General features: G+C 33.6%; 2 protein-coding genes and 1 long non-coding RNA gene across 3 annotated transcripts; 2 read left to right on the top strand and 1 right to left on the bottom strand.

Annotated features, from left to right (window-relative positions):
• The first annotated feature begins 22,447 nt into the window (after positions 1-22,447).
• On the top strand, positions 22,448-28,252 carry LOC123548891 (uncharacterized). Its single transcript, XM_053546808.1, has 5 exons — positions 22,448-22,714; positions 23,777-23,935; positions 24,168-24,443; positions 25,120-25,252; positions 25,571-28,252. Exons 1-5 carry the CDS (start codon positions 22,448-22,450, stop codon positions 25,687-25,689), a joined length of 954 nt encoding a protein of 317 aa, XP_053402783.1. The 3' UTR covers positions 25,690-28,252.
• A 2,124-nt stretch (positions 28,253-30,376) lies between these two features.
• On the bottom strand, positions 30,377-44,321 carry LOC123548892 (uncharacterized). The gene is made up of 7 exons (XM_053545896.1): positions 44,024-44,321; positions 35,636-36,630; positions 34,476-34,682; positions 33,680-33,807; positions 33,113-33,255; positions 32,671-32,750; positions 30,377-32,023 (listed from the first exon to the last, which is right to left on the bottom strand). Exons 1-7 carry the CDS (start codon positions 44,133-44,135, stop codon positions 31,802-31,804), a joined length of 1,887 nt encoding a protein of 628 aa, XP_053401871.1. The 5' UTR covers positions 44,136-44,321; the 3' UTR covers positions 30,377-31,801.
• LOC123548893 (uncharacterized) lies at positions 39,143-40,773 on the top strand. Its single transcript, XR_006685967.2, has 2 exons — positions 39,143-39,931; positions 40,655-40,773. It is a non-coding gene; the product is annotated as an uncharacterized LOC123548893 (long non-coding RNA).
• Positions 44,322-65,186: the final 20,865 nt, after the last annotated feature.

The raw sequence follows: 65,186 nt of genomic DNA, 5'->3' as shown, positions 1-65,186 counted from the left end.
AGAATGTTCACCTTGATGATATCTAGGTCAAGTTCGAAACTGGGTCACGTGCCATCAAAAACTAGGTCAGTAGGTCTAAAAATAGAAAAACCTTGTGACCTCTCTAGAGGCCATATATTTCATAAAATCTTCATGAAAATTTGTCAGAACGTTCACCTTGATGATATCTAGGTCAAGTTCGAAACTGGGTCACGTGCCTTCAAAAACTAGGTCAGTAGGTCAAATAATAGAAAAACCTTGTGACCTCTCTAAAGGCCATATTTTTCATGGGATCTGTATGAAAGTTGGTCTGAATGTTCATCTTGATGATATATAGGTCAAGTTCGAAACTGGGTCACGTGCGGTCAAAAACTAGGTCAGTAGGTCTAAAAATAGCAAAACCTTGTGACCTCTCTAGAGGCCATATATTTCATGAGATCTTCATGAAAATTGGTCAGAATGTTCACCTTGATGATGTCTAGGTCAAGTTCGAAAGTGGGTCACGTGCCGTCAAAAACTAGGTCAGTAGGTCAAATAATAGAAAAACCTTGTGACCTCTCTAGAGGCCATATTTTTCATGGGATCTGTATGAAAATTGGTCAGAATGTTCACCTTGATATCTAGATCAGTTTCGAAACAGGGTCATGTGCGGTCAAAAACTAGGTCAGTAGGTCTAAAAATAGAAAAACCTTGTGACCTCTCTAGAGGCCATACTTGTGAATGGATCTCCATAAAAATTGGTCAAAATGTTCATCTTGATGATATCTAGGTCAAGTTCGAAAGTGGGTCACGTGCCGTCAACAATTAGGTCAGTAGGTCAAATAATGAAAAAACGTTGTGACCTCTCTAGAGGCCATATTTTTCATGGGATCTGTATGAAAGTTAGTCTGAATGTTCATCTTGATGATATATAGGTCAAGTTTGAAACTGGGTCAACTGCGATCAAAAACTAGGTCAGTAGGTCTTGAAATAGAAAAACCTTGTGACCTCTCTAGAGGCCATACCCTTGAATGGATCTTCATGAAAATTGGTCAGAGTGTTCATCTTGATGATATCCAGGTCAAGTTCGAAACTGGGTCACATGCCTTAAAAAACTAGGTCAGTAGCTCAAATAATAAAAAAACATTGTGACCTCTCTAGAGGCCATACTTTTCATGGGATCTGTATGAAAGTTGGTCTGAATGTTAATCTTGATGATATCTAGATCAAGTTTGAAATTGGGTCAACTGCGGTCAAAAACTAGGTCAGTAGGTCTAAAATTAGAAAAATCTTTTGACCTCTCTAGAGGCCATATTTTTCAATGGATCTTCATGAAAATTGATCTGAATGTTCACCTTGATGATATCTAAGTCAGTTTCGAAACTGGGTCACGTGTGGTCAAAAACTAGGCCAGTAGATATAAAAATAGAAAAACCTTGTGACCTTTCTAGAGGCCATATTTTTCATGAGATCTTCATGAAAATTAGTGAGAATGTTCACCTTGATGATATCTAGGTAAAATTCAAAACAGGGTCACGTACCTTCGAAAACTAGGTCAATAGGTCAAATAATAGAAAAACCTTGTGACCTCTGTAGAGACCATTTTTTTCAATGGATCTTCATGAGAATTGGTCAGAATTTTTATCTTGATAATATCTAGGTCAAGTTCAAAACTGGGTCACATGAGCTCAAAAACTAGGTCACTATGTCAAATAATAGGAAAAAACGGCGTCATACTCAAAACTGGGTCATGTGGGAAGAGGTGAGCGATTCAGGACCATCATGGTCCTCTTGTTATATTCTCTGTCCTACTTCCCGGGCCTGTCTCTATATTCTCACTCTCAGTCTGTCATACTTCCCTGTTTTTAGCTCACCTGTCACAAAGTGACAAGGTGAGCTTTTGTGATCGTGCGGTGTCCATCGTCCGCCGTGCGTGCGTCCGTGCGTCCGTAAACTTTTGCTTGTGACCACTCTAGAGGTCACATTTTTCTTGGGATCTTTATGAAAGTGGTCAGAATGTTCATCTTGATGATATCTAGGCCAAGTTCGAAACTGGGTCACGTGCCTTCAAAAACTAGGTCAGTAGGTCTAAAAATAGAAAAACCTTGTGACCTCTCTAGAGGCCAAATATTTCGTAAGATCTTCATGAAAATTGGTCAGAATGTTCATCTTGATGATATCTAGGTCAAGTTCGAAACTGGGTCACGTGCCAGCAAAAACTAGGTCAGTAGGTCTAAAAATAGAAAAACCTTGTGACCTCTCTAGAGGCCATATATTTCACAAGGTCTTCATGAAAATTGGTCAGAACGTTCATCTTGATGATATCTAGGTCAAGTTCGAAACTGGGTCACGTGCCTTCAAAAACTAGGTCAGTAGGTCAAATAATAGAAAAACCTTGTGACCTCTCTAAAGGCCATATTTTTCATGGGATCTGTATGAAAGTTGGTTTGAAAGTTCATCTTGATGATATCTAGGTCAAGTTCGAAACTGGGTCACGTGCGGTCAAAAACTAGGTCAGTAGGTCTAAAAATAGAAAAACCTTGTGACCTCGCTAGAGGCCATATATTTCATGAGATCTTCATGAAAAATGGTCAGAATGTTCATCTTGATGATATCTAGGTCAGGTTCGAAAGTGGGTCACGTGCCTTCAAAAACTAGGTCAGTAGGTCAAATAATAGAAAAACCTTGTGACCTCTCTAGAGGCCATATTTTTCATGGGATCTGTATGAAAATTAGTCTGAATGTTTATCTTGATGATTTCTAGATCAAGTTCGAAAGTGGGTCACATGCCCTCAAAAACTAGGTCAGTAGGTCAAATAATAGAAAAACCTTGTGACCTCTCTAAAGGCCATATTTTTCATGGGATCTGTATGAAAATTGGTCTGAATGTTCATCTTGATGATATCTAGGTCAAGTTCAAAACAGGGTCATGTGCGGTCAAAAACTAGGTCAGTAGGTCTAAAAATAGAAAAACCTTGTGACCTCTCTAGAGGCCATACTTGTGAATGGATCTCCATAAAAATTGGTCAGAATGTTCACCTTGATGATATCTAGGTCAAATTTGAAACTGGGTCACGTGCCTTAAAAAAACTAGGTCAGTAGGTCAAATAATAAAAAAACCTTGTGACCTCTCTAGAGGCCATACTTTTCATGGGATCTGTATGAAAGTTGGTCTAAATGTTCATCTTGATGATATCTAGGTCAAGTTTGAAACTGGGTCAAAAACTAGGTCAGTCGGTCTAAAATTATTAAAATCTTTTGATCCCTCTAGAGGCCATATTTTTCAATGGATCTTCATGAAAATTAATCTAAATGTTCACCTTGATGATATCTAGGTCAGTTTTGAAACTGGGTCACGTGCGGTCAAAGGCCAGTAGGTATAAAAATAGAAAAACCTTCTGACCTCTCTAGAGGCCATATTTTTCATGAGATCTTCATGAAAATTAGTGAGAATGTTCACCTTGATGATATCTAGGTAAAGTTCAAAACAGGGTCACGTACCTTCGAAAACTAGGTCAATAGGTCAAATAATAGAAAAACCTTGTGACCTCTCTAGAGACCATATTTTTCAATGGATCTTCATGAAAATTGGTCAGAATTTTTATCTTGATAATATCTAGATCAAGTTCAAAACTGGGTCACATGAGCTCAAAAACTAGGTCACTATGTCAAATAATAGAAAAAACGACGTCATACTCAAAACTGGGTCATGTGGGAAGAGGTGAGCGATTCAGGACCATCATGGTCCTCTTGTTATATTCTCTATCTGTCATACTTCCCGGGCCTGTTTCTATATTCTCTGTCATACTTCCCTGTTTCTATATTCTCTGTCTGTCATACTTCCTGTTTTTTAGTTTTCTGTTTGTCATAGTTCTCTGCCTTCATGTTATCTATGTGCCATACCTCCCTGTGTCTATATTATCTGTTTGCCATACTTCCTTGTTTTTTATGTTCTCTCAACTCACAGTCTTTCACACTTCCAAGTGTCAAATGATTTCAGACAGACAGTTTATTGTGTATCCCAATATGGGGAGACACAACAATATGCTGTTATAATCAGTTTTAGATAAAAAGATAATGCTATATTAAAGACTTAATTTAAGTTACTAGAACTTTTTGACAAGATGATAAACATACTCTGTATATTATTTTAAAGGGTCTGAAGTTTTGGCAAAATTATGACTTTCTTTGAAATTGAACATATATGTACTATGAACATTAGAATATGAGTTTTTGTTTCTAAACTATCTTAAAAAAGCAAAATCATAAAAAAACATGGTCAAGTCAGGAACCAAATCCAGATTTGTACTGAACTGTCATTAAATATATTAAAGCTTCATAATTAAGATGATTTACCTTCAGTACCCCATTACAAAAAATTAATGCTTTTCAATTTTGAATGGGAAAATTAGTAAACACAACTAATTCTCATGTGTATTCATAATATATAATATGTAAGTTATTAAGTTTTCAAAGCCTTCTTAAAAATATAACAATATTTTTTTCTTTTTCTTTGTTGTCATACAATCTGGAGGTCACTGCCTTTAAAAAGCAAATGGGTCATGCTACAAGATATTCCAACATCACTGGGTAAATTCAGTCCATCTTTGAAGATTTCATGGACCTTTATAGTTTGCAAAAAGTTTGGAGAAAGTTAGATAAAAGATTGTTAATACTGTCGCTTTGAATGTTTGAGTTGTTACTAATATTTTTTTGGTGTGTAGCTTTTTAAGCAATTGCATAATTTTAATGTAAATAATATTGCTATTTCCTAGTTGTCGCCAGAACAGTGCAACTTTATGTTAAATAGGTCTACACCTATGATATTACAATATGATTATAGAAGTGGTCTTGATAGAACTTCAGATTCTGTGTTGAATGAAAATGGTAGATTTTGGTGGATTTCTGACTAGTCATGTGTTACATATTCCTATATACTAGTATTCAGATCTTTATTATGCATTTGTGTAGTGCTAGGGTTACACCTGTTCATATCATAAATACAACAAAGGCAATTATTTTCCATTGTTTTCTTTCAGGCTGGTATGTTGTGTGGACGTTGTTCCTGAAAAAGTTCAAGTTTGTGCGTGAACTCCTTGGTACAAACTCTGAGACAGATGTTCAAGAAAAGCCAAGGAGATCTCGAGGAAAGCTCAGACGTGAATAAAGTGATCACACGTGTGATTTTCAAACTTTCCAACAGGAATTCTGTGATAATTTTATTTCATGAGGGATGTTCACAGTGTGTGACACTGTGATAACATAACACAAGTTTACAACAAATGTGTTTATCTAAAATGCTACCATGATAGATATAATTGTTTTGCCAGTAAAATGGCCTTCATGAATGTAAATATAATTTTTATGGCATTGGGACAACCCCCAATAAATGTAAATGAAATTTTTATATCAATACACTAGACAGCCTCTGTGTGGTGAATGTACTTTAAATGTAGTTGATATATGCCAGTAGGGAGTACAAATTGGAGAAATGATGGCCAAATTACAAGAAAGGACAGTGAAATGTGCCTCAAAATGAAGACATTTAAGTTCATCAGGGTTTGGAAGATTTCTCTTCAGTGCAATAGTTTTCTAGGTCCTGTAGATTTAGTTCTGCAGGTCAGTGTTTGACAAGATGTTTGAATGTTGCTTATTTTGTTAATGTGTATATAATGTGTTCATCAGCAAGATATAGACACAACATACCTCAGCTCATCTTCATGTATGCAACAGCAAGAATAGAAGATGTTCATGTATACATGTCAGATTTTACTTACTTTGGTAAAAGAACTAGGTGTACTTTTCATGAAGTGTTAATCAGGGTTATTAGCTCACCTGTCACATAGTGACAAGGTGAGCTTTTGTGATCACCCTTCGTCCGTCGTCCGTCGTCAGTCTGTGCGTGCGTGCGTCAGCAATTTCGTGTCTGCACGAAAGTGGTTTCATTTATGATTTTATTTTAACCAAACTTGCACACAACTTGTATCACCATGAGATCTCGATTCCTTTCTTGAACTGGCTAGATCCCATTATGGGTTCCAGAGATATGGCCCCTGAAAGGGCCAAAATTAGCTATTTTGACCTTGTCTGCACAATAGCAGCTTCATTTATGATTTGAATTCAATCAAACTTACACAAAACTTGTATCACCATAAGATCTTGGTTCCTTTCTTGAACTGGCCAGATTCCATTATGCATTCCAGAGTTATGGCCCCTGAAAGGGCCAAAATTAGCTATTTTGACCTTGTCTGCACAATAGCAGCTTCATTTATGATTTGAATTTAATCAAACTTGCACAAAACTTGTGTCACCATAAGATCTCGGTTCCTTTCTTGAACCGGCCAGATCCTGTAATGGGTTCCAGAGTGATGGCCCCTGAAAGGGCCAAAATTAGCTATTTTGACCTTGTTTGCACAATAGCAGCTTCATTTATGAATTGATTTTAACCAAACTTGCACACAACTTGTATCACCACAAGATCTTGGTTCCTTTCTTGAACTGGCCAGATTCCACCATGGGTTCCAGAGTTATGGCCCCTTTAAGGTCCAAAATTGGCTATTTTGGCTTTTGCAGCCATATAGAGACTTATTTATGGTTTTATTTGATACAAACTTCCAAAATATCTTCAACAACAATAAATCTTGGATTCCATGACAAATCAGATCCAATCGTAGGTTCCAGAGTTATTTTATATCTGATTACCTCCCCTTATTGTAATCAAAATGGATTTATATCAGTAAGTACTTATAGGACTTATTTGAAATTTCATTATTGTCATTAGTTGGACTGAGCCAATCAGAGTAGATAAGTATGGACTGATATCATGTCAAATTACCTCCCTTTATTTCAAATTTAAATGGGTATATCTCCGTAACTAATGAAGATACTGATCTGAAATTTCATTTATGTCAACAGATTTATTTGGCAGATCCTTCTTTTGTTCACTTACAATAATTTTTTTTTTTAATTACTTCCATTTTCGTTACTATAAATAGTTTATTTTTAGTAACTTTTTTATTATTGGCCGTAGGGAAAAACCAAGACCACTTTTCTGTGGTACAACATGGATGGTACCTCCAATTTTTAGGTGTATTTTGACATATCTGTGCCTTGTAAGAATTTTTTTTCTTTTTGGTTAAATTTCTTCTCTTTGTTGTTCCTGTCCTTTGGACTTAGATATTTTTTCTGAGGACCTTCTTGTCCTCATGTGCAATGATAACAGGTGAGCGATATAGGGCCATCATGTCCCTCTTGTTTTTAACAGTTGATTTTAATTACAAAAGCTTCTGCATACAATGCACTGTAATTTTTAATGCTTTATGTTTTATTAGATACTATACATTTCATTTATGTTGTAGGGGACAATTGAGTAAAATATTTCAAAATTTCATTGTTTTTGCACCTTGCGGATTTTTAAAAATGATTCTGTCTGTTTAAGGTAATGTATATATTTTTATGTGTATAATCAATGTAAAGCTTTAAAGTAAAAAATTAGAAGAAAAATCAGTTACACGTGCAAGTATAAGACCTAAAAACGTAACGTTAAGTAAAATTGTCCAGCATAATTGTTCCTGTTAACTGATGCCACACATATTTTAATGCCCCCCTTCGAAGAAGGAGGGGTATATTGTTTTGCAGATGTCGGTCGATCGGTAGGTCGGTCGGTCAGTCGATCGGTCGGTATGTAGACCAATCTGTTTCCGGATGATAACTCAAGAACACTTGGGCCTAGGATCATGAAATTTGATAGGGAGGTTGGTCATAACCAGCAGATGACCCCTATTGATTTTGAGGTCAGTAGGTCAAGGGTCAAGGTCACAGTGACCCAGAACAGTTAAACAGTTTCCAGATGATACCCTGAAATCCCGAAAATAAGCCACAGATTATTTTAAATTTTCGTAAGGATTTGGTGGCTTATTAGCGAGACCAGCTTATTTTTGAGTCCGGCGAACTTTTGAGTACATATATTCAGTAACGGTTTAAAAACCGGCGTATTTTCGAGTACCGTAATACTGAAGATATGGATGTCATATATTTTGCTTTTTAGTAAAAACATCGACGTCGGTAAATACTTATACTTCTGACATACCAGTTTTGTTACAGTTTGATACAGTTTCTTAATGAAAATAATCTGATGCTAACAGATAATTACCCATTAAAAAGGTTTGTCTGGCCTGACAAACAAATATACCTATGATTCAATCGGTCAACGGGTATGGATAACTTACACAATACGTGATAAACGCTGCATTATGTTATAAAGACCGGCATGTTAATTAGTAGGAAGAGTTTGAGACAGGATTTTTTTTGCTTTTAAAGTTTTAATTTGTCCAGGGTTTTAAAAATCAGCACAACTTGCATTGTTTTAAGTGTTTTTATTCCAAAGTATGTTTTATTGCTATTACATGTGGAAATAAATCTGCTATGTACAAGACTGTTGGTAACTTTTGCTATCTTATATGGTGTCCTAACAAAGTCATTGATACTATTACTGATACAAAAAACAGGACGGCTTATTTTTGAGTGCGGCTTATGTATGAGCCCTTTTTGTCTGTGTTGAAATGGTGGCTTATTTTCAAGACCAGCTTATTTTCAAAACTGGCTTATTTTCGGGATTTCAAGGTAACTCGAGAACGCTTGGGCCTAGGATCATGAAAGATGACAGGGAGGTTGATCATGACCAGCAGATGACTCCTATTGATTTTGAAATCAGTAGGTCAAAGGTCAAGGTCAAAGTGACCCGGAACAGTTAAACAGTTTCCGGATGATAACTCAATAATGCTTGGGCCTAGGATCATGAAACTTGATAGAGAGGTTGGTTATGACCAGCGGATGACCCCAATTGATTTTGAGGTCAGTAGGTCAGAGGTCAAGGTCATGGTGACCCGGAACTATTAAGCGGATTTTGGATGATAACTCAAGAATGCTTGGGCCTAGGATCATGAAAGTTGATATGGAGGTTGGTCATGACAAGCAGATGACCCCTATTCATTTTGAGGTCAGTAGGTCAAAGGTCAAGGTCACAGTGATCTGGAGCAGTTAAACGGTTTCTGGACACTTTGGCCTAGGATCACGTAACTTGATAGGGAGGTGATCATGATCAGCAGATGACCCCTATTGATATTAAGGTCAAAGGTCAAGGTCACAGTGACCAGGAACAACGGTTTCCGGATGATAACTCAAGAACACTTCGGTCAAGGATCATAAATGTTGTTCGGGAGGTTGGTCATAACCAGTAGATGACCCGTATTGATTTTGGGTCAGTAGGCCAAAGGTCAAGGTCACATTGACCTGGAACAGTTAAACCGTTACCAGACGGTAACTTGAGATCGCTTGGTCATAGGATCATGAAAATTAGTAGGGAGGTTGATCATGACCAGCAGATTACCCATATTGATTTTGAGGTCAGTAAGTCAAAGGTCAAGGTCACATTGACCCAAAACAGTAGAACTTTTGTGTTCATTGACTAGATAATTTCTGTTCCTTGTGCAATTACTGGATGCATCAAGGGGGGCATTTCGTGTTCTACGAGCTCTTATTATCAGGTGTGCTTATAGATCTATGACTTAAGTATTTCAGAGAGTGATGTACAAATTTCATCATGTCACTATTTCTGCTACATGTACAAACAGTTTATTCATACAGAAAACAAGCATTAAGGAGACACAATTCTCACTGATTTATAAAACTATACATTAACCTTGGACAGAGAAAATCCAAATGTAGAAAAATGTTTTGGAAGGTTATTTATATAAATTGATAAGAAGTATGTCCCTTTAATTTTATCATTTGAAGAAATAATTTTATCATGCAAGGCATTCTTTATATATGATTGATTAATTAATAAATTTTACTTGATACCGTACTGACCTTTGATCATAATCTCCCAATTTCCATGCTGTACACACTAGAGGTGATCCAGAATTAACAATTGTTTATAACTCAAATGCTAGAAAAGATATATCATTTTTGTTGTATATTATATATGCTTGAATGTCTACATAGTTGCATTACCTAGTTTTATACCAAAATGCAACCTTGTGCATCAGTCCAAAGATATTATGATGCCTAAATTTCTGAATTCTTGATCAACAGAATTTAAATGTTTCACTTTATTGCTTCTAAACAGACAAACATACGATGTTGAGATTTCGTATATATAATTTTTTGAGAAAAGTTTTTTAGCTGCACTAACTTGCACCTCTTTGCTGATATCAAATATATAAGCATTTGAATTCTATAGGAACTTTATATTAATTATTTTGAGCAAATAAAGGTAGTAGGACAATACCAGTAAAGAGATAAAATGTGAAAGTAATAATACTTTAAGCATTATTCAGTGTGATATATTGATCAGCAAAAAGAACGTAACATGAGTCTGGTTTATTCTGGATCACCCTTCATACACCACTTCAACTAGCTGAGATCCTCAGTGCTCAGTTTAAGGACCATTTGCCAACTGTAGATATAAAGTCTACCCCTTCAACCAAGGTTGTATAATGTTCTGTGTAAGGATATTTTGCACACTGCATTTACCACTTCAAGCAAGAATTGCAATGTTCTGTGTAAGCATATTTTGCACACTGTGCATTTACCACTTCAACCAAGGATTGCAATGTTCTGTGTAAGCATATTTTGCACACTGTGCATTTACCACTTCAACCAAAGATTGCAATGTTCTGTGTAAGGATATTTTGCACACTGTGCATTTACCTCTTCAACCAAGGTTGTATAATGTTCTGTGTAAGGATATTTTGCACATTGTGCATTTACTTCTTCAACCAAGGTTGTATAATGTTCTGTGTAAGGATATTTTGCACACTGTGCATTTACCACTTCAACCAAGGATTGCAGTGTTCTGTGTAAGGATATTTTGCACACTGTGCATTTACCACTTCAACCAAAGATTGCAATGTTCTGTGTAAGGATATTTTGCACACTGTGCATTTACCTCTTCAACCAAAGATTGCAATGTTCTGTGTAAGCATATTTTGCACACTGTGCATTTACCACTTCAACCAAAGATTGCAATGTTCTGTGTAAGCATATTTTGCACACTGTGCATTTACCACTTCAACCAAAGATTGCAATGTTCTGTGTAAGCATATTTTGCACACTGTGCATTTACCACTTCAACCAAAGATTGCAATGTTCTGTGTAAGGATATTTTGCACACTGTGCATTTACCTCTTCATCCAAAGATTGCAATGTTCTGTGTAAGGATATTTTGCACACTGTGCATTTACCACTTCAACCAAAGATTGCAATGTTCTGTGTAAGGATATTTTGCACGCTGTGCATTTACCTCTTCAACCAAAGATTGCAATGTTCTGTGTAAGGATATTTTGCACACTGTGCATTTACCACTTCAACCAAAGATTGCAATGTTCTGTGTAAGGATATTTTGCACACTGTGCATTTACCTCTTCAACCAAGGTTGTATAATGTTCTGTGTAAGGATATTTTGCACACTGTGCATTTACCTCTTCAACCAAGGTTGTATAATGTTCTGTGTAAGGATATTTTGCACACTGTGCATTTACCACTTCAACCAAGGTTGTATAATGTTCTGTGTAAGGATATTTTGCACACTGTGCATTTACCTCTTCAACCAAGGATTGCAGTGTTCTGTGTAAGCATATTTTGCACACTGTGCATTTACCACTTCAACCAAAGGATTTGAATGTTCTGTGTAAGGATATTTTGCACACTGTGCATTTACCTACTTCAACCAAGGATTGCAGATGTTCTGTGTAAGATATTTTGCACACTGTGCATTTACCACTTCAACCAAAGATTGCAATGTTCTGTGTAAGGATATTTTGCACACTGTGCATTTACCTCTTCAACCAAAGATTGCAATGTTCTGTGTAAGATATTTTGCACACTGTGCATTACCACTTCAGCAAGTTGCAATGTTCTGTGTAAGGATATTTTGCACACTGTGCATTACCTTAACCAAGGTTGTATAATGTTCTGTGTAAGATATTTTGCACACTGTGCATTTACCACTTCAACCAAAGATTGCAATGTTCTGTGTAAGGCATATTTTGCACACTGTGCATTTACCACTTCAACCAAAGATTGCAATGTTCTGTGTAAGGATATTTTGCACACTGTGCATTTACCTCTTCAACCAAGATTGCAATGTTCTGTGTAAGCATATTTTGCACACTGTGCATTTACCACTTCAACCAAAATTGCAATGTTCTGTGTAAGGATATTTGCACACTGTGCTTTACCCTTCAACCAAAGATTGCAATGTTCTGTGTAAGGATATTTTGCACACTGTGCATTTACCACTTCAACCAAGGATTGCAATGTTCTGTGTAAGGATATTTTGCACACTGTGCATTTACCACTTCAACCAAAGATTGCAATGTTCTGTGTAAGATATTTGCACACTGTGCATTTACCACTTCAACCAAAGATTGCAGTGTTCTGTGTAAGGATATTTTGCACACTGTGCATTTACCTCTTCAACCAAGGTTGTATAATGTTCTGTGTAAGGATATTTTGCACACTGTGCATTTACCTTTACCTCTTCAACCAAGGTTGTATAATGTTCTGTGTAAGGATATTTTGCACACTGTGCATTTACCACTTCAACCAAGGGTTGCATGTTCTGTGTAAGCATATTTTGCACACTGTGCATTTACCATCTTCAACCAAGTTGTAAATGTTCTGTGTAAGGATATTTGCACACTGTGCATTTACCATCTTCAACCAGGTTGTATAATGTTCTGTGTAAGGATATTTGCACACTGTGCATTTACCACTTCAACCAAAGATTGCAGTGTTCTGTGTAAGCATATTTTGCACACTGTGCATTTACTTCTTCAACCAAGGTTGTATAATGTTCTGTGTAAGGATATTTTGCACACTGTGCATTTACCTCTTCAACCAAGGTTGTATAATGTTCTGTGTAAGGATATTTTGCACACTGTGCATTTACCTTTACCTCTTCAACCAAGGTTGTATAATGTTATGTGTAAGGATATTTTGCATACTGTGCATTTACCACTTCAGCCAAGGATTGCAATGATCTGTGTCAGAACCTTTTACAAAATACATGTACATAATATCACCTTAATGTGTTCTGCATGAGGATCTTTTGAAAACTGTACATATACTACTTCAAATGAGGTATGAAACGTTCTGTGTAAGGACCTTTTTGCAGAATGTAGGTATATCAGGATAACTTCAGTCGAGGCCTGCCACATGTGTTCTGTATGAGGATCTTTTACACATTGAACATATACCGCTTTAACCGAGGTTTGCTGTGTTTTGCGTAAGAACCTTTTGCAAACTGTAAATACACCTATTCAACCGATAGCTGCAATGTATTGCGTAAGGATCCTTTACAAACTGTGCATATACCACTTCAACCAACATCTGCTGTGTTCTATGTAAGGATCTCTTGCAAACTGTAGATATACCACATTAATTGAGTTCTGCTATGTTTTATGTAAGGACAATTGCAAATTATAGATATACCTCTCTAATTCAGGTCTGTTTTATTTTAATTATGTAAGGACCTTTTGCAAACTGTAGATATACCACATTAATTGAGTTCTGCTATGTTTTATGTAAGGACAATTGCAAATTATACATATACCTCTCTAATTCAGGTCTGTTTTATTTTAATTATGTAAGGACGTTTTGCAAACTGTAGATATACCACATTAATTGAGTTCTGCTATGTTTTATATTAGGACAATTGCAAATTATAGATATACCACTCTAATTGAGGTCTGCTTTGTTCTGTGTAAAGACCTTTTGCAAACTGTAGGTAAACCATTCAACAGAGGTTCGCCATGGTCTTGTGTATGCGTAAGAACCATTAATTTGCAAACTATTAATACACCGGTTCAACTGACGACTGCTTTGTTTTGTGTAAGGATCCTTTACAAACTGTGCATATACCACTCGAACCAACGTCAGCTAAGTTCTGTGTAAGGACCTTTTGCAAGTTATAAACACCACTCTATTCTCTGTGTTAGGATCTTTTGTGAACTATAAATATACCACTTCAGGCGAGATCTGGTATCTTCCTTTACCACCAAAATCTGGAAAGTCGCCATATAACCTATAATTGTGTCTGTGTAACGTTAAACACAACAAACAAATGTTCTACTTTAGGACCTGTTTGTAGACTGTAGATATATCACTTCGATTGAGGTCTTCTGTATTTTGTGCAGGAACCTTTTTCAAACTGCACATTAACCATTTCAACTGAGGACGGCTTTGTTCTCTGTAAGGCCCTTTTGTCCACTGTAGATATACCACTTTAACCAAGGTCTGCTATGTTCTGTGTAAGAACCTTTTGCAAACTGCAGATTAAACACTTCAACAGAAGTCTGCTATCTTCTACAGTATCTTCTTAAATAAATGTTCATTTTATTTTGTTGACAAAAGTTTGCAGCGGAGAAGGAACATTTTGGAATGAAAATAACAATGCAAGGTGCATTCTCCAGGTATTGATCAGATACCTTCTGAAGTCAAAGAATTATGTACTCTTGATCTCTGACACACTGATCTCCAGTACAATATGGGTCATTTACTGACCACATGTCTCCTTTAAAGTTTGAGTTCTCCAGATATTGGAAACTGCTTTCAATTTCTACCTCAGTTGTGACATTGACATTATGACCCAAATAGGAAAGGGTAAATGTAATACATTTGTATTCTTTTGGACTTCGATGGCCAAATGGCTTTAGCGTCCTTGAACTATTGATGACAACCTAATTTTTGTCTCAATGTCAGTATGAATATGGCAGTATGACAAAAAAATAGGGGCCATCTACTAAACACAGGTAATCGTCCTATACAGTATGATGACCATAGACCTACATGTTATTTACTAGTATAAGTACCATATGGGGGCCTTCAACTGATCACAGACTATAATTCTTTGAACTTTGATGACCGAATGCCAAACTTTGAAAGTGTGATACAATTATTGACTGGACAAGCGAAACCATGTTCATTTAAATGAACTTGAAACAGGAATGACCAACGTCCACTGCCTGAGGGCGTTACTGCACATAATATGCCATTTCCTTATTCGAAAACCGGGCCTGGATCTTGCGAGCAACATCTTACTACAAATTATGGATGATATAGCATTATGGCCTTAACCCATTTCCATACATTGAGATTCGGTCATTTATTGATGACTTGGAATTTCGCATATGTGATAACTTGTTTCATTATACATACCATTTTTGCCAGTACAACAAATGTACTATTTAAATCTCTTGTAGGGTGGCATAGTTATGGTTATGAAATATACCCTAAAACCAATGATTTGAAAGTGTAACATTGACCTTTGTGTCACTGCTATTAGTCATGCACCCAACCAAGAATCACTTTTCGGATAACGTAACTGTGAAGTACATGTAATTGAAATCTCTTGATCGATTGCATATATAGAGACTGAATACGAAACAAACTCTAAACACCGCAAGTGTGACCTTGACCTTACACGTCATCTCGAAATTGGAAACATTTGTTCCAAGTAATATCAAAATACTTTGTTGAATAGCAGAGTTATGAACCAGACCTGAGACAAGGTTTTGGTCTGGGTATTGCGTACCGTCTTGTTATTGGAAACATCTGTTTCAAATGATATTGAAAATCCTTGATTTCGTAACAGAGTTATAGAACACACAAACACAGACCTGCCAAATATTTGACTTCATAGCCTAGACCTTTGAGAGACCGACCTGTAACATAACATGCGAAAGGTCTAATGATTGTGGACATTTTTGCCTTGCCCGCGACAAATCTTGTTTTAGGGGAATACTTGATGCCTAAGAAAGTGTTGACGGAAGGACTGACGGCCACTTTTATCCTTGAAAAAGGCCGAGGACAGGAAAGATGCATGCAGATAGACTAGTTTCGCGCAGTCTGATCTGATCTAAATAATCACCACAAATAAAAACACTACGCTTACCAATTTAATACTTCTTTTTACACTTTGGTAGGCACTGCATCCTCATTTCTCAGCCCATGTGTTTTGTGTGTAAATTTATAATAAAGTCATAGTACAAATTTTAGTTTTCGGTGAAGGCCTACGTGTCATGTGCTGGTGTCTTAAAACCATTTCATATATTTTAATATTGATTACCGGTATAATATGCTTTCTTACTTATTGTGCTTGCTTTTGGACTATCACCTCTTCAAACTACAATGATCGAAGTGGAAATCACCGTGATGAAAACACGAAATTATGTGCTGCAAGACGAAAGTCGAAGCCTTAATTTTGACAATCGACATAATCACTACGATGACGAAAGCACGAATTCAGTGACCACGTTGAGTAATTTCGGGTTTACAGAAGTGTCTTTATTTACTTTTGACTTTCATCTTTGTGATTTCGACTTTAGACTTCCGCGGTTTCATCATTATTTTGTCGACTCTAAACCATCGTAGTTTTGATTTTCATAACCGTAATTTTGATTCTCGTTATAGTAATTTCGACTTTCATAATTGCGGTTTCGCCTGTCTGTATCGTAGTTTCCATTTGTGACATGCACTGCGATCTCAACAAATAACGCAACAACGGATTATGTATCACGTACAAAACCTTTAAAAGTATACCTACATCAGACGATAAATTATGTGTGAATAATTTGCACAACAGAAACGTGAAAGCCGCAAAGATAAAAGCATGAAAAGCATAATTATTACAGAATAACCCCAAAATTAATAAGCACTCCCTATTGAAGGAAAAAGGGGGAAAAAGAAATGGACAGGTAGAAAATGAAATTAAAGAAATAAATTGGTGTAAAAAATCAAAGTAAGAAAAACATCATTTTCATTGTTTATATCCCTGTGTCCTTGACATCAGACCCCGAAATCAATAGGGGTCATGTACACATCAAGACCAACATACGTATGAAGTTTCAAGGTACTAGGTGAAATACTTGTCCAGATATTGAGCGGAAACCATTTTCAAAGTTCAGGTCCCTGTGACCTTGACCTTTGAGTCAGTCACCCCATTGTCACTTTGGACTAACTAGGATAATAGGGGATCATTCTGACCAAGTTTCTTGAAGTTTGGATAAGTAGTTGTTGAGAAAAATGAATGAACAAAACGGTTAACATGAGACTCATTATTCCATCCACCCGCCCGCCCGCCAAGACAGCCCTAATCTACAAGCCAGATGGTAAAGTTTGTAAAACTTACGTAGAATGTTAATTTGATTCATCGCTTCAAAAGAGTCAGTTTGTAGACAATTTTGCGTAATATATATTTTATAGCGAGTTGCATTCATTTTTATCTAAAATGTGTGAACAAGTAAATTTAAGATTTTTGTGTCAATTTCAGACAATGAAATAGTTACTTGAATCTCGGCACAAACGATGCAAGCATCTAGTAAAATACATTTTGAGCAATACAGAAACTGGGTTAGAGGAGCCCTTGGTCTATTATACCTACAAGAAGGCTTGCAAGACTTCACTGACATTGTTGTTCAAAATGAGCACAGAAGAATTTTACAAAGCTATGGGACATGCTCCTCTTGCCACGTTAGAAGTATTCTACCTGCTCACGCTTGTAGAAAAACATGGGTCTCCCTATTTTGCAGACATTTTAGCAGATTGCAGATTGCAGTCTGCAATTTTTTCCCTAAACTACAGACTTTTTTGCAGATTGCAGTCTGCAAGCAGATAAGATTATATAGAGCAAATAATGTTAATTTCCTAAACTGCAGACTATTTCTGCAGACTCTGATTGCAGACTAGTGTTATTATATAAAAGATACCCCCTGTTAGGCATTTATTGTAGGCTCGTTATCTTATTTACCACCTAGTGTGTTCTTCCTGACTAAATATATGCTGAGTAGAACATGATTTTTAGAATCAGTTTCATATAATGTATTTTTACATGTATAATTATATATGAGCCATAATCCAAGTTTTCTAGAGTTAAAGAAAATGAAAATTAAAAATAAATAGCAATATTAAACGTAAGTTTCTATAGAGTGTCATTAACTTTCATATGTCATTAAAATAGATTGGAGAGATCTATTATATATAAATCAAATTATTTGCTCTAGACATAGCCTAGCAAAATAAAACAAGAGCTGTCCGTAAGACAGCCAAGCTCGACTATTCGAAATATTGTCCCATAAGCAGGAAAATATTACCGAAAATGTTAAAATATCAAAAGAGTTTTAAGTTCAAAAGGGGACATAATTTGATCAGAGTTATGGTACTTGATGTTATTAACTTGTTTTATAACCACGAAGACACATGTGAAGTTTCAATTCAATATTTGCATTAGTTTTGGAGATAGTAACTTGCATGTAAAACTTAAACTAAAATTTTTCTAAGTCCAAAAGGGGGCATAATTTGCCCAAAATACATGTCAGAGTAATGGGACTTGACCCAGCAAGGTTGGTAATTGATCTAGAAAAAGAAAAAATAAGTTTCAAAGCTATATGCCTTTTAGTAACAGCTATTTGTACTTGCATGCAAAACTTTAACCAGAATTTTCTGAGATAGTAACTTGCATGTAAAACTTTAACCAGAATTTTCTGAGATAGTAACTTGCATGCAAAACTTTAACCAGAATTTTCTGAGATAGTAACTTGCATGTAAAACTTTAACCAGAATTTTCTGAGATAGTAACTTGCATGCAAAACTTTAACCAGAATTTTCTGAGATAGTAACTTGCATGTAAAACTTTAACCAGAATTTTCAAAGTCCAAAAGGGGACATAATTTACTCAAAATACATGTCAGTGTTATGGAACTTGACCCAATGAGGTTGGTAATTGACCTAGAAAAAGAAAAAAAATAACTTTCAAAGTTTTATGCCTTTAAATGATAGCTGTATGTACTTGTATGCAAAAACTTAACCAAGGTGTGATGGCGACGCCGATGCCAGGGTGAGTAGAATAGCTAGACTATTCTTCGAATAGTCGAGCTAAAAAAGAAAAATGTTACTGTCTTTTTATCCTGGGCAGATATATTTAAAGTCAATTAAACAGTTATAGTTAAATAAAAAAAAATCAATATGATATAATAGGAAATAATAACAAGAGTGCCAGACTGTAACAAAATATGCCCGTCATCAAACTTGACCTAATTCAAGGGCCATAATCCAAGAGTGCCTGGGGCGATTTGGGTCGTTATCGAATTTGGCTGAGATATTATGCTCACAAAAAAAGTCAGCAAGTTTGGTGAAGATCGGATGAAACTGTTTGACTTAAGAGAGCGGACAAGGCTGAATTTGCATTTTTTCGTGTAATTCAAGGGCCATAATCCAAGAGTGCCTGTTATTTGATATGTAAATTCTCAACACAATAAAAGTAATTGTAACTGAGATATGAGCTTGCATGCAAAACTTTAAAACAAGGTGTGATGCCTATGCAGATGCTGCCACCCATGCCTGGTTAAGTAGAATATCTCCGATTTACATTCTTCAAATAGTCAGGCTAGGAAGCGGCATCACTTATATTCAGACAATATATGTATTCTGTGTCTTTCAGCACCAGCGACATAAAAATCTTTAATTTTAACTCATTAAGACAGAATTCGAAATATGATTATTGATTTCATTATAAACCTTTTCAGCTTTAAAATAGATAGACTTTGCAATTGATATTTTCTTATAAATCTGTCTTACAATGGTCTTGCAGTTACGGTTGTTGCTTAAAATTAATTTATATGCAAGAATGACACATTAATACAATTAATATAAATATATATACATATACAGTAATAGGGATGTAAATAGTATATACTTACATACTTACTGTTCATATCTACTTATCAGATGATTTATTGGCTTTAGCAATTATTGAGTAATTAATTGTAGCTAATTGATATTTGGTGCTAACTGAGTAATTAATTGAGGCTAACTGATATGATAATTAATACCATGGCGTGAGACTGTGTAAATTACAGGATTATTTCTTTAGGTAAATACATTAAAAAAGTTACAAAATAAGTTTTAAATACAAATGTTTATAGGAGAAAGTAGCTAAATGATCGAACCTCTTGGAAAGAAAAAACAGAAAAATGAAAAATCAGTTTCTTTCTCTAAATTTAAATACAAAACAGAATTTGCACAAATCCTATGATTTTCAGCTTGACATTAATGTATCAAATCTTCTTATAGTTGGCCATCTACGATAATGTGGTTCAACTTTGGATAAATTAGTGAAAATTGAAATTCATTTTCTAGGAAATTTATTCTACACCTATAACATATTCTTTTTTCCTGTGCAAATTTATGGATCACATGGTCATAAGCTTGATTCCCTGGAGAGGCATAATGTTCTCCATGACGATTTGATAAAAGACATTGTGTCTGAACTTATTCGTCCTCCACCTCTGATTCATATGGGGAAGTTGGCAGTTACTACCAGAGGTTTGTACTGGTACAGAATCAAAGAATACTGGTTATGTTAACTGTTCACTGGTACCTAAGTGAAATCTGTTGAAAAATGGCATTCTACCAAAAGCAAACAAACCAATATAGGACTAATCTGCTCAAGCCTAAAACAACCCAGATCAAGCTACTTTAATAAAAAACCCAACTGGTATATTGTAAAAATAAGGAAGAGAACTCTCTCTCAGAACATTTTCATACACTTTTCAAAACAATGAAATGTTCAAATGTTATTCTTATTCTGAAATACCGGTAGTCAGACTGTATTTTAAATACAAACCTGTTCAGATATAGTTCAGGATTAATCCGAACGTACTCAGATAAGTTTTAGAACACAGAATTCATGCTCAGTCATTATTCAGACAATAACTTTCTGTTCCAGTATGAAAAAAAGCTAGATTAAACATATTATCAGGACCATTATGCCGTATTGAGTCATCTAATGATGCAAGAGACCTGAAGTTTGTAAGCATTCCGCACAGTACTTTCTCAGAAACCAGCTTATAAGCTAAACTTTAACCAAAATGTTTAAGCAAAAAGAGATAAAATTTTGATTAAATAAAAGCTGAGTTATGTAACTTACTGTGTGAAGTTACCTTATGATGCCAAAATGTGTGTGAACATTGAAAGCATTTGTTAAACAGTTACAGACATCCATAAAAATAATGAACAGTGTGACAACTACTGGCAGTAACTGTAACTTTTGTTGTTCTTGTAACTATGTTCATATATTATCCCAGTTGAAGGTTTATAAAATAATAAGTCAGAATCCAATACACATTTTTTCCGTAAAATAAAATTCAGTTAAAGTCATTTTCAATTTTTTAAAAACTAGAATATTTCATAAAACTTTTTTATGCCTAAGATTCAAAGACAGTGGAATCATAATGTGTTTAAAATATCAGCAGGTTCATCCATTTGTCATTCCTCCAGTCAGTCCATCTAGCATAATTTCTTGGGTAGAAGTTAGCATTCAGTTAAAATAAAACTTTGTATACATCATCAGCATGAAGTGGTCACAAACATATTATTAGGACTTTCATTTGGAGTAGAAGCCCGTTTAAGGACAAAGAAAAGTTACAACTTCATCAGAACATTGAGAACATTGTGTACTCAATTCCCCCAACAGTTTCCATCTAAGTAAGTTGAAACTTTGTATATCACCAACATGAAGAGGACATGTGCATGTTGTTAGGACGTTTATGTTTGTTTAAAAAATCAACACGAAATGTGCAGATGTCTCTAATCATTGGCATATATTTCAAAAACAAGCACACGGACTTGTACAATTTATTTTGCCATATTATAGACCATATGTTTATTTACGACTATGAGAAGTTTCATTAAAATCTACATTGAAAATGATGTTAAAATTGTGACTTCCCCATAGACACCCATTATGAAAACTTATGCAAGTTCCAAATCTTTCATATCAGTGTAACAAAACATCAAGCAAACAAACACATCTTTTTTATTTGCCAATTTTTTCTAAGTACATATATATTCTGAAGCTTTAAAACCTTCTACATTGAAGAAAAAAATTTGATCTGAACGTGAAGAACTACCTTAATATGTAATATGTAATGATGTGGGGGTGGGGGGGGGGGGGGGGGGGGGGGCGGAATTTGATTTTACAAAAACATTCTTTGTTTTTCTAATCACACTGGGAAATTGGTTTGTAACATTTCACTATCATGACTATGTAACAGAGATGATGTTGAAAATATATAGGATATGAAGAAAACGGATAATTTTTTACGAAAAGAAAATGACTCAACACTTTCTGGGACATTTAACCAGTAACACTAAAATCTTACTTAAAAGTTGTGTTTGAAACATTTGCTTAGTGGCTGATTAATCTTTATTACACTTCAGCAGTACTATAGCAGAACCCCAAGGGGGATGGTACCATGTGGAGAAGTAATGAGTTTCTTATCTGCAGACTGCAGAAAAAGTCTGCAGTTTAGGGAAAAAATTGCAGACTGCAATCTGCAATCTGCTAAAATGTCTGCACTTTAGGGAGACCCGAAAAAGATGTATACAAAAGAGCATTGTAAACTGCAACTGCAGAAGAAAGAACAACATGCCGTGCCAAGTATGTGGCAGATTGTATGACGAGATCATCAAACTACACCGATACAATGATCCAAACTGGGAAACAGACTCAGCTAAATGGTGTACTGACCATTGGCAATTTGCCAAATGTTTTATGACAACGACAAGTAAAACATCTAACAATTCCGCTTCGGAAACAGATGCCACTGGTCTTCTCGGTGTTATTATAAACGGCATTTTTTTCCAGTCATACATCCAGTGTCTTATAAATCCTCCATATGACACATTTAGCCAGGTAATTAATTAGAGGTCTTAAATTAAAAATTTAATTCCAGTAGCCTTTACGTTAACGCTAGGATCACACTGCCCCGGATGGGTTTGCGGATGAATTCCGGATAGCAACTAAAGGTAAATTAAGGTTCTGTTACGATTGCATTAGAGATTTATTTATAACAGTTTCAAATTCGCAAAACCCAATTTTTCTTATACATCCGGAGCAATCCAAGGATGGGGATCCAACCCATCCGGAGCAGTGTGATTCTAGCTTTACCTTTGTATACATGTGTGCACGTCAATCAAGTGCATTCCATACACACACTCCACACAGTGATTTATCCCCTACCCCATCCAAGTTTCTTTAATCACTCCGTTACAAATACAAAGTGATGTTGAAGGTCACATGATCATTAAAAATGAAATTCAAATATCGTTTTCTTTTTTTCGACTATTTATTTCAATCCATTACTCACATTTGCTTTAAGTCTTTGAACTAAACTAAACAAATCAATTATCAAAATTTAATATCAAAGCTGGAAACAAAAACAAACAATTTTTCGAAATCTTGATGAACATGCTTGTCGTGGCATAGGCCTCTTTACTGTAAGAGGAGACCATTGTGTACGAGAAAGATCCATACACACATCACTACAGGGTTTCGTTTTTGGATCTGTCCTCGACTTACAGCTACTCGCCCACAGTTTGGGTGAAATTTTTAAACATGTTCATTACCACCAAGTTTGGCCTAAAATGTATACATTGTTGTTGTATATGACACTGTAAAATGATAAAGTGGGTGAAAATAAAAGTTCAGATATTGGTAAAAATGCACGAAGAATGTTAATTTTTTGTATTATTTCAAAAGCGTTATCTAGAACGGTTTACTATTCATAAGTATTGTTTGCAAAAATTTTATGTCAATGCGTTTGTACAACCAGTCACTTTCAGAGCACTCACGATATATAGATTTTTGAGAGAAATTATTTTGTATCTAAAATATGTGGGTTAGTCTCTTTAAGAAGCTATAAGAACTGTTGAAAATAGTCAAAAACTTTGTAACCACAAGAAGTCACTTTTTCAGGCAAAAAAGACAAGAAATGATATATTGCACAGTTCATCACAAGAACTTACAGACATGGAACTAACAAGTTATATCCAGATAATGCTTTCAGTACTGGAGGACCCAAATACACTGATCAACGATGTTGCAGCAAAATCTGCCACTGCCAGGTTAAAGCAGGTAAGGCAATCTACAAATATTCTGCTTGGTATTCATAGGATGTCACTGACACTGAAAGTAACAGAAAGATTTTGTCAATGTCCCTTAAAACAGAATTGCACCTGCTGTCATCAAACAGACCTATAATTGAACATCATTTATGGTGGACCAGACTGATTAGACTTAAAAATAATTAGCTAAACTTGCACATATTCTAATGCATGGAATGATTGAAAAGATTTTTCCTTTTTAGATGATGAATGATCCCTTTGTCATAACAACAACACATGAAACAAAGGTAATAAGTAATGCACTGAATGCTATAAAAGAAGAAAGAGAAAAGTCTGAGGAACGTATCAGGAACTTAACTGAAGAAAAGAAACAGGCCATAGAAGAGAAAACCGAGGAATGTTTAGCTAGGTTTCAAACAGATGAAAAAGAAAATTCACCAGAAGCAAATGCAGATGCGTCTTCAGATGCAGACCCTCATTTACATAATCTCAAAACTGCACAGAAGGACCATGAATCTGTAAGGAGTTTTAAACTGACTATTTTGTAAATAAATGTTGTTTTCTGTATGTTAAGCGTATTTTGCACAACTAATGTTACCGCGTTTTTTTTCTGTCTAAAGCTTGAAAACAGGGTCCATTATCGAAGATAAAAAATATGAAATACTAAAATAATCGTAAATGTTGCTTTTTAAACGCACATTATCCTCACGATGTCCTGTTAGAAGATTTGAAGGCTCAAGCATTCACCCTTTATTGAAAAATTGTTTCAGTCATGATGTCACTGTCATTTTGATATTTAATTAAGCTATTCAACCCTAAGTAAAAGGGACAATATATAAGTATATACCACATGAAATCTTCCTATGAAATTTGACACTCTTAGACCAATGATAAGGCTTTTCAAGTTTTGATTAGTATAAAGTTAATCTTGACTTTTGACCTACTCCCCCAAAGAAAAAGGGACCATCTACGGACTATAGACAATCATCTGGTGAAGTTTAATGATCGCATAAATATTTATCACAGTTTCTGTACTGAGTGACATATATCCTCGCACACAAAACAAACACACGTTCTTATGTCAATTACAATATATCAAACTTACAAAGAGGTCTTACTTCATAGGGTCAATTTATCCACTTATTTCAAAATAATCACTCATAAATCTTTACATTTTATTTATTTTTCCATTAGAGACTGCAAGCAGTCGAAGCAAAAGTTGACAGCATGAATGCAAATATAGGAATTCTTAAGGAACAACTTGCTACATTAAAAGAGGCCGAGAAACTTCACCATGAAAGAAACAGCTATCTTAAATGTAAACAGGGTAAGTTTTATACCACTTGTGCAATATGTTTTGAGGATGAAAAGAATGAAGTAACCGTTTCCTTTTTCTGAAGTGATACCAACTTTTATCTGTCGAAGTGTTTAAAGTTAGGGAGTGTGTTGAAATTAACATAAGTAATTTGCCTTGATTTGAATATGTTTGGAATCTACATTTTCAGATGAATAATTATTCATATAGGTATATCAATTTTGGTAAGGAATACAAAACTTAAAAAAACATTTTCGAAGTATATCAAAATCGACTCACTGACCTGGAAGCCTTTTTTGGTAATTCACTGTAATAGTCTGTCTTTTTCAGAGTTTCAACAGAAACTGATACATCTGTATCGGAAACACTTCGTTTACACTTCAATCTCTCCACTGAAGACAGGCAAATTATTGCAGAAATACATGAAGTTTATGTCCATCCTAAAATGATCATAAAGGGAAAACCTGAAAACGAATATGAAAGAACAGAAGTAAATTCTTATAAAGACATATTCAGCAAAGACGGTCATGCAGCGAAAAATATCTACATTTTGGGAGAGGTTGGGTCTGGAAAAAGCTCATTCTGTAAAATGATGATATACAACTGGTGTAAAGGCAAATCTGATGAATGCAAAGAGGACGTGGCAACATCTCCAGTAAATATTTATGGAACCCCAACATCTATAAAAGATAATGACCCTGAAAAGAATGAAAACGTAGATGTTTCTGAAGGTCAGATAGATAAAAATGTTCAAGAAATGCAGCAATTTGACTTCTTGTTCTTCATATCATTGTCCCATATGTGTGGATATACTGATATCCATGACATGATCAATGTATCTTATCAAAGAATTGCACCAATTGGGATAGTTGATGAAATACTAAACAACGAATCTGATAGATGTCTGATTTTGGTTGATGCACTGGATGAATGGACACCGAGACTTAAAAAGTCGTACAATCCGCCGTATATCACACGTGGACTACCAATAACTGATCCCTCGAAAATGTACACCATAGCCACAATGTCTCGCCCTTCAGCACCTGGCGTCCTGGACATACAGTCTACAGAATTTGATCAAAAGATACATCTTTTGGGTATTGACAGTAGTTCAACTGAGCAAATGATTGAAAAGTATCTAGTCAAACTTTGTGCAAATAGAACTCCTGAAGAATTTCTAAGAAAACTTAAAGATTCAAAATTGCAGCATTTAGAGGAGGTTCCAATGCTTCTGCAGCAAATTCTATGGGTCTTCTGTCAAAAGAAAGAAATTGGAAAATCACCAGCTGAAATCTACTGCAGTATCCTTAACATTCTCTTTTCTTGGGCTGAAGAGAAAGGTTTCGAGGAGCATCATGATACAATAGGTGTTTCGGAAGATTTGAAACACCTTCAGCTTCCAAAGCTTTTAGAAAAATACCCTAAATGTAGGAAACACAAAAATGTTATTTTTCTTTTAGGAAAAATTGCTTTTGAGATGCAAGCTTCAAATGAGCAGTCTTCAGTGATACTCGGTCGCTCAAAGTTAGAGGAGGACCACGGCTTGTCAATTTCCGACATATCTTTCATCCTCAACCTTGGATTACTTACCGAGGATAACTGTTTTGACCCTACATACGAAAAATCCTATTTTATGTTCATACACACTTCATTTCTAGAGTTCTTTGTCTCAGTTTACACATTACAAGTCAAGTCAGTTATGTCTCAAGTCGCTCAAACCAACAGTACCTTCGTACACAAAACCCGGCTTTGGAAAACCTGTTTATGAAGTGTGTTAACGCAAAGGACATTCTGCAATTCAGAAACATAGTGGTAATGGTGTGTGACCTAGCGACATGCATAACAACGAAGCTCTTGCAGCATATGTATGAAATTGTTTTAGAAGATAGAGGACTTTCCGAGTACCGAATGTTAATGCATAGACCACATATTTACATCAATGAAATAGAAACCTTGGCACTTATCCAGGAACTTGCGGGACAGTGTTTGTCAAACTGCGTGTTGAGTGGAGAACATATATTGCCAAAAGTGAGTGTCTGTGATGTATCCATTGAACCAGACACTTCTGAATCATTTCTGGAACAGGTTGTAACAGACCTTGTTATATCACTGACTATAAGTTACCTTGATGGGAAACATTTTACGGACAATTTGCTTCAAATTCTAACAGGATTCAACAATGTACAGACAATTAAGTTACAGTACTGCACATTATCACATCAGTTATACACAGCTTTGTCAAACACCTTAAAGCAAGTAGTGAATTTAAGAGTAATAATACTAGAAGCAATTGGATGTGAAATGCCGAAGTGTGAAGGTCATGTGATCAACCTCTCAAATCATGACAAATTGTACATGCACACTTGTGTTCAAGGACATCGTTTCATGTTGCCAGTATCAACAAAACTAAGCTTCTGACATTTGAATTACATACTGGTCTCCCAGACGAAATGATCTGCATACAGAAAGCCCAATATCTTCGCAGACTAAGCCTTAATGTGAAGGACTTCAGAGCTCGGAAAAGGTACAACAGAAAGATAAATGTTATGCTTCAGTCATTACCACACCTGCAAGAACTAGAATTTCTCCGTGTTGGGTTTGAGAAAAATGCTTTCTGCATAAGCCCAAAGATGCAGGACCTAAACACTGTTAAGCTGTTTCGCGCCAAAATGGATATTTCAACATGGCGTCATTTAACCATAAAGCATCGTATACAGGTATTTACAACAGGTATCCAAATCCACCGAGTGGGAACTATTTCTGCCGAGGACTATGTCAGGAACAACGAAAAGTTTGAACTTTTATTTCATGACGAAAAGCAGTTTGATTTCGCAACAAAACAACGGGAAACAAAGTAAATCGAGGAAGCTGTCACAGCATTATGCTGTTCCGAAATACTGTTAAACGATGTGCCTATCTCATATTTATCTGCTGAAGATGTCAATTTGGAATTGTAATTCAGAAACTGAGCATGTGATGTAACAAAATATTATATTATTAAATTTTATTTTTACGTTTATTCCGTAGGGGAGGGTGGATGCGTTAGCCGGGTGCCCATATTTATCATACTGACCCCGCGTGTTTGCGTTGCGGGTCACTAACAAACTTTGTGACTGATTTGTTTTATCGACCACTTATTTTAAGCCTAGAACGACCTGAAAAACTGCTGACACTCCACAGAAATGTAGAGATATAGAGGGCCCCCACATGACCAGCAAGGGAATCAGTGGCGCAGTGGTTAGCAGGTTGTACTACAAAGCCAGTGGTCCGGATCGCGGCTGATATTCCGACTAGTGTTCAGTGCTGGGTGATTTACTTAAATTGGTACTGTTTCAAGCAGTATCGGCCTAGACTGGATGCTGGGGAGGTAAATATAACATTTGCCGCGGGCTCGGCTGGAAATAAGTTGTTACATCCATTCCAGGATGGATCAATTTTAAAAATACTGTGTTTGTAGCTTTACTTGTTTTTACCCGGGACTTTAAAAACGAGGTGAGATGGATGTGTTTTAAGGGTATATTCTAAAAGTTATGATACTAGCGTCAAAATTTGTTATTACTAATCGACATAATGTGCAAGATACATCTTTCTTGCATACCAGACGGGGATTTTCGTTATTTTTACCGGTGCTGGAAAAATCCATCTTACACCCCGGGGTGTAAGACGACTCTCGTGCTGTAAATGACGTATTACGAACTACATATATGTAGAAGATTTATGTAGTAATTTATATTTTATTTAAAAAACGGAATAAAAATTCAATACCTTGACAGTTCATATTGGTTCCTGTCAGGCCCGTGTCCAGGATTTTTTTGCTGGGTGGGCCCAACCTGGGGGTGGGTTCGGGGGGTATCCCCTCCCGATGTCGAAAATTTTTTAATATGGCACATGAAAAGATGCATTTTCCTGCTACCTGAAACACCTTTAAGGATGCATGAATGTAATATATTTAAGGAAAAGTCTATTTTTAATCATTTCATCAAGCCTTTTCAATGTATGTATGAGTGTACAGTCACAATGTATGGACTTCATTTTTCTGTATGATACCCAGGTCTCAGTGTATTGGCTCTGATATCTACCAATCCAATGTATAACCAGCTACCAGTAATAAAGAAGCTAGTGGTTTGAAAATCAACTTTATTTATCATAATAAAACAAACTATATGATTGTCAGCAATAATTATACTACATTTTAATCAAATGAATAAAATTTCATTCATTCTACCCTTTTCTTTCGATCATAATATAGAAAAAAAAATTTCTAATTAAAAAAAAATAATATGTGTAATTTCACTAAAAAGAAAGTTATCAAAAACTGCTCAAAGTTGATATACAAAATGACATGATTTGTAGAAAAATGATGTACTAAGTTCACAAATAAATATTTATAATAAAATAAATAAAAACACAAAAATATTTTTTGAACTTTTTCTGCATTTCTTGTGTTCTAAGCAAATAAATAATGAGAAAAAAAAATTGTTGAAGTTTTAAGATGATTGATTTATTTGCAAAATGGCCAAATGTTTTTAGATTTCCAAGAAAACAATATATATTATGACAATTACTATTTACATCATAGATTTCAAATGACAATGAACTCTTAACTGTACAAACTATAACATCACAGCACATATTTTTATGTATAAAACCCCTTATAAGTAATGAGTTTTAGATGCTACCCAATCAAGTACCGCGTTTAAAAAGCGAGCGATCAATGAAGCATGTGCAGATAAACTTTTACCTGTAACACGCATCTGAACGACAAGCAATGATTTATTCAAGAGCAAATCACTAAATGAGATATATTATTTCGATTCTAACACGTTATAAAGGATTTTAAAGTACATCCTTGATGACATGCATTAAATATTTGCCCGTTTTCAATCGGTTTCTTTTCCAGCGCGCCTCTATGCCGCTTGACGCCATGACGTAATAATTGTGACGTCAGAACAGTGATTTGTTGTATGATAATTCACTGCTTTCTTCCTTCTTTGTTTAATAGGAAAATGAATCGGATCGTGTTAGAATATTTGTTTTGAAACGTCATGGCGTCTTTCCTGTTTACGGACGTTGGTTTCCCCCGTTTTGTTTAAATACACTGCTATAATAAATAATTCTAAAAAGAAAGCCGTTCGATTGATTTTATTTTTATTATTACTTCTGGAAATCGGTATGCAAGAAAAAGATTCTGTCACTTGTTATAGGTGCAGATAGAAATATCCGGCTCTCGGGTAACTGTTTAGGCGGTAACTCGACAGGGAGCCCCGTTATCGCCTAAACAGTTACCCTCGAGGCCGGATATTCCCATCTGCACCTACAACCAGTGAAAGAATCTTATAGTACAAAGACGAGTTTTTAAAGTTTAAAATGATATCATCTACCGGATTTCCTATATATAAATTCATAGAGTTACAAACGTGGTACTGTAAAATACGCTGCGAATACAAAACGAATTCCAAAATCTTCAATTTACAAGGCTACTAGAGTCATAACATGTAGAATATGCGTACATATGAGCCGCACCATGAGAAAACCAACATTATGAACACAGTGCATTTGCGTACAGCATGGATTCAGACCAGACTGCGCATCCGCACAGTCCGGTCAGGATCCATACTGTTCGCTAACGGTTTCACTAGTTGCAGTAGAGTTTGAAAGCCAACAATCTGCTTCCTGACCAGACAGCGCGAGTGCGCAGGCTGGTCTGGATCCATGCTTTTCGCAAATGCACTATGTTGGTTTTCTCATCGTGCAGCTCAATATTATAATAATGCTTTACAATTTGGACACAAAATTAAACACATTATAAATGATTCGTTTTAACTTTGTTACTCTGGGGTTTTCAGCGGACATTCAATCTAGATACAGTCGGCTGAACCCTTCTTTGTCATTGCGAGAGAACAATAACAGTGAAAACGCTATGCATAGAATGATGTCCTATGTGCCTTTAAGGTCACTGGCCTCTATTTACATATAAATGTGCGTTGAATGTTGTATCATATTTGTATCATAATGACATATATCCCCGTCTTTTCAATACATATGACCTGACGAGATAGATATGTCAAATAATATAGGTCACACTTACCAGTTCAGTAAGTTTAATGTCCTAAATATCTGTCATAGAGGACAACAACCACTTCTGAATGTTTTGAATTCATTGAGTGTGAAGAAATACGCTTTTCAATTAGCATATGAGAGGCGTCCTGATACAAAACAGTTTAAAAACGTTTCAACATTACGCATGGATGAACAACAAATTTATAACTTGTTAGTCTAGTAACTTTAATAATAATTTGCACTCAAACCTTAGGTGGTGCACACAATCGGAAACTTCCGTTCGGTTAGGTATTCTATGTAGATGCGAGTTCGGCATCCTTCAGTATCAATAGAAAGGCAGGTATTCCGAAGAATGCCGATGCGCCAAGCAAGAATACGGAATTGCACGGAAATTTCCAATTGCCATTACGGATCCACTACCTTAATACACATTGAGGCCAATAACAACTCAACAAAATTTGAACCTGTCAGTTATAACAGTTCAATTTATCATATCGTCCTTTATATTTTCATATCTAACATAGCTTTCAAAATGTCTTTCCTTCTCATGATTCTTGGTAATTTGTACTGCATGCAAAATGCATCTGGGTTTGATGCTAACATCATTTCCTTTATTTTGTCGAATGCGCCTGTTTTCATCTGAATCATTTGAACTGGCTGAAGTGTGTTGTCTTTGCGCATTTCCATGTAATCAGTATGACTTTCACACAGTTTCTTATCAACCTAAAAGAGAATTTAAAAGCATACACTCACAAAATTATGTTTTGTTGCAAGAACGTTTTAGGAGGAGTAAAAAAAATGACCCGGAGATCTGAAATGATTTTCACGTTACCCGTTCGGCGTGCAGTACGAGCCTATGCCACTTGATTATATTAAATGATGCTGCCAAAAGGAACTTATTCAGTATAATTATTATCCAGCCGTTATCAATTAGTTGTCCACAGGTTGTAAGAATTCACATAACTTATATACATTGATAACTTCGATAAATAAGACCGCTAGCACTGGTCATTAAAGATTTGGCAGCAGGCATATTTCATCAAGATTGTGGGGGCGTCCGCTTTATTGATTCACATACTGTTCGTTGTTTGGTGTTTGGTATTTAAAAAACGGTGTTTTAAAAAGAGCAAAATACATCCACTTATTTTAAAAATGAATTCGACATGGTAAACGTTTGCGTAAAAGGACTGGTACATAATAAACATGTGGTGCTTGTCATAAGTGAAAGTATTTTCGAAAGCATATAGGTCTTCTGTATTTCTGAATCAGTTTTGATATAATTTTTATTCTGAAAACACAACCCCCATGTCTCCAACATGAAAAAGATTTGGCTAGTGATTTCTAACATTTTAATGGTCAAATGTACTTACCATATTTACCTCGTGTTCATCTAATGTTTTTGCATCTCTCAATTCAATGAACACCACATATCTTGAGCTGGTATCGGGCGCTAAAATATATTCATCATGAACAGATAGTGACATTTAAAATTGTGTCATCGTGGCTCAACAAATACTAACAAAAACATCAATTATTGCACCGTTTGGTGACATTTCCAATAGCTTTTACCAGAGCTATCATGTACCTGGCGTTAATATAGGTAAACTATTTTAGAGATACACACTGTAATGGATGGCATCAGACGTTGAAAAAAGTCTTGTTTAATTTCAACAATATAATACAAAGTAGTAATAATCTAGTTAAAATCTTACACGAAGAATAAAACAAAACTAGAGCGGAAGAGCTATACGCATTTAACAGTCGTACAGCATGGCTATATCTCATTGTTATATTATTTTCAAAAGTTTTTACCTCCAGCTAGATGCACATGCACGCTTTCACAGCTGGTAAAATCTACAATGGTCTCCTTCCATGTAGCAGCGGCGGCATAAACTGCATCGTGAAGGAGAAATTCAGGTACTTTTTCCATATTTGCTGTTAGAATATCGCCAGCTCTGAAGAATTTACATGAGAGGAAATACACATGCCAAGAACTCATTCGGGAAGATAAATATTACAGATACAGAAAAAGTATCATTTATACAGTACATGCGTAGGTCTTTAGGCAATAAACGTACGTGGACGAAGCTCATTGTCACAGTCCTACAGTTCTTTAAACTTATATAATTCACCCTTATATGTGCATGAGCTAGTGTATTCTGGTATTTTATTATTCACGGAAGCCAGTCACTTGGACGACATTAGTTTTGATCTTTGTTTAAATTGTATATAAAGGCTTCCATGGATGCAATTTATCTAGATGACATCTATACAACAGCATTTATTTGTATATTAGTTCTCAGATGACGTTTTACCTGTGTATATATTGGTATATTGATATTGTACTATAAAAGTCGGTTACCCAATCGACATTCTTACCTGTACATGAATTGGTATACTGGCGTTGTACCACAGAAGCCGGTTATCTTGACGACATCTTCCGTTCTATACCGATACAACCCATCAAATGTCGTAATCACAATCTCGTACATTCGTCCGACTTCCACCTTTGAAATAATGCACAACTGTATTTAGTTTGTTATGTATATATATATTTTCTTATTGCCAGTGCTTAGATAACTACATAACGTGAATACACCATGTAAATGTTTAATTACCATTAAAGATGGTTAATTGTGGTTAATCAGATTTTGATCAAGTTTAATGGATTTGTTAGAACGTTTTACACTTACTTGTGCTCATTGAGTGCCTAATACATATCATTACTTTCCTTTACCTATCTTTGTTGCGCAACCATGATAGATTGGAAATCAATGAATTCGGAAGCTACGTACTATTTTAAAATTTGCCTTTTATTTAGATTGTTGAAATATCTCAATATCTATCAAACACAAATGTAAAACTAGAAATTATATTGAAATGAAATAGTTCACCTTTTCAATACGTTCATACTAAAGGGGGGTAATTACAAAATTTCATAAAAAATAATAATATAAATTTAAAAAGGGATCTATCTCTATGTAATGGGATTTTTGTTCATTAAATATCAAAAATGAAAAAATTCATAAAATGTTGCTTAAATGTGATTGGCCACCTTTAAAGTGTATCGCTATCGTTATGAGATATTTGTTGTGGATATTTAACGATAGCGAAATAAAATTTGGATAGACATATGTGAATTTAGTAACAGAAATTATGAAAGTCTGAAGCTGACCTGATGCGCGAGTAATGTGGATGGTGATTTTTCTTCAAATTCTTCAACTGGAAGAAACTCAAAGAAGTTTATTGGTAGTAAGGCCACGTAGTTGACATCTGGTTGTGCCATAGGATCAATGTTCATACCATACATGGTTTCAGTTCCAACATGAAGTAAAGTGACAATGGGTAGATCGCCCAAGTATTTCTCCCTTACTATATTTGCCTGAAAAATACACAAAATTATGGAAACAGGGATTGCACGGGAACATGTTTTTCAAAACTGCATTTAAAATACATATCTCATATGTATTCTTTTTGAGAATATCTTTTTAATTGAAAATGGAAAATCTACAGATGTATTACATGTCTTTCAACTTTTTTCTTTAAAAAAGGTAACTTTATAAACAAACAAACGAAGCAATTATGATTGTTACAGGCAGTATTTTCACAAATAATGCATAAGTTAAATAGTAAAAAACTGAAGATATCTAAATGGGAAATAACAGTTCATTATTGATTATTCAAATATGTATGTATTTAGTATTTACAAAGATCCTAAAACAATATTCACCACTTGGCCCGTATGCCTTTATCAAGTAAGAGGCCAACAAAAAATAAGATCGTTACATTACAATCAAATGTAAAGTAGGTAAAGTAGCTGAAATTTAGTTACATTTTATATAATTCTTGTACAATCATAACTTCAATAATATAATTTATATGTTTCTTCTTTTCTATATGTTCATAGATGTTGGTGTTTAAAGATGAAATAAAAGATACAGAATCTATATTTTTTCACAGATGTTGTCGTTTAAAGAGAAGATTCTATAAGATTCACCTCGACGCATGTCCATATAAAAGTCGGTCCAAATGATTCCAATTTATGGATATATATCTTTTATTTCCGTTTACAACCTTGAAGGTGTTTTAAAATAATGTTCATTTTACATACTGATGGAATAGTTTAACGAAACGTGTACGTATTTCCAACTACAATCACTTGGAAACAATGTAATATGAGTGGCATATTTACATGTGTCGTTTCGAGGGCAAAGCAATAAACTCTTTTTTTTCTTATTTTTTTTTTTTTTTTTTTTTTTTTTTGCCTTTCGAGCTGCGGAAAATATTTCAATGTTAATCAAACGTAGCTTTTATAAAGGTTAATCATTTACCTACCGGTGTTTCAAACACTCCTGTCTTAATTGCCAGAAGACACGGACATTGCGGCCATATTCTAGACACAACACTCTTAAATCCCTTAGCAAATTCTTTCCTTAAAAATGCTCCGCGTCTTGGATCAGCTTTCATCAGATTATTTAATCGATTTCTTTCAACAGCAGGAATGTCCAAACTTTCTGAGAGTCTTCCATTTTCAATGTCATTGCAAAGCAAACTCCAATCCTTCTCCAGTATTGTGAGTAAAGATAATGCTGTTGTTGAAACCATGGTTGAAAAACAGGACACATCATCTTCTGCAAGACTAAATGCTAAATGAATGTAAAGGGCCTCGTATTCCGTGTGTATGGATAGATTTGGGACAGCAAAAAATGGAACGTTGATTTTGTTTGTAACAGCTGAAACAGGTCCAGATTCTATCCCGGATTTGGTGGCAATTAGTGTTGGTAAAAGTTTTACATACAACCATTTTGTTAAAAAGTTATTTTCTGTAGCATACGTCAGAATGTATTGCAATGTTATAAGCCATGTCATTGCCTTATTCCGCGTTTTAGGGTTTTTTGGAAACACCTTGCTTTTACCGGAAGTTGTACCGGAAGTAAGGGCCAGATAGTAAGCTTTTCCGGGAAACAGTATATTTTCTGTACCTTCCTCTTTTATCATTTCAGCATACTTCCGGTAATTACCGTATGATGTAAGCGGCATGGTTTCTCTAAATGTTTTGACAGAGTTAACATTTTCTAGACCGTGATCCCTCGCGAAAAGTGTATCCTTATTTTGTGCTAAGATTTCTTTAAGAATGTTTTCTTGTTGCTCTTTACACTTGTTACACATCTTATCAAAACGTGTTTTCAGTACATACCCAAACACCATTGTGGCTCTTAAGTAAATGTACTGCAATATTAAACTTTTAAATGTGTGAGATGGTGCTGGTTTCAGTCTATAAATGTCTATCAGAATCATTGCGACCACAATGCTGCTGGCAACGACCATGTCTGAAAAGTTAATATTCGCCATTAAACTAGAAAAAATGTCTATAGGGCATATTTGCCCAGTGTTGTGCTAAGCAAAAAGCAAAGAGACAGAAATGAAACATTTGTATAATTAAAAAAAAATGTAACTTTAGGTATAGATAGGAACATGATTTTACCAATTTCATTTAAATGATACATGTCTAAACGTTATAAAGAGCCATAACATTATATAATAATTATACCTCACTTTTGTCTACAATGATAAAATCCCATTACCCGAGAAAGAGATATTTTGACTATCAAAAACATTTTCAACCTTTCTGACACGTGACCAAGCGAATGTGACTGTCAGGTCATGTGACCGCGCTGATATCTTGAATGTCATATAAGGTCAAATAACTGCTTCAATGTTTTAGCATGTTATACGAAATTAAGCAAATAGCCAACTCTGCTGGATTAAGTGTGTTGACGAGAGGTAGTGAAACATGCAACATTCATCACGTTCCCTAACAAATGGTGGTTAACAGATACAAAGATCAGTATAAACCAGAAAATGGAAGATACATTACTGCCGCGGCAGGGCATCCAATGATAGCTATTGTGATAGAAAATAAAATCTATAAGAAATTCTTGCGCGATCATAGAATATAAACCAATAAAGTAACAACAGGCTAGGTTTGGTTGTGTCTGTTAATAAGAGGTAATGAAATGTGCACCACTCCCTGTGCCAGCCGAGTATCGGCTTTGAAAGTTCATTATTCAGATACCATGAATGGGCTCCATGATAGAGAAAAACAACAGCAACAATAAAAAACAAATAAAAACAAACAAACAAACAAACAAACAGAAAACAGCACTGAAAGTGTAACTTCTAAAACAATTGCATGGTCAATGACTTAAATAGTTATATTTGAAAAAAGATCCTTGACGACTCATCTTCTTAGACCAGATGTTACAGCAGCTTACCCAATACAACTATGGAAAGATATTTAAATATGTAGTACCAAGCAATTAATCTTATTTTCCTTGTAAGTATTCCCTCTGTATTTGTCTAGCATAGATGTATTGCGACAACATGTATTCATGTATTATCAAGGTGAAACAAAAACTTTCACTTGGATCATTGTCAAGGTCGTCTGTAAAATTATTTGTCGCCTCTTCCTGGCGGTTAGACACTCTTAGTCTGAATGGTAGATATTATTTAAGAACTTCATTTTGACGAACAAGCTGCTATTTTGCCATAAATTATAGTACTGTTCATTAGAAATAGAATCTACCCTGTAACGTAGCGTGGCCATTTAATACAACAAACATAACCTTTTAATAAGTTTTATTTAACATAGCAACAGTCTTTATTATTTTAAACATAACATTTTTACGTAGATATTATCAAGTGAAGGTGAGTCTTCTACCTTATGTCTTCTATGAGAATGCCATTAGAAGTACTTTCCCCAAGATTCTCAAAGTATGCGCGTTGCCTTCCATTCATTTAAAAGAAATTAACATCACGTTTAAATTCATGTATAATAAATTGTGTCACATTCCCTGACAGTTTGTCATGTAGCTGTTGAATATACCCCAACGAACATTTACATTGCATATAAGGCCGTATATGAGAATATTCGCTGTTAAGTACCAAATTTCTTTACCCAAAAGCCTTACTGTGCGCTACGGCAGCCATTTTGTTACTGTTCGCCAGCTAAGTGTGCGCTCTTTTGATTATCTTAGTCTACTTTCAATTTCACATTCTAAAATAGGTTTCGGTACCCCGAGGAAAATAAGCGATTACAAAGTAACAAAATGGAATTTAGATAAAATAATTGTTATTTGCATAGTCTGAAACCATAAAGAAAATATAGACAAATGATAAGATTGCTTGCGAATCTATAGAAAGTAGCTTGAAACAATGATTTATAGAATATACAATATTCCGAACCTTTCAAACCTGTTACATTACAAATCCCTTCATTTCTTCCACAAAAAAAAATAATAAAAAAGATTAATAGTAAATCTAAGCTATAACAAATCCTTACTATTGATTGTTTAGAAATGTCGCCGAGGGTTCGCCAGGTATAGTAAACGGAATTAGCTTTTTGAATGCCCGACTTAAACAGTTGGGTAATTTTACACATACATATTAAAAGACAATTTAAAGTACATAATATTACAGATAGATATAATTTTCTCAGTATTTAGGCATCAGAATTGTTAGTGCAAGCATAATACAAATATAATGGAGGAATTTCCTAAAACGTGATGATTTCTTTCATACAAATAAAGTGCATTATATATCTTTTTAAAACATTCGTCTGTAGTTTTACAATATTACAACATTATACATTGAAATTAAACAGTATTTCATTTGCGAAAGTCATATCTGTCTATATTTTCACGATTACGTGTATATAACAGAATATAGATATAATATATATAACTGCGCAGTATAAGCGTCTGCTTGTTTCGTTTTTCATTCATTTTGTGGAAATTCCGTCTTTCTGATGCATCTATCAGAGCTTATCATACATATAAAACATAAGTGGTTCTGAAATTAGAAAGCAAAATTACATATCTGGTTTTAAATTCTACATGTACATGTTTATAGATATCAACAGCCGTAAAATCACATCTTCTATAGATACGATATAACTTTTGAAACATGCTAATATTTTAAAATTAAATACGCGCACATGTATAAAGTACAGGTTAAAGATCAAGGTATTTATATGCCTTGAACATGTATTTTTTTTTAATTGCGCTCATGCTACAAGTGTATACGCCGAAAGTCGGATATCTATTTATTTAATAAATACTGAATATTCTTTCAAAAGTATAAATTCTGAAAGACTTATATCTAGAGTACACATTTTATAAATACATTTGTATGCACCGAAAACTCTATAAGCTTTAAGGAAACTTGAATGTTGTTCTTGAAGAACTATCTTGTGAAACTCTTCGCCATGGTATTTAGCTCTAGGCTTTAGCAAATTATCAACAGGTAAAATCGGGTTTCTGTTGTAAACTAAATAGAAAGGTGTGAACTTTGAACTTGAAGAAACATTGTGACGTATGCCTGCTAAAGACATATTAAGATGGAGATCCCATTCTCGTGTATTACCTTGAACTCTTTTTGCTAAAATATCATGCAGAACTCTGTGCATTCGTTCTTGCTTTGCATTACTTTCAGGGTGGTATGCTGTACATGATACATTGTCAATATTTAACTCTTTCAGGACCTCCCTATAGGCAGGACTTGTAAATTCTGACCCTCGGTCATGAATTATCTGGAGAGGACATCCATATCTAGGATATATCTCATTCAAAAGTAAGTCTATTACTATATTTGTACTTTTATCAGGAGCTGCGAAAGCTTCTGGAAAACCACTGAACATGTCAACAAAACAAATGATGTAACGATTGCCACTTAGTGTTTTCTCATAAGGACCACATATGTCTATTGAAACAATAGCAAATGGAAATGGTGCAATATTTGTTTCTCTTAAGGGCGCTTTAACCTTTGTCAAATTTCTAGACTGGCAATCAACACAAGTTGTTACATATCTATAAAGTTCTTTAAACATATATGGCCAGTAGTACTTTGTTTTTATAGTTGCAAACATACGCTGTGTACCAGGGTGACCATTGTTGTGATATTCTGTTATAACTAATGATTTCAAATGACTAGGAACATATAGTCTCATAACTGGTTCTTCATCTGGGTTCGAATTATAGTATAGAACCTTGTCTTCTTCTAAATACTTCTTGAATTCAGCCTTATTTGGGTCTCCATGCTTCAGTTGCATTTTCATCTGAACAGTTGCAGGATCTTTATCTTGTTCTAATCTCATACCTAAATCTGCAAATGCTGGGACAGTTTCTACTAAAGAATATTGTTTTTGATATTCTTTGTTAGCTACTTCTTTCGGATTTAAGTTGTTAGAGTTTATAACATTTATACTTTTAACTTCATATTTGTCAGAAACTTTGTAGGTATTGTCAGTAATATCTGGTTTGATTTCCTGCTCACTTTCTGTTTGTTTATTTTCAGATTCTGGTGGTCGTGAAAAGAAATCAGCAATAACATTTGCCTTTCCTGGAAGATACTCTATCTTACAGTTGTAACCACTAATAGACAATGCCCATAACTGAATTTTCTTGTTTTGCATTGGAATTTTTAATAAATACTGGAGCGGAGAATGGTCGCATTTGATTGTAAATTCAGCATTGTGTAAAAAGAAATCTAGACGTTGCAAAGAATAAAAGATGGCGTACGCCTCCTTCTCAATAGTGCTGTATTTCTTTTGTGTCTCACTTAGTTTATGAGACAGAAAATATATAGGTCTTTCTTTATTTTCATCTGATTCTGGTGAATTACACGCTTGAGTTAAGCACGCTGCCACATGACTATCGCTGGCACCGGTGTACAATGTATACGGCTTGTTTGGATCTGGGTAGGATACGGAGGGAATAGCTGTTAATTGTTCTTTTATTCTCTCAAAACTTTTCTGACATTCTTCTGTCCAAATAAATGGAGACTTTTTCCTTGTTAGGTTTGTAAGAGGTTCTGCTATTTCTGAAAATGAGGGGATGAACCGACGATAAAATGAGGATGCCCCGATTATTTTTCGAACTTCACGCATATTTTTTGGAACCGGAAGTGACCTAATAGCTTTAACTTTATTAGGGTTTGGTCTGATGCCATCTTCATCTATGACAAAACCTAAATATTTAGTTTTAGGCTGCATGAATTGACACTTTTTCAACTTAAGTTTAGGTTTATGCTCTCTTAACCTTTGAAAAATAATTTTAAGTGGCGTTTATGTTCTTCTAATGTTTTACTAAAGACGAGGCAGGCGTCTAAGTACGCGACAGCAAAACCTAGACCCTCTAAGACTTTAGACATTAGTTCCTGGAACACCCTAAGGGCATTAACTAATCCGAAGCACATAACGTTAAATTCGAATAGACCCCTGAATGTGGTAAATGCAGTTTTTTCTTTATCTTTTTCATCAATCGGTATTTGCCAAAATCCTGAGTGACAGTCTAGGGTAGTGAAGTATTTTGATTCACCTAAAAGAGCCAATATATCATCGATATGAGGTAGAGGGTATGCTGTTGGTCTCATCAGGGCATTGATTCTCCTAAAGTCTATACAAAATCTGGTACTGTTGTCGTTTTTCTTTTTAACCAGCACAACAGGACTTGCATAAGGACTTTGAGAAGGTCTTATTACGTTAGCCTTAAGCATTTCATCTGTAGCATCACTCATAATGTATGTATGGTCGCTGCTTTATCGGTTCAAGTTCTATAGTAGGAATTTTCATTGTAATCGTATATATCTGTGACAACTCTGGGTCATTATTTGCAAAAACGTCCCTATTTGTTTGAACTTATTTTTCTACATACTGAAAGTGTTCCTTAGGTGCTATTATTTCTTTTGTATTAATAATTGATTTTTCACCCTTATTGTGTGATAATCTATTGACATCAGAAACAGAAGCTATACATTTTTCATCAATTTGTTCAACAGTTGCGACAGCACATCCTTTTCTTAATTTAATTGTTCTATTTGTAGAATTTACTAACATAACAGGAAAAATACGATGTTTTCGTAACTTTATGACTGAATTAGCTACCATTAAACCAGCTTCTGTACTAAGATAATCATCTTCAACACTTTTTAATTCATATGTTTTAAAATTCTTTAGTTTAGAGTCTTTTCTTAATTGTCCTGTACACATTTGCACTGTCTGAGGTTTAATTACAGTATCTTTTTGCAATCAAACTACTGAAGCAATATGTACATCTTCTTGTAATGTGACATAGCTATTTTTAACTCTCATTGATAAAAGATTAAAATAAATCCTGCATTTGTTCTGAATGAGAAAGTCCCTTCCAAGTATTGCTTTTCTATTCATATTTGAGACCATATAAAATTTATGTTCTATTTTTTCTCCACCTATTCGAAAAATAAGATTGGTGTATCCATCTACATGCAGTGAATTACCATTTCCGTATCGTAAATTAAATCGATTTCTTTAACTTTGTTCATTCATAGCTGACGTAACTGCAGCCTGTAAAGTTTCCCGCGAATCACGCATTACTTTCATTTTGAGAAAATTTTCTGTTAACCCGTCAATAAAATGACCTATTAACTGTTTCTAAATAATTGCTAAATTTGCAACATGATTTTGACCTTGATCTTGATTTTCATAGGCATCTTCTGCCAGAGTTAATAATCTTTCAGCATAGACATTTACATTTTCATCAGGTTTTTGTTTTATATTTTGCAAAAGATATAAAGCATGCTGTGAGTCGTGTACCTTAGAAAATCTAGTAAATAAAGCATGTTCTAAAGCAGCCCAAGTACAATCTTGATTTTCGTTTATAAATTTATGTATAAAATCTCACACTGGCCCTGTTGCAGTCTGATAGCGAATTAGTTTCTTTCTATCATCATTTAAATCATTTAAAATATAATATTTTTCTAATGATTTTACCCACGATTTAAAATCTTCAGAATTACCATCAGATTTTGAAACCATATGTTGTACACTCTGAGTTCCTATTGCGGTGGAAACATTTTTTAATTGAACAGCCAAATCTTGAAAAATTTGCTGAATTGAAGCGTTGTCTGCCATTTTAAGATAAATTATTTAACAAGCAAATAGAATAGACAGTTTTCTAACCTTGTTTCTCGGCGTGATCTTCTAGTGGTATTGCGTACTTCATAGTGCCCCGACAATATTCCAAAGGTTCATCCTGTCTGCGGCTCCAGAAACGCGCGTTGTAACGTAGCGTGGCCATTTAATACAACAAACATAACCTTTTAATAAGTTTTATTTAACATAGCAACAGTCTTTATTATTTTAAACATAACATTTTTACGTAGACATTATCAAGTGAAGGTGACCTTATTAATCTAGCATTTCTACCCCATCTCTCTCTCTAACTCCCAGATAATTATGTTTCAACATATATATTTAATTAAGCAATCTAGCCGCTATGTAAAATTACGCAATTCGTCGTGCATTTTTCCTTAAACATATCTAACTTTGATCCCGGAAGTAAATGGTATAAACAACTAAGTATACCTGTTTAACCCTTGGGCTACATGTTTTGTGACAGGTTTGATAATTCAGCAAACTTTCAATATTTTCAATTTAGATTCAAGTATTACAGTTTATCATCTTTCTCCGAAACATATTAAACAATGATTTATAGAATATACAATATTCCGAACCTTTCAAACCTGTTACATTACAACCTTGAAGTACAAATAATAAGGGATTGATAGCTAAAATATATAATGACTGCTTCGCCTGGGGAACAAACTCGGTGCCTTTGACTCCCCCTTGCACAGTTAACCAGACGGACTGTCATTTTTAATATAATGTATATACATATAAATACTTACCAGGCAGTAATCTCGACCCTTCCTGTTTCCAGCAATAAATAAATCTTCCGCCACTAATTACTAAGAAGAAAAGAGCTATGTATAAAACCTGATTTCTCATAGAATAGAACATGATGATAGCTTATTTTTTCTTAATCCGTAACCATTAAGGTATTGTGGACATATTTAACTAAAGTTATAACATATTAACTTAATCAAATATACATAATTATCCAGCACCGAGAGAGTTTATTTCCAGTTAAACAGATCATGTCTATGTTTATGTCAATGCGCATTCATACGCTCTAATAAACATTTAAAATACTTATGACATGGCATTATATTATATCTATACGTGTAACTTTTTCTGTTTTATGCTACAGTGAGTATCGGTACAACTTCGGATAAATTAAATTTTGTTCAATGCATACTCAGGATACCAATTCCTCATACATTTTATTCAGTATAGATATTGAAGAGTTACATAACCTTAGGACGGCCAGCACTTATTTATGCAATCTCGCCAGGCATATGTTTTTGACAACACAGAAAATGACGTCACTCGACCTTCAGCTATTTCCGGAAGTAAATAAAATGAATTGAAAACGAAAGCCGCATTTTGATTCGTAGACAGTCAGGGGTCACGCGCAGGGGTCACCCCGTCTAAATGTATGCACGTGGACTTCTTCTTTTTTTCTTTATTTTGCTATTGGGGAGCCAATTTTCAGCACTTTATTACGAATTGAAATTATCTGGGCTTTAGTACACCATGTCAGCTTTTAATCTATGAAAAGATATTTGAGCTCTGGATAAACACAAATCCCACAGGGGTCCGTTACGGACCAAGCGTACATTGATAATTTTGAAACTTCATCAAATCGCTCAAAATGTCATTTTTGATGTTGTCTGAGAGTGTCAGTATACGCCTCAGATGTAAGATATAACCGTATTTGAGAGTTGCAGACCCAGATGTTTCAGAAATATTTTCAAAATAAGTTTCGTATAATAAATGTTGTTTCTACGGAAGCGTGAAAGGGCCATCAGACGCTAATACTTTTTAGTACGTTAAGGCTGCGGAAAGGATATAAGACCTGGGCAATTATCGATGGTTTAGTAGGAGCAACAGGTGGATAAAAAAGACCATGAAATATTGCTATACACCTGTCCGATGTATCTAGGACAAGTAATAGTTATTTTAAAATACATTATGTCTACTAAGCAAATACATCAAAATCCAACAATCAATTTGAGCACTTTGCTGTAATGCCTTAACTGGCATAAAAGGTAAATGTTGTCACTAGAAAAAGAGAAAAAGAGTGTGCTGGCTAGGGTTTGTCAAAGTTTATTTGAAGTTATGCTTGTCCCTAAATAACCCTGACTTTTAAGCCAAGCTTTTCAGATATTTCAAAGTTTGTTAAACGGTTTTTGGTCAAGTATGATTTTGTCGACAGGCTATATAATATATTGAGATTATGGCATTAAGACTCTTGACTGGATAATTTATCTCATGCCTTCACAAGCAAAATGTCAGAAAATATATTACGAACTGATCAGAAAAAGTCCTATTGTAATTTAGCGTTTTTTGACCTTTCGGTCATTAACCTTTGTTTCCACAGCTGTATCTATAAATATCAATAAGACATAATAATTCGATGGCATAGTGCTATAAGGAAATAAGTGCAAAATGGCACTTTCGAGAAAATCGATAAAAACTATCTACTGCTTTTATTTCTGCTGTCATTAAAACAGAACTTTGCACATTTATGTAGAAGGTATTTCTGCGATAATTCATGATATTTATCCTTGTTAATAATCATTAAATCTTCTTAAAGTCGACAAATAAGCACTTACTCCCTTTAAACATTTAGCGAGATGATCTACCTTAGTTTAAGTAAAAGGCTCTATCTACAACTTAACCCTTTTAGCACGAATTTCGAAATCATTTGTTTCTTAAACTTATGGTTATATCTATCAGTTACAACCTTTTCCACTTTATTTTAAGTCAATATCAAACAGTTGCATCTCCTAATTACGACTATGAAACTAAAAGTAGTTGGACAATAGTAATTTAAATTCTCAAATTCATCTCAAATTTGGTTTAACAGACCTGGTAGCAGCCATGTACAAGTAACTGTGTTCGTTCGTTTGGATTTGGAGCTGATTGATATAATTGGTGTCTTTTATCAACACTCTGCTATGAAAGACCCCTAGTTTTTTTAGGGTTTCATTACTTTAATAAGTAGACCACGGAGGGCCCTTTTCCGTTTAGATTGACAAAATATGCATACAATTCTAACATTATGTTTACTGGTTAATAGTTTCTGTAAGATAATTTAAACAATAAACCAATATTATCAACAGGACTACTGGATAAAGAATGTAACATACATAATGTTACAGTTAAACATGTCGAAACTGTACGAAAACCTAACTGTTACAGCATGCAATTAATTTAATTGCAACGTCAGGCCAGTAGCAGCAATTGCAAGAGCAGATTCAAATTCAGTTCAACCGTGACCTCTCGAACTGCAAACGTTCCTCAAGTCAAAATGATTCAAACGTTAAAACTGGAAATGCTATGTACAAGAAAATCTTTCACTAAAGACTGCAGGAAAATCCCTGTTGAACATACAACTTTTATCAGATAACTAACCTCAAATTAGTTATAATATTTGTATCCAGTAACTTAAATTCTCAAATTTGTTATACCACTTGTATTGGGTAACTAAACTCATCTTAGATAAAATATTTTTATCAGGTAACTATTTAACAACTTGTACCGGGATTTTTAGTAAAATTAGTTACAACTTCTATCAGATGAGTCATACATCTTAAATTGGGTAACTACTGTTAAATTAGTAACTTGAATCATGCAAATTTCCTAATATCAGTTACAAATCCTTGTAAAAAAGTACAAGATTTTGAAGAAAGTTGTCCAAAAATACATTTGAAAGCCCATACATTGGTAATACGTGAAAAGTAATCCTCAACTACCATTACATGCATTAATCTGAAGCTTAACAAAAATAATTTAGACTATTATGATCAATAAAAATTGGCTTCATGCATCACAAAATGTTTTTTCTTTGATATTTACCGGTCGAATTAAACAGGAGCTGTCTGTCGACAGCGCGCTCGACTATTTGAAGAATTGATGGAAAAGTTTCAAAGCCATATATCAAACAGTTTAGACAAAATAGGGAATGGTATGCGATACCTAACTGATTTCTATGTCAAAAAGGGCCATAATTGTGTTAAAGTCCTTCTCCTAGTTATGTAGTCTTGCCTAAATATGTAGACTATGATGGTAAAAAAGCTTCAAAGCCATATGACAAACAGGTTAGGAAAAATATGGACTCGTAATGCTGCGTTTACACTTAGCCACGATGTCCACGATGTCCACGATTTGAGAGAAGCGTGGTGAGCGTGGGGGCTCGTGGGATCGAATCGTGGTGATCTTGAGGGAACTTGGTGGAATCGTGATGATCGTAAGGATCGTGACAAAATTTTTGACAGTCAAAAATTTTGCCACGATTACCCCGATTTATCTTAAATCTTGAGAGAACGTGATAGAACGTGGAAATCGTTGTAGAGCGTAATGCAGCTTAACAGACCTTAACGTAGCGCATCAGACCTTGATGCTCCATCGTATGGGGATCTTGGTGAACGTGGAAACACGATTCTAAGTTCCACTAGATCTGCAGGCATCCTTACATAGTTGGCGTTGGAGCAAACATCTTCACACGTTCTGTGAAAAGTTGAGAGTATTGTCCCAGTTTGTGCCTTCGGTTTCCACTTAACCATGGTCTCACCCACCAGGTCTTAGGCTTTCTATTTCTTCTTCTCATTTCTCTCTTTTATATCCAGCCCTATTCCGTCCCTTGTTGCTGCTGCCGACGAGTAACTATTATAGGCATACACGAAAAATGCAAATTCAGCATTATGTTCAGCTCTTTGATGCATAGCTCGTTCCTCTTTGAAATCTCTGGAGAGAATGAGAGGATGACCCATGACTCCTATTTATATTCCAATCGTGCTCAAAACGGGACAATCTTGATCAAATCGTGACCATAAATCGTAGGAGAGCTTAACAAAACTTGATAACGTGAGGGATCTAAACAGAACGTGACAAAGCGTGATAGCATATCGTGGTAATCGTAAGAGAACTTGAGAGAACGTGATGAAAATCGTGGCAGATCTCGACCAGAATCGTAATAAAACGCTGCAGGTAGTAACAAAACGTACTGAGAGCGTAAGAAAGCGTAGGAAAGCGTAGTATCACAAAATCCGTGCAATAAATCTTGGAGCTCCGAGCTTTTCTTTAAATCGTGGACATCGTGGCTAAGTGTAAACGCAGCATAAGAAAAAAGAAACTGGTTTCTAAGTACAAAATAGTTGACAGAGTTATGACTGCTCTTGCCTATAGATTGAGATCATGATGATAAACAAGTATTCAAAGTATCAAAGCCACATGTAAAATAGTTTTGACAAAACGTTGACTTGTACAAAAAACTGAACCAATTTTCCAGCCCAAAAAGGGCCACAATTCAGCCAAAATAGTTGCCAGAGTTATGTACTCTTGCCTACAGATGAAATATTATGATGACAAACAAGTGTTAAAAGTTTCAAATAGTTTGACAAAACATGGACTTGTACGAAAATTGTACCAATATCCGAGTCCAAAAAAGGTCATAAAAATTTGCCAAAGATTTGTAAGTTAAAAGGGACCATAATTCAGCCAAAATCCTTGACTGAGTTATGCACTCTTGCCTAAAACGGCACATGGTGATGGTGCACAAGTGTTGAAAGTTTCAAAGCTTTATCTCAAAAGATTTTGTCAAAATGTGGACTGGTACGAAAAACTTAACCAAGGTGTGATGCCGACGCCGTGGTGACTATAACAGATCTACTTATTCTTCGAATAGTCGAGCTAAAATGCTGCCTTTGTTTATTTGGTTCCTTAATACCATGATAATACTTGCTACCAGTATACGCATCTTGTATCAGGTAACCCCAAATTTATTATAACTAACGTTATTGTTCTTAAATTAGTTATATAACTTTAATCAGGGAATTATCTTTTAATTCATTATCAGTCTTTAATTTTCACTAAACTTCTCAAATTGGGATTTTCCACATCTCACATTTCAGTAACTTTCATATTGATATTACAACTCCATATTAATGTACAGTCACAAGAGTGTTTTTGTAATAAATGAGCAAAATAACCGAAGATTTTAAAAGTGCTCTACAAAGACTTGGCAATTTGGAATCGTTCAGAAGATTAAGGACATGAATGAGTGAGGGAAAGGGCTTTATTTTTAAACAGAGATGATTGTTGAATCACTTTCCTCATAACGTCAAACAATGGCATTATTCTTAGCTCAGTGATACAAGGACACCCTGATAACTATGCTTACAACTTTTCATTCACTCATATTTCTTCCTGTTCGTCATCAGAAAAATAAATCTCAGCTTGATTTTCCTAAAATGAATGATACCTAGCCCAAACAATTCATCAAGTAATTGTATTTAAGTTTATAGTATTTGAACTTATATTTATAGCGTAAATTTTGTATGGTAAAAGTGCGTAAGTGGTAGATACATCATTTCGTGATCATTTTTCTCGAAATTTTCTAGGTGATATCTGCTACTTATTACCTTTTAGCATGAAATATTTTTCTGCATGCATATAAAACAAGAAGGTGGTAAATGGTAGTTAACACTTTTTTACCACTTCAAATTGAATATTTTTTACTTATCACCTTTTAACAAAACCTCATAGCGGATCTTGTAACAATGATATGGACATGGGACCAAGATCAGTACATGCGCACTGATCTGTATTATTTAAAAATTTATAATTTCAAAAAGGTGTTAACTACCACTTATTTCCTTATAGCACTATGCCATATCGTAACCAGATTATGACATCGTAACCGGAGTATGATATATTGTAATATGAGTGCGAAACTAACCTTTTTCAGACTTCTTCTAATCAAAAGGGTTAAAATGCAAAAACATTATTTTCATCCATCGATGATTTTAATTAGAATGCATATTTTCATTAAACCATTATATAATGATAATATCATCAATCAAATAAATATGAGAAATTGTAGCACTTTGATATCTGAGTAACTAAATCTTTTAATGTGGGTATGTTTTACCGATAAAACACAATAGAAGTATATGCCTCTTCTACATCATAAATAGACGTTTCTTTGAATCTTTTGTCTAAGGTCGTTCTCAAAATGAGAGCATCCCATATACAGTTAAATTTGTATAAAGATTAAAACACAGCATTCAAAGTTAAAATTACAGCATATACAAATGAAGGCTAAGAATTAAAAGTTAAAAGCACCAGATAAAAGTTGAAACAACCGTACCTGATGTTAAATATACAGCTCAATCAGACGGAAGCATCGCACATTCACCCAAATGGACCGCATATAATGGATTCAAGCAAACGAAGAGAAAAATATCTACATTTGCGCGTGCTACATTCCGCCCGAGGATTCACCTGTATATAGAAATAATCAGTCTTGTTTATTTGAATGCGACTTTTTCGATAATTTAAGTGATGATATTTTACGGTACAGTGCGTTGGGAGACGTGTATTTGTGCGGAGATTTGAACAGTCGTACGGGAGAAGCATTAGATTTTATAGAAAACATTAATCTTGGCAGATATATAGACGTACCAAGATTTTATTCTCCCCCAAAACTGCGAAAATCTAAAGATAAAGTTATAAACTCTTTTGGACATAAGCTAATCAATTTGTGTAAAGAGCATGATTTAATAATCACTAACATGTCTGTTTTAAGCTTAACGGAGAATTCTGTTCATTGCCCTATTTCTTTCAATATTGTTTGTTTGTCAAAATAATGTACATAAGCCATTGAATCATAGTACAATGTCGTACAATAAACTGTTATGGGATTCAAATAGATCATATGATTTGTAAAATGTGCTCGAATTTAAACGACAGATGTTTATTGACACAACAAATGACATAGTTAATAACCAAGGAGATTTAGATTCGAAAATATCATTTTCAAAGTCATGTATTATTGTTCATTTGCTGTATTTGGTAAAACTGTGACAGCTAGACAAAGTATCAAAAAATTCAAAAACCCATGGTTAAATGAGGCGTGTAGAAATGCAAAAGCTAAATTTTTCAATGAAAAACGAAAATTTAATCTCAATCCAAGTATAGAGCATAGAATGAGTTTTCTACAGAGCAGGAAACATTTTTGCAGATAAAGAAAAACAGAACTTTTCTGAATTAAGCCGTAAAGCACCTAAACAGTTCTGGAAAAAGATTAACAAGTATAGAAATGCTAAAAGTTCGAATAGCATTTCCGTTAATGAAACGCAGTTTTCGGCATATTTTTCTGATATTTTAAATAAGCCAGCGCAAAATGGTACAATACTGAATGAATTTACTCATGGTGAAGTTGAGAATATTACTGTAGATAGTTTAGATAAGCCTTTTGATGCAGCTGAAATTGATAAGTGCATATCCTCGTTATCTAGATATAAGGCACCAGGCATTGATTTGGTTGTCTCGGATTTTTTCATTGATGCCAAGCCTTTTATCACACCATTTCTAGTTCAAGTTTTTAACAAAATATATAGTGGGGTATATCCTTTAAGCTGGACAAAGGAATCATTGTTCCCATTAATTAAAAGGGGGGAAAGAACGATCCAAATAATTACAGAGGAATCTCACTTATCAATACCATGGTTAAGCTATTTTCTTTATGTTTGAGAAATAGATTAGATACGTGGTGTGAAAATACGTCAGTTTATAACGATATGCAATTTGGATTTCGTACTAATAGAAGTACGGTAGACTGTGTGTTGATATTGCATAGTTTAGTTCAAAAATGTTGTCGGAGAATAAATCTCTTTATTGTGCCTTTATCGACTATGAAAAGGCTTTCGATACAATAGTTCGAGATGCATTGTGGTATAAATTATTTGATACTGGTGTTAGTAGCAAAATGGTGTATATGTTAAAAGCCATATATGAAAGAGTGTCAGCTTGTGTTAAGATACATGCAAAATTGTCTGATTTTTTTTCGATGTCTCACTTGGATTAAAACAAGGGGAACCACTCTCGCCCATACTTTTTATATTGTTCGTAAATGATGTTACTTTAAATCTTGATTTTAATTCACTGACAGACACTGACTTAAATTATTTAAATATCTATATGTTATTATTTGCGGACGACATATGGTCGTGTTCACCACTAGTGCGCAAAGCCTCCAGGCACAGTTAGATAGCTTATATGTGTATTCCATTAAATGGGGTTTAAAGATAAATGTAAATAAAACAAAAATTTGTGTATTTAGAAAAAGAAAAACAGCCATTGATCATAACTGGTACATCAATAACGAAAAATTAGAAATTGTTGAAACATTTTGCTACCTTGGAGTTAATTTTAAATACAATGGGTCAATGCCAGATGCGATGAAATCCTTAGCAGAACAGGCATTAAAAGCGGTAAATAGCTTTTATTCCCTTTTCTCGAGAATAAAATTTGACGTTAAAACGAAACTTTTACTATTTGACAGAATGGTTGAGCCTATTTTATTATACTGTGCAGAAGTTTTTGGCATTTATAACACAGATGTTCTAGATAGAATTCAAGTGAAGTTCTGTAAAAAGATTCTTGGGGTTAAACCATCTACCCCAAATATGGCCGTTTTAGAAGAACTTGGAAGATACCCTATATCTGTTTTATGTACAAAAAGAGTTTTGAATTATTGGATGAAAATAAGAAAAGATACAGGATCGCTTGTGTATAAGATTTTTCATCTTCAGTACAAAAATCTTTATAATGAAAGATGTACTTTTTGGCCAAAAAATGTTAATTTTCTTATGGATAATCTCGGATACGGATATATATGGCATAACGCTCAAGAGAATATCACTTTTGATATATTGAAATGCAGACTAAGAGATCAAGTGTAGAGTGGTATTGTGCATAATATGAGCAAACTAAATTATTATGTAAAAATTTAAAACTGAATTTAAATATGAAAAGTAACTTGATTTTATTGAAAATGATTAATTAAGAAAACTATTCACTTGTTTCAGATTATCAGCACATTCACTAGCTATAGAAACTGGGAGATATGTAGGAACTGATAGAATAAACAGAGTGTGTCGAAATTGCAATTATAATGTTGTAGAGTCGGAGTATCACTTCTTAATGACTTGTCAAAAATATTCTAATATTCCCATCAAATTTTTGCCACGCATTTCGTGGCCAAATGTCAATCTATTTAATTGTCTGATGAGTTCAAATAAAAGGAAAACTATTTTGAATACCTGTATTTGTAAATACCTTAAAGAGGCATATAGTGTGAGGAATGCAGAGGTGTAAATGTATGATTAATAATTACGATAACTGTTTAGGTAATGTTACCTTGTTCTGTTTATACTGTCGCCATAAGTATGTACTATTTATACAGATATAGAGAGATAGCATACGTATAACATATATCTAACATGTCATGTATGATTACATATCTATTTTATCAGTATTTTTTCTGTTCATTAGCCAAAGGCAAGTTCTTCTCGATGTTTGCTAATAAAATTTTGTTGTGGTTGTTGTTGGTAAAAACAACAGCATAAGACTTTATATGCTGATATAAGTGCAGCATAAAGCGCTATATCAACATCAGAAGACAGCTATGGCTTTCCATAAATACAAAAGACATTCAACTGTATATTGACAATATGGAATCTGAATTACAATGGTGGATTCGGATAAATCATTCTCATTCCTCAGCCTAGCCTTCTGTTGTCATTGTGTAGGGAATTACCAAGCTAAGTGCGCACCATACACCGGTTTACGCACCCCCGCCCCCACCCCCTCGCCCCCACCCCCCTCCTGTAGTCAATGCTACCTTGAATGTTATATTAAGAATTGATGCGATATTATCTACAGCAACATTATCAGGCAAAATGAATAAAATGACGATTTCACTTAAAGTACATGTATTACCTCATTGTATGCAAAACTTGTCTGAATCACCTCTTTCAATCGTTGATTCACGCCTGGTAAACTACAGAGCTACCTCTTTAAGAGGTATACGGTAAACTGCTCTGTCGCGACTTCCGAGGTAGTGCACGTCGCGATAAAAGAACATCAACAAATGTGAGTGTCATCATATTTTTTGGCATTTTTACAAGCAGTGTATCGAATATCAAAAATCGGGAATGTTTACAGAAATCTTTAAGTTTGCTAATTCATTCTTAATTTGTGGTCGTGGTGATGTTTACCAACAACCTGATTTTGCAGTAAATTTGGCCATTTTGTCATTAAAGCACTTTCATTGTCAAATATTTACATTTTAACTAATATTAAGAAGCAAACCGAGTAGGCGTGAGATAGCTGTAAAATATACAATGCATTTGGAAATAAACAATGTACCGAAAATGGTTCGGGAGTAAAATTATTCACTTTTTATTGAGAGAGATAGCTCTGTCGTGAAGGAGATAGTCATGTCGCTAAGGAGATAGCTCTGTGTTGCATGAACAGAGCTCTGTGTTCATAATTTAAACGTTTTAATATTTACTTTGGGTTGTCCTCATTTGAAATAATATAAAGTTACTGTTCCATTTGATATACATATGTATGAATTTTCCAAGTATTGTTTTGATAAGGGTTTTTCATGAGGTTATAATTGTAAATTTTGAATAGTTGTACATTCTGTTTACTTTTTTGCTCAGGTGAGTTATTGTGATCACTCGATGTCCGTCGTCAGTCGTCTGTCTGTCTCTCTGTCAACATTTAGCTTGTGTATGCAATAGAAGCGGTATTTTTCAATTGATCTTCATGAAATTTAGTCAAAATGGTTGTCTTGTTTAAATCTAGGTCGAGTAAGAAAATGTACTATCTGGGGTCAAAACTAGATCACTAGGTCAAATTAAAGAAATACCTTATCTATGCAATAGGAACTGCATTTTACACTATATCTTTATGAAATTTGATGAGATTGTTTGTCTGGATAAAATCTAGGAAAAATTTTAATATGGGTTCACTGGAATAAAAAGCTAAGTCACCTGGTTAAATCTAAGGAAAGCTTTGAATATGTGATAGAAGCTGAAGTTTTTCATTTGATTTTCATGAAATTTGGTCAGAATGCGGATTGCCTTGATGAAATCTAGGTCAACTTTTAATATGGATTATCTTTTGATCAAAAACTAGGCCACTAGGAGAAATAAAAGAAAAAATGTATTTGCAATTGGAACTGTATTTTATACCGGACAAATGCGATGCTGGCGATTTATGAAAAAATAAATAATAAATTGAAAATGCGCGAATTAAAGCCCGCGCGAAACTGCCTTTTTGGCGTTAGCGCGCAATTTCATGCTAGCGAATTTAACATGAATAAGGAAATGCGATTACCGACTCGGGCATGTTTTTTTCCCCATAATTTCGCAATTTAAAGATGCTAGTGCTCTTACGTCATAAAATGACAAAATTCAAATTCTAAAGAAAGATAATTTTACTCAAAATCTGAAGTCACGACCCTTTTGACAAATGCGCCTGATCGGTTCAGATAAAAGATAAACTGATAGAAATGACAATAGCCGAGAATATTAGAATTTCAATTATAAAGAAAGTTCTTAAATTTAGAATTCGATCACTGCAGTCATTATGTCAGTAATTGTATGTTTAATTGAGGTTGCTAATTAAATACGTACATTGTTAAAACACTAAATGCATTATGATTAGCCTCCACGCAAAGTTGTCCTGTAAATTTGATTTAGCTGGTAAATCAGCATGACTGTTTAAAACTCAGATTTTAGATTCATAAGTGCATTTGAACGTGCTCGTACATTGGTGAAGTCACAGCGACCCTGATATTTGTACAAAGTATATTTTATTTACCGGTACGTACAAACAAACTGGTCGTGTCCTTAACGAAAAGCAATTATGGTATCATTGTATTCAGATATGATTTTACAAGCCTTGTAAAATCATATCTGAATGTAATATGACGGATAGTGTAAACAAGTATCAGAGCCACTTCCACTAAAGTTACAGGCAACCCTTGCTTTTCACAAGATAATTTCACGCACTAATTATTCTCTAACTGAATTTATCTTTTTTATAGAAAAAAAATAGACCATACCGATTCTAAGAAAATATAGCCCGTAGTGAAAGTGAAGATCTATTGATCATGGGCTTTGAGTTTGAACCCCCTGACCATTTTACAATTTATCTGTATGAGGACTTGCTAGTTAGTTCCTGAGCACAAGTTAGTACTGGTGCTGAATCCAGAAGTACTTAATAAAACGGCACTAAATACAAAACAAGCAAAATAAATATAAGATAATATAAGCAATATGTATTATATAAATGATGTATAAATATAAAAATGAGATAATAAGTGGACATAACTACTATCCGGATACATTCAACACTGCTCAAAACTGTTAATGCAATACAGAACTATCTCCTTAGCGACATGACTATCTCCTTCACGACAGAGCTATCTCTCTCAATAAAAAGTGAATAATTTTACTCCCGAACCATTTTCGGTACATATTTTATTTCCAAATGCATTATATATTTTACAGCTATCTTACGCCTACTCGGTTTGCTTCTTAATATTAGTTAAAATGTAAATATTTGACAATGAAAGTGCTTTAATGACGAAATGGCCAAATTTACTGCAAAACAGCTTGTTGGTAAACATCACCACGACCACAAATTAAGAATGAATTGGCAAACTTAAAGTTCTCTGTAAAGTTAAATTAAATCTACATCACCTACCATTCCCCGATTTTTGATATTCGATACACTGCTTGTAAAAATGCAAAAAATATGATGACACTCACCTTTGTTGATGTTCTTTTATCGCGACGTGCACTACCTCGGAAGTTGCGACAGAGCAGTTTACCGTATACCTCTTAAAGAGGTAGCTCTGTAGTTTACCAGGCGTGTGATTGCAAGAAGTTTAAAAATTAGAAATAACATTTAGAAGGCCATTACCCTCACACAATGAATAAAATTAGTTATGAGGGCAGGTTATTATGAAGAAAATACAGATGAAGTGTATCGTTTTTAGATTGAGATTAAAGTAAAGGTATGGAAGCAAAAGTAATATAATCAATATTGCTATTTTCCTAAATAACTTTTAAATACATTGTATACAAATTAAATCTTAGGCAAAATCACCCCATATTTGAGATATAATTAAAAGTAAAATATATACATGTACTATACTGTTAATTACAACTAAACTAGGCAAACATTTTTTTTTCCAAAAATGCAGTTATCTTGTTTTTGTGGCAAGATAACGATTACCTTAGGAGTTGCAACTGAATATATCATGTTATATAGATAGTGGTTAATTGTGTTTTAAGCCTAACTGCACTTAAAATATAGATCATTCCTGCCGATAGGGCGGTTTCGTTATTTTAAAAATGCAATATTTAAGTATAGTATAAATACAAGTAGTATAAGAAATGGGGTTTTTGGCACACTTTTGACCCAAATTAATTTTAACCCTTGACCTAAACCGATCAATGCTGACCAATTTCAACAAATTTAAAACAAATTTTAACAAATTATTGTTAAAACCTATAGTAAAATATGATTAAAGATAATTTTAAACACTTCCACCAAATATTTGCCAAAATCCTGCCAAGTGGCAGCAATGTGGCAGTCGCTGCCAACTTGACAAACTTTTGGCAGATTATTTTTATTGATAAAATGTAACTTATTTGATCTTATTTTGAATTAATAACTACATTATTAGTCTTTAAATAATTTTAAATACATTTGATATAGATGAGTTTACAAAATAAAATATATTGTTTGAAAGAAAGAAGATTTACTGATAATATAAATCCTCATTATGTTACAACAAAAAACAGGAGAAAAATGATAAGGGCTACTTGTTCATCTTGTGGAAAAATGAAATCAAAGTTTGTTAAAAGTACAGGGGGTAATTTAGATATTCACAAAGCAATGTTACCTTTATTACCTAAGAAAGGTTTAACACTTCCAGGATATAATTATTGTGGGCCAGGAAATCCCCTAGATAATGGACCCCCTGTCAATGAACTGGATGCAGTATGTATGGACCATGATTTTTGCTATGACAGTGATGTAAAAAAGGGTACATGTGATAAGCAAATGCTTTCCAATTTAAATAAAACTAAATCAAAAACATTTGGAGAAAAGATTGCAAAACATTTAGTTGTGAAACCTATAATTAAAACAAAATACAAACTTGGGTTGGGACAGGAACGACAGTTCCCTATGGGCTTAACGCCCAGACAAAAACAAAAGTCAAAAAACGGGAAAAGGGGGTAGAGCAAACTTTTACTACCCCCAAAATAAATTGGAGTGATGAATTAGCAGAAGAATTACACAAACCAATTAAAAGAAAATTTAGGAAACGAAGGGTAATAGTTAATGATATTGATGATACTTGGTCAGCTGATTTAGTTGACATGCAAGCTTTTTCAAAATATAATAAAGGAGTAAAATACTTGTTAACCGTTATTGATATATTTAGTAAATATGCTTGGGTTATTCCATTAAAGAATAAAACCGGAGAATCTGTTACTGAAGCATTTGAAAAAATAATTTCTGAAGGTAGAATTCAGGGACAAAAGTCCCCGAAGACTGCAAGGATTCCACAAAATTTATGGGTAGATGAAGGAAAAGAATTTTATAATAAAAAGTTTGAATCATTTTTGAATAAAAATAAGATAAATACGTACCATACATTTAATGAAGGAAAGGCTGTAGTAATAGAAAGATTTAATAGAAGTTTAAAAAGAATAATGTGGAAATATTTTACAGCAAATAATACTTATACTTATTTAGATAATTTGCAGGATATGGTTGATAAATATAACAAAACAAAACATTCTAGTATAAAAATGACACCAACCGAAGCCAGTAAAAACTTAAATAAAGGTACTGTTTACTTTAATTTATATGGTGATTTAAAAATACCATAGAGTAAAGCAAAATTTAAAATTGGTGATCGAGTTCGCTTAAGCAAACTTAAAAGACATTTTGAAAAAGGATATACACCAAACTGGACAGAGGAAATATTTATAATTTATAAAATTAATAATACAAATCCCAGAACATACACTATTAAAGATTTAAATGATGAAATAATTCAAGGTTCATTTTATGAACAAGAACTTTTACCTACTACACAAGAAGTTTTTAGAATTGAAAAAGTTATTAGACGAGACTATAAGAAAAAACAAGCTTTAGTAAAATGGAAAGGTTACAATGAAAAATTTAATAGTTGGGTTCCAGAATCTTCGATTCTTTAACGAACCTATGGTTTGGTACATTTAGTGAATTGAAACAAATTTAATTTAGAAATAAAAAGTTTAATTATATAAATGAGTAATAAAAATCTTATTTCTAATAATAATGGAATAGAAACAATAGATCAATTAATTATTCACTTAACTAAACTAGCTGCTGCTTACAGAAAAAGTTACAAATTTTGTGGGAGAGTAAGTACTGGGTTATATATTACAGCAGGTGTTTTTGGTTGTTCAGCTGCATTAGCACTTGTTCCAGCTATTCCTATATTTGTAGCAGTTGCTGGCGCTGTTCCATCAGTAATTACCATATTTACTAACAGACTAAAACTTGACGACAAGAAATTTTTTTTAAAATCACATCACCACAAAATAAAACAACTTATAACAAAAGCACGGATTGCAGCTTTAGCTGTTCATGACCCTAATGATCCTGGAAAAGTAAATAAAGAAGAAGAGAATAAAGTTATTCAGGATATTTTTACAATACTATTAGAAATGCAGAAAGAAAAAAATTATTCAACACCCCTTGAAATGCATATGAAGGAATTTAAACTTAACGGATATAAAAGTAAAAAAGAAGAAGAGCTGTATTAAATTTTACGTGTGTTTTTTAAAGATTTTTTTCTATAAGTATATTATATATAGATGGTTAATAGAAAGGTAGATAGAATGATTATACCAAAATTATCCAGCACTTTAGGAGAAATAATGAATCCAGACAAAAATTCATATAAAAAAGTTCTTAAAAGAAGAAATGTTATTAAATCAAAACTTAATCAAATAGTTAGCGATGAATATAAAAATCACGTTATTGATAAATTACAAAATGTTATAGATCCTTATCTTCGTAAAAGAACTTTATTTGAATGGGACTGTGGTTGTCTATTAACTGAAGAAGAAAATGCTGAAAGATTATGTGATTGTCCCAGACCAAATAATATTCGAAACAATCCTAAAAAAGTTATTGCAACCGATTGTGACACTAATGAAGGAAAAACATATAAAAGCACTTATGCAGCATCCAAAGACCTTAATATTAATTCAGGGTTAATAACAATGTGTTGCAAAGGAAAAAACCAAGTTAAAAGTGGAATATCAAAAACCAGCGGAAAAAGATATAAATTTAAATATTTTAATTCATCTTAAAGATAATTTAAAACTTTATTTATTTTATTATTTTTTTAATCCGTTTTTCCTTAGTGATTTTTTTTTTCTAAATATAATATATAGATGGAAATCGAGAGATCTTCAAAACAATATTATAAGAAATTTGAAATTAAAATTACATATAGACAAGATCCAAAGAATCAATTATATTTAACTATAAACGACTCTTATGAAATACTTAAATCTGAACTTAAAACTTTAAAAGGTATAAAAATAAACGTTGTTTTAAAAATAACTTTTGCAAAAATGGATAAAACTGATACAATATATAAATCAGCTTATTTTCAATCAAAGGCTTTAGAAATTATTAACACAAATGAAATAAAAAAAACTTTGCATCAAGCTTTTGATGAAATAATAAATAGAATTGGTAATTGGATTTCTGAAGGAAGTGGCTGGAGAATAGAGTCAGTTGATGCTCATTATATAAATAGATATAAGTATAGTCCATTGGCTGCTTCAAGTTATTTAGAATTACCAAAACCATTACAACATCCAATGAAAGGATTAATAAATATAAAGAATGATGATAATCAATGTTTTAGATGGTGTCATTTAGCTTACAAATTTCCTGTTGAAAAAAATCCTCAAAATATTTCAAAATATAAAAAACATATAAACGATCTTGATTATACTGGAATAAAGTTTCCTGTTACATTAAATCAAATACCTAAAATAGAAGTTTTAAATGAAATATCATTTAATATATTTGGTTATGAAGAAAATAGTATTTATCCATTGTACATATCAAAATATCAATACGAAGAACACTGTGACATGTTATTAATTACTAATGATAAAATAAACGGCGACTGTAAATCACCAGAGACCCCAGTCCAACATTATGTTTGGATAAAAGACTTTAATAGATTAATGTTTAATAAAACCAAACATAAAGAAAAAAAAACACTTCTGTAAAAGCTGTCTGCCCAAAATTTTTCACAAGAAAGAATATTAAATGAACACATACCAAATTGTTTTTGCTATTAATGGTATCCAAGGCGTAAAAATGCCAAAAGAGGGAAGTAAAGTACAATTTTAAAAAATTTTCATAAAGGTTTAGCAGTACCTTTTGTAATTTAATGCTGATTTTGAATCAATAACTAAAAAAGTTTTAAACTGCTTTACCATCAACTGAATCTTCATTTACTGAACCGTATCAAAATCATATAGATTGTGGTTACGGCTATAAAGTTGTTTGTTGTTATGATAACAGTTTTACTAAACCAACCCAGATTTATAGAGGCCCTAATGCAGTTTATAAGTTTATTGAAAAAATGCTTGAGGAAGAGGAATATTGTAAAGAAATATTTAGTGTTAATTTTAACAAAGAACTAAGAATGTCTAAAAATGATTCAACCGAATTTAAAAAACAAAAGTTTTGTCATATCTGTGAAAAAGAATATATAGAAGGTGAAGTGCCAGTACGTGACCAAGGTCATATAACAGGAAAATTTAGAGGAAGTGCTCACTCAGAATGTAATATTAATTTTAAACTAACACATAAAATTCCTGTTATTTTTCATAATTTAAGAGGTTATGACGGTCATTTTATTATGCAACAAATAGGAAAATTCAAAAAAGAAATTAATGTTATTCCTAACAATATGGAAAGATATATGGCATTTATGATTTCTGACTTGGTCTTTATTGATTCATTCCAATTTATGTCTCAATCATTGGATAACCTAGTAAAAAATATTCCAGAATTTAAATACTTATCTCAAGAATTTGATTACATAGAATTATTAAAAACAAAAGGTGTTTATCCATATGATTACATGGATTCATTTAAAAAATTCAAAGAAACAGAATTACCTTCTAAAGAAGAGTTTTATTCAATTTTAAATGAAACTAATATTTCTGATAATGAATACGAACATGCTAAAAATATCTGGAAAAAATTTAAAATTAAAACAATGGGAGAATATCATGATCTATATTTAAAAACTGACGTATTACTTTTAGCTGATGTATTTGAAAATTTTAGAAAACTATGTTTAGAGTACTACAAATTAGATCCTTGTCATTATTTTAGTAGTCCTGGTTTAGCTTGGGATGCAATGTTAAAAATGACTGGAATTAAGTTAGATTTAATAACTGATATTGATATGTATCTTTTTATTGAAAAGGGACTGAGAGGAGGAATAAGTTATATTTCAAACAGATACAGTAAAGCAAACAATAAATATATGAAGGATTATAATTCAAAAGAAGAAAGCAAATACATTATGTACCTTGACGCCAATAATCTTTACGGTTGGGCTATGTGTCAACCTTTACCCTCTGGAAACTTTAAATTTATATCCGAAAAACAATTCAAGAAATTAATTGCAAAAGGTAAAACTAACTTTATAGTTGAATGTGATCTTGAATATCCAAAAGAATTACATGAAACCCACAATGATTATCCTTTAGCTCCTGAAAAAATAAAAATACCAGATCAATGGCTTTCTGATTATAGTAAAAATATTAAAACAGAATTTGAAATAGGAAAAAGTAATGTAAAGAAGTTGGTTCCAACTTTAATGAAAAAACAAAATTATGTAGTTCATTATAAAAATCTTGAACTATATACACAATTAGGGTTAAAAGTAACAAAAATACATAAAATATTAACTTTTGACGAAAGTCCTTGGTTAAAAAAGTATATTGATTTTAATACTCAAAAAAGATCTAAAGCAAAAAATTCATTTGAAAAGGACTTTTTTAAGTTAATGAACAACTCTGTATTCGGTAAGACGATGGAGAATTTACGTAAGAGGGTTAATATTAAATTAACACATAATGAAAATATTTTATTAAAATACATAGCCAAACCTTCATTTGTTAGTTCAACGATGTTTAACTCTAACCTTTTTGGTATTCATAGAATAAAAGAAAGTTTGTTATTAAACAGACCTTGTTATGTTGGAATGTGCATTCTAGATTTATCAAAATATTTAATGTATGATTTTCATTATAATTATATTATGGAAAAGTACAAGAGTAATTGTAAATTATTGTTTACTGACACTGATTCATTATGTTATGAAATAAAAACCAAAGATGCATATAAAGACTTTTATAAGGACAAAGATTTATTTGATAATAGTGATTACGATAACAACTCAAAATTTTATTTTGATAATAATAAAAAAGTAATTGGAAAATTTAAAGATGAAGCTGCCGGTATTCCAATAGTTGAATTTGTTGGATTAAGAAGTAAAATGTATTCTTATTTATTAGAAAATGAAGTAAACATTAAAAAATGTAAAGGAATTAAAAAACTTGTTGTTAAGAAAACAATAGTTCATAAAAATTATAAAGATACTTTGTTTAATTCAACCCAAAGTAATCACACCTTTAAAGTTATCCGTTCTAATAAACACAATCTTTCCAGTTATGTTATAAATAAAACATCTTTATCATGTTATGATGATAAAAGATATATTCTTGATAATGGTATTGATACATTAGCTTATTCTTAAATTAAAACTTAAATTATAGAACCATAAATTGTTAACTGAATATTTTTAACGTTTAAAGAATTAATAGAAATAACATCATTTACTTTAAATTTATTAGCATAATTAATAGAAATAGATTCATTTTTTCTGTTATTTTTTACATCGTAACTTTGAAGAATTACATTTTCTTTATTTTTTAGTTGTAATTTAGCTTCTCCCTTATCTAATTTAATTGCATCAACAAGAATAATTAAAATGCAATTAAAATTAATTGTTACATTATTACCTTTTTGAACTAAACCAGGACTAGCATTTACAGTTTTCCATTGAAATAATCCACTATCAGTATCTTGAGTATAACATGTTAAAAACAATGGAGGTTTTCTTATTAATTGTTTTTCTATTTTATTTACTTTTTCATTTATATTATTGAATATTCCCATTATATTAATTATTTCAGTTAAATAAATGTCCTTTTTTATTAAAATAATTTATAATAGTTTGTTCATTTACTCTTTGATTATTAATTTTTAGTATTTTATACAATAAATCATACAATGGTACTTTATCTTGTAACATTTTAATGAAAAATAAACAATAATATCCACAAAGCATACTTGTTTTGTCTTGATATTGAACATTGTTGTATTTTACATTTGGTATATACTGAATTACTTCTTTTGGTGGAGGAAGTCCAAATGGATCAAAGTAAAGTCTATTTACATAACAAACCCAATGTGTTCCAGGACCAACAGAGTCATCCAAATTTATAATTCCACACTCGTCCTTTTCTTTTGTTTTTAATTTTGGTAGACCTGTGGTCTCCGAGAGTTTCACTCTTGGTAAATTATTTCTACTAAATACACCCCTAAGTTTTTAATTTTTAATTGTTTTACCCATTGTTCAATTTCAAAGTTAGATATTGGTTTGTTTATAAATTTTATTTTTTTTTACTATAGGAATTCGTCTGTAAGGTCTCCGTTGTGAATCAATCTGTAATCCTTTCCCACTTAACAAAGATGTAATCAAAGGTATTCCTAGACTAGCAGCCAACATACCTAAAAACCCACCGTCTTGTTTTTGTTTTTGTGTTAATTTAATCACTCCAGATCCTACTAATTGCTTTCTTTGATTAGGTGTAAGATATGGTGATATCATATTTCTCTTATCATTAGCTACTGAAATCATACCATTTCCAAGTATTTTACTAACACCAGTACTGGCCAGTC

The sequence above is a fragment of the Mercenaria mercenaria genome, chromosome 6, assembly GCF_021730395.1.
Source record: "Mercenaria mercenaria strain notata chromosome 6, MADL_Memer_1, whole genome shotgun sequence".
NCBI classification, from domain to species: domain Eukaryota; kingdom Metazoa; phylum Mollusca; class Bivalvia; order Venerida; family Veneridae; genus Mercenaria; species Mercenaria mercenaria.
Note: the sequence above shows the minus strand (reverse complement) of the source record. Positions and strands in the feature narration are given on the sequence as shown.

Bases quoted from the DNA above. Each gene is read 5' to 3' on its own strand.
- LOC123548892 (XM_053545896.1), bottom strand. From the start codon at position 44,135: ATGTTCTATTCTATGAGAAATCAGGTTTTATACATAGCTCTTTTCTTC. The intron at 36,631-44,023 runs GTAAGTATTTAT...TTAACTTTTCAG, and splicing joins AGGGTCGAGATTACTGCCTG to ACATGGTCGTTGCCAGCAGC. The intron at 32,024-32,670 runs GTAAGTACATTT...ATTCTCTTTTAG, and splicing joins ATGAACACGAGGTAAATATG to GTTGATAAGAAACTGTGTGA.
- LOC123548891 (XM_053546808.1), top strand. From the start codon at position 22,448: ATGCCGTGCCAAGTATGTGGCAGATTGTATGACGAGATCATCAAACTA. The intron at 22,715-23,776 runs GTAATTAATTAG...TCACTTTTTCAG, and splicing joins CATATGACACATTTAGCCAG to GCAAAAAAGACAAGAAATGA. The intron at 23,936-24,167 runs GTAAGGCAATCT...TTTCCTTTTTAG, and splicing joins CCACTGCCAGGTTAAAGCAG to ATGATGAATGATCCCTTTGT.